At 31.9% G+C, this 72,089-nt stretch overlaps 1 protein-coding gene across 1 annotated transcript; it reads right to left on the reverse strand.

Annotated features, from left to right (window-relative positions):
* Nucleotides 1-2,615: 2,615 nt before the first annotated feature.
* LOC129220862 (trafficking kinesin-binding protein 1-like) lies at nucleotides 2,616-53,807 on the reverse strand. The gene is made up of 17 exons (XM_054855293.1): nucleotides 53,686-53,807; nucleotides 40,007-40,220; nucleotides 38,798-38,902; nucleotides 37,331-37,432; nucleotides 34,583-34,659; nucleotides 33,421-33,537; nucleotides 31,961-32,055; nucleotides 31,288-31,375; nucleotides 31,117-31,195; nucleotides 27,632-27,762; nucleotides 26,157-26,446; nucleotides 18,478-18,726; nucleotides 16,814-17,034; nucleotides 15,630-15,779; nucleotides 13,216-13,318; nucleotides 8,605-8,773; nucleotides 2,616-3,510 (listed from the first exon to the last, which is right to left on the reverse strand). Exons 2-17 carry the CDS (start codon nucleotides 40,053-40,055, stop codon nucleotides 2,845-2,847), a joined length of 2,691 nt encoding a protein of 896 aa, XP_054711268.1. The 5' UTR covers nucleotides 40,056-40,220; nucleotides 53,686-53,807; the 3' UTR covers nucleotides 2,616-2,844.
* Nucleotides 53,808-72,089: the final 18,282 nt, after the last annotated feature.

The raw sequence follows: 72,089 nt of genomic DNA on the forward strand, positions 1-72,089 counted from the left end.
GCAGACATGTGTTTCAGTTTTAACAAAGAACCCATTCATCAATGCAAAAGTTTGTGAGCAGCAAGGATTCCAAAAAGAAGAAAAGAAATTTTACTTTGAAGCTTACAACTTTATGCAGATGTAGGGGATTTCTTGTTAACCCTAAACCTGCCTGCAATAATTTTCGCAATTTGTGTTTTATGTTAATATTAATTTTCTCACTTATTATTTCTGCATGTAGGTAAACATTTTACTTCCTATTACCTCTTTTAAATAGAGGAATACTGGGTACAAAGAGTTTTAAGTATATAAAATTCATTTTACAATTCGTTGCATGTAAAACTTAAAATAGAAATAGCTTCAAAAAAAAAAAAAAAAATAAATAAATAAATAAATAAAATAAAATAAAGTATTGATTTGGATATATAAATTAAATTTTCATGCTTCTACAATTGAATAACACTAATGCTTATTTCATTAGAATGTTTATATTTTTATGAAAAAAACATCAAGTTGTATCAAAATTACTGCAAAAAAAAAAAAAAAAAAAAAAAAACATTAGCATGCCAAGTTTCTTAATGTTACCATTAAGATGAAGTGTAAATCAGCATAAATGCCTAAATGTGTATGAAACTTTGGTGAAAGTAAAGAAAAAGTTTATGAAAATTTCAACAGTTTTTAAAAACAAAAACTAAGACATGTCTCTTTAAACATAAAATAATACTAAAAGTTGCATTTTAATTTCCACTTTGAAGGATTTCTTTGACATAAAACAGAAATTACCTTGTAAATAAAATTAACACCCTTTTGATATTAATAAAAAGGCAAAAAAAAAAAAAAAGAAGCAGTTAACTAAATTAACTGTATAAAATTATGTAAACATTTTTTGTCTAATTTTATAATGATTACACAAAAATATTAAGAAGTTATTCATAAATAAATGAATAATTTTTCATGTGTGTAAAAAATATTTACAAAGACAGACAAACTTAATAATTTTTAAAAGTAATATAGAGCAAACATAACACACACACAAACAAAAAAACGATAACACAGAACATAGATTTTTGAAAGCATTTAGGAGGATTTTCATCAAAGTAATAACACTGATAACAAGATAATAAAAACACAAAAGCACGTTGGATTAAAACTTTAACTCAATTGATTACATTCCTCATTAAAATTTGTTTCAACTAAGGAAATATTATTACATTATTAATTTTTCTGTATGAACATAATGATTATTTTCTTGTTCTCAGGCATACTTGATTTGTGAGCTCAATTGAATTTGCATTTTTTACGAAAAAAATCCCGTCTAGAAACCATAAGAAAGTTGTGATTTCAATCATTTGATATAATATAGATTCAAGTTGACTAAACATGCTTTTGAAAGTTGACATTCATACTGATATTGACTAGAAAATCAACAAAAGAAAATATTTTTTTTTTTACTTTTAATGATAAAATGAATATTTTTAAAATTTGTTAACGTACGTTAAAAAACTAAAAGCTTTTTTAATATTGTAATTATTACACGCTTCAACAATTTGCCTTTATTTTTACAAATTTTAATTTAAAAGTTCAAAAATAATACTAGATTTTAAAAGTATTAAACAACTGTATTCTTCCAGTTATACAGATTGCTATTTATAGTAACAATACCTTACAACAAAACTTTTCCTTCAATGATACCCAAAATTTATGTTCCGATATAAAATCATGTTTTTCAAATTTAGCTTCTGTAATATTGTTTGGTAATAATGAATATTACAATTATTATTACAATTATTTGGTCCTATAAAATAAGAGAATGCAAAAAAAAAAAAAAAAAAAAAAAAAACAGAATTTCAAAACTATTTGTAGTATTTTTTTTTTTTTTAAAGGGGGGTGGGGATCTTCTAAAATTAGGGCTAAGCCAAGAAATTTTTAACATGCACAATTTTAAAAAATAGAGGTTATCATTTAATTTGCCCTTTTTCTTTCTAAAATTAGGTAAACAAATGAATATAAGACAATAAAATAGGTTTTGGCTGAACTGAAGTTAAAACCATAGCATTTATATATTGCCGAGAATATTTCTATAAGTGAGTTAAAACATACAATTCTAAAAAGAAAATTATATCTCACAGTACTTGAAGTCAAAAACATGATTTAGATTCTAAAATATTTTGTTTGATTCACTCCCAGCATAAAAATAAAAACTGAAGTTTTTTCCCTCCAAACTTCCAGGATAAAATTAAAGAAAAATTCTACAATGCCCTAAAATTCCTTTTTTTTTTCTACTTATTAAATAAAAGTTTTAAAAAAACTTCCTAACTGACTCAACGTTTTGGAGATGCTAATTTTTTATGGTAATTATGCAAATTTGTCGAATAAGTACATTTTTATAAACCTAAATTTACCATTTCAACTGATCCCGATTTTGACAGTAATATCATTTTCTTTTTAATAGTTAATTTGATTGAAAAATCTGAAAACTGAAATGATAGGAGACAATTTTCATTCAGCAAGCTGAATGTAAATATTTTAGTGACTGTGATATGAGTGATATATTTCACAAAAGTACTTAAAAGATAAAAACTTTATGATGGAAATATCATTCCTTTGAACATTTGATGTTATGCGTTTAAGTCCGATTTAGTACCAAAATAACATAAATACTCAAAATAAAGCTAATATTTTTAAAATTTATTTAAACAAATGCTCCCCTAAGTAAAGTTTTGTTTCAACAAAAACATATTTAGCACTCAATCTACGCAGCTAAATTCTTAGCTAAGAAACATATAAATGTGAAACTTCATTGTCCAGAATTTTGCACCACTCATAACATTATTCAAACCCACATTCTAAATGCTTTTCATGTTTTCAGATGTAACCTCCTTTCCTCAGTGTCCTCACTGTACCAATGGTACCGACATCAGGAGAGTTAGGCCTCATACTCCGAAGATTGTTCAACTGCAAAACAGGATTCGGCATACGAGACAGAGGTGGGGCCACCGTGGGGGTCAAACCAATCGCAGCCGGACTTTTCATGAACGTAACAGACGTCGGAACGTAGCCCCATGGCTTGTCAAGAGTGGTCTCGGGGCTCATGAACCTTCTTGGAGCGTTGTCAGCACGAGAAGAGCTCGCGATGGAAGTTGAAGAAGAGAACACTGTTTGACAAGCAGGTTTACTTGCAGTAGAAACTTCCGGCTCAGCGGTAGCTGTGACTGGAACACTATCTATCAGAGTCTCACTGCTCAAGGTCTTTTTGATTTTTATGCTATCATCAATTGGGAGGAGCGTCTTGAGTCCGACTCCTTCAATACGTTCCATCAAGTCTAAATTGAGCCCAACCGAAGCTTCCCTACCACTTCGTTTTGGAGGTGGCTGGGAACGAGAACGACGAGGCTTTTTCAACAGATGAAAGCCCTTGGCTATGGAAGCACTGCCTACTAAGTCTGGTATCCTGACAGCACTGAATGGCAAAGGCGTTGATGGTGGAGATCCTTCAGGCGAAGGAGCAGGTGTCGGAGGGGGAGATATGGACTGTAAGAAAAATTCATTAATACTGAAACTTATATAAACCAAATAGAAGATTCAGTGCAGAAAAAAAAATCTACCATTTTTGTGAATTTTTGAATATTTTTTGGGAGTGAGAATTTTATGCAATTGATATTTGTGAAAACAGTTATAAGTAAAGTTTTGTGAAAGAATAAAAGTTCAAAGAAGAAATATTGTGTCAAATAGTTTGTCAGAAATTGATAAAGGGGAGTGTCGGGAGGAAAGGGACAGTGCTGCATTTATGCTAAAATAAAATGTGCAAATCATAGCTAATTTTTAGTTTAGTAAAAGTAGCAGCTGTAAACCCTTGCTGTTACAGAATATTTGCTAAATAAATGTAAAAACTCTTTTCTTATTTACTTATGAATTGAAATATCCAACTTAAAACAATTGACTTACAATGCATTAACATCACCATCAGGCGAAATAAAATAACACATACAAATAAAATTTTTGCACATTTGACTAAAACTGTTCAAGTAAAATAAAAGTACAAGTACTCATTGTACAGCAAGCATGATAAACAGAATGGAAGGAGTAACATAATAATGAAGAATGAAATAGTTGAAATGGAAATTGCTGATGCTTATTTTGAATGAATATCTATATATATAAAAATCTCGTGTCACGATGTTTGTTCAGGGTAAACTCCGGAACTACTGAACCGATTTTTATCAAATTTCATACGTATCTGTAATTAGGTCCAACTTAAAAGATAGGATGGGTTTTATAATTTTTTATTGCAAATAAAATGTTTATTATACATTATTGATTGTTTGGTTCTGTAAATTCTTACTAGATGGCGTTAGAAGTTGATTCATCCTCAAAAATTTCATTCTTAATTAAATTTTACAAATGATACTATGTTACGGATATTGATGGTTATCAAAAATATCGCCGTAGAAAGGAGGAGTATGGAGGCCGCACCTTTCAATCTAAATTCAAATTCTACAAATCAAGTTGAAATTGATAAGCAGCGGGTAGTTCCATACTCACCACTGCTTTTAAAACCGTATGAGGTTCATATAAATGTCGAGTTTTGCAGTTCCGAGAAATCCATTAAATACTTCGTCAAATACGTTATTAAAGGTCCTTATTTGGTAGCATTTGAAGTAAGAGATATGGACAACATTGCCGAATAAACGCGATGAGTGGACATAAAAACAGCAATGAAGGTATATGGCTTCTTCACATACGAAAGAGACCCTTCTGTACAGCATTTTGCAGTACATCTTGAAAACGGTCAACGAGTGTATTTTACCGAAGATATTTTCAACGGAAAGCACTTGAACCACCAAAAACGATCCTGATTTTTTTTTTTTTTTTACATTGCAAAAACCTAATGTGTTTGGTCCAATTCTCAGAAATAAAATTATTTACTAATGTTCTACGCTATTTTACATGTACTGTAAACAAATACGAAATGTCACTGATTATTTCCGTAGAATATGTTGGGATTTCACAGGTCCTCAACAATTTTATTTGGAAATCAAGTATCTGCTTCAAAAAGTTTCCTAAACTGCTACAAACGTCATGAATGAGACTTCTCACAATTGCCAAAAATATTTTTAATTTCCAGTTTAAAGATTAACTGAGCTTATTTATTAAGTGTATCGGCTTCAATTCGACTGCGTTCGGTCTACATTGATTAAACTCTCAATGATAGTGAATGAGCCTCTGGAATCCGTAGCTTTGAAGGAATTGCAGACGAATTACACCATGATGCTTGCTTGCAAGTCTGTTTTACCTTTCGCCATGCTTGCAGCATTAGTGTTGGAGCTTTCTATTAAAAGTAGAGAGGTGTCAAGCTTTCTATTCAACTTACCTAATCTTTTTCTGTAGGTCCAGCAACACGACTGGCTTCTAGGTAAGTCGAAAAATGTGCCAAGCTATTATTTTTAATCTTTCTTCGGTTCTCTCTAAAGGTTTCAGAGAAATGATTGTCTCGAATCGGAGAGGTTTCGGAATTCTTCAAAAAGACTTCAGGATAATTTTAGAAAGGTTTCTGACTTTTAGTGGGATACGCTCCTATTTTTTCTAAGATATGTTACTGGCAGAAATTGGGCGTATTTGCTGCCCATTATTTTTCAGGACGTTTCTTATTTGTTTTTACAGTGTTGAATAAAATTAAAAAAATCACGGAATTCACGCAAGCAAAGAACACAACATGCATCCATCTCGGGCACATTTAAAAATTAAAGCCAAGACATTGGGACAAAACTCCATCCAAAACAAAACTGTGTATCCAAAACAAAGTGAATGTTGTTTTTGCATTTGTTTTCATTCAACATTCCCTAAAAGACGGGAATATTTGCGGACCGTTAATTGTCGAGTGATTAATACATATCACGATGCATTTCGCAAATTGTAATTAATGGTAGCACACATGATTGGGAGTTGCATTTTCTAAAGCAGGTTTTCCATAACGAGAAACAGTATTCGTCATTTGTTTAAGGTAATTTTCACGACATAATATCCAACACAATCATCACTTCTGTGGGTTCTGTCAAATTACATAAATTTTATGCTAGAAGATGTACACCATAGAGTTCAACAAATACACCAATGTCGAAATCTAGATTTTACACCAAAAATGTATGATGAAGCTTTAGTGTTGATTGAAGATTTATACATTTCAATTTCAAATTTGTTGTTTCCTCATTATGGTGTGATATCACCTGATCGATTGGTCACCGACTTAGTTGAGACTGATTTGCAACGAGAAAAAACAGTGCAATGGCGCTGTCTTAGCTACAATTATTGTGAATAATGAGCCATTACTGACAGCTGAAAAAAATCATAATCAGATTGTGCTGACCGGTGATGCTGAACAAAGCTATACAGTTGTCGATGAAAACAAAGCCGTAAACATTCTAACTGAATTTTTAATTTCTCTGGATATACCAGGAATACCACTAGACGATTTTCGGTTGAAAATTCGTTCACCAATTATTCTTTTTCACAATTTAAACCCACCTAGATTATGCAACGGTACACGTTTCTTCATCAAAATTTCAACATTTTTTACAGAAAAGTTTAAAGGAGAAATTTTTGTGTTACCAAGTCAGCGATTAATAGCGTCATAATTTTCAAATACATTTGGAAGGCTTCAATTTCCTATTCGTTTAGCTTTTAAAAAGACCATAAATGGATCTCAATACCGAACAATGTCTACTTTCGGTTTGGACTTGAAACATACATGTTTCTCTCATGGGCGACTACAGGGTGTCCTGAAAAAGACCGACTGTTTTCAAAAATTCATAACAATAAAAGGATTAATGATAAAAAAAATAATTTTTGCAGAAAATTCATGTGGTGGGTTGTAAGTTTCGTCCCACAATGTTCCAAAATTTAGTTCAAGAATTTTCCAATAGATGGCGCAGCAGATGTAAGACCGTAAATTAAAGAAAGGCAGAAAATTACATCATAGTTTTTCGAAAAATGTTTTTAATAAATAAAATTTCGCAACAATATTTTCAAAATGCCTGCTGCTGGCTGCAACCACATGTCGCAATTGGAGGAAAAAGCGGTGAATTCCAATAATTATTTTCTGACTTAGAGGCTTTCTATCTGCAGCGCGATCTATTGAAGAACTTTTGAACTAAACTTTGGAGCTCTAGGGGACGAAACTTATGGGCCACCACATGAATTTTCTGCACAAATTATTTTTTTTATCATTAACCATTTTCCAGTTATAAATTTTTGAAAACAGTCAGTCTTTTTCAGGACACCCTGTATCTATTGCCTACTCACGAGTGGGAAAGTTATCATACCTATTCGTGTTAGCAAAAGACAGGTTAAGCAAGAATATTGCGCACAACTTAGTGCTTAGATAATTTTTAGTTTTCAAATAATAGAAAGAATAGATCGAAGTCAATGTTATCTACCTCATCTATGAAATTTAATTTTTATATGTTTTTAATTTAGCTAATGTATTTTGTAGAAAAGTTATTGATTACAAAAAAATATAGAAAAACTGAGATAAATAAAATTTAGTGTACATTCTAAAAGTCGATGTTGGTTTATGTTTACTTTCTACGTTCTGATATATTACAATCAGTTTCGATATTTACTATCACTTTCAAGTTATTTTGCTTTTATTTTTGGCCGAAGTCATATTTGCCATGCTTTAACCATTGAAAATTTAGTTAGTACTTACTAAATTCAATAATTACTTAAATCAGCCTAACACGCCCATTATCAATCTCATTTGTTTAAAAATTGGCTAGACTATTTTAAGCTTTACTAAAAATATTAATTAGATTCTGTCAAAATATTGAGTAAAAGACTATATACCAACTACTTCGCCACAGCAATGCGTGGCTGGGTCAGCTAGTAAAAAGAAATAAATAATGAAAGCATGTATTTTTACTTATTTCTGTACAAAAAAATAAAGAGGTGCTTTCTATAGCAACAAAAATTTAAAGTTCATTCCCCGTTTTCAATGCAACTACTTAAAGATGTTTGTTACAATTAAATCTATATCCAAAGCAAACACACGTCTTCATAACCCCAAATGTTTACAATATCTATCAAATGATGATGCATTTATACATAATAAGTTGTTGATGGATGCAAATGAATATAATTTTATGAATTCGCTCAAATATAATAATAATAATAATACACAGACACACATACAAAAGCTCAAGTATGACAAAAAAAAAAAGAGTAACACGAAAATTTAATTAGAATTTGAGGAGTAATTTGAGCTGTTGCTACAACTTAGGTATAGAAATTTTTCAGATTCAGACAAAATTAGAAAAAAAATCCCATGGAATATCTATCTATTTTAGTGATACTTAAAGAAAACTCATACATATTTTACAGTAAAAAAAATCATGTGAATAAAATTGAAGGGTGCAATCAAATAAATAAATAAATAAATTATTAAATAGAACATATGGTATATTTTCATAAATTAGCTCACACACACACACACACACAAAAGCTCAAGTATGACAGTAAAAGCGCATCATAAAAATTTAATTAGAGTGTGAGGATTGAGTTCAGCTATTGCTAATTCTTCAAAAAAAGAGAGCAATTACAATAGCAGTAAAGCAAAAGCATTGAGCTAACCTTTACCGAAGGACTGAGAGCTGATGGTACCATAGCGTGAATTCCACGTTCAGTCAAGAGTTTTGCCAAGCTTCGGCCAGTGAGAGGTACAGTTGTTTTCTGCTGGGGACTATTTAGATTGGATGGGGGTTGAGAAGTTATCCTTGTAGACAGTTGCAGAGAAGGGTAGCTATAAGGTGAAAAGGGGAAAACAAAGGTAACATAAAGCACGGGACAAGACATTTTTTAACATATTTAATTGAAAAATCATGACATGTGACACTTTAAGACCTTGAAAACCTAAGAATTTATTTGTTTTGAATGAAATATTTTTCAACACAAGAGGTGTCTAATTATATATTCTAGATATATTTCATCTCTAAGCTATTGTTACATTAGACACAATAGAATACTTCATTCTACCATTTGACACAAAGAAATATGAAGTAAAATATTTTGATAACAATTGAAGGTGAAATATAATTCAGTCACCAAAACGGCATGGCTAAAGATAAATTTAAAAAAAAATAAGAAACAAATATTTCAATTTTTATAGTTAGAAATATGTAACTTATTAAACAAACTTTGAAGTAAACTAAACTTTGGTAACAACACCAATTCTAGCATATCTTATAACAATACAATCTGTGTTAATCTTGTTTTACACACTAATGAAAATCTTTGTAACCTTCATCTTTTAGATAAGTTAGACCAAAAAAAAAAAAAAAAAATCAAATTTTAATGTTATTTTACTTTATTTTTTATAAATTAAGCTAATTTTAACCAGATTAAACTAATTTTAGAGTAGTTAAGGATGAAAATCCATAGATAAGTTTCAGAATAGTTTATAACAATAGAAAATTGTTGATCAGGCAGGACAGACAATAATATTGTTCCATAGCTCTCTCTAATATGTTGTTATAGTGATTAGTTGATGCTTAGGAATAAATGAAACAAAAATTAAATTGCTTTTACTTTTTGATGCTTCAGCACTGACTTTTAATACATTGTTACATTATTTTAAATTTGTTTAGTTAATGAAAGGCACAGCTCAAACAAGACAAACAAATCAAGTTAAAAGTAACATTTAGGAAAGAACAAAGGGTAATACAAGCTAATCTGTAAGAACTTCCAGACAAGTATTTTATGAAAGCAGCACTTCAGACTAAAACAAAGATCAAGGAGATGATAATGAAAGAGAGCCTAAAGGTAACCATCAGCATTATGTGCTAAAGAAAATTTAAAGCAAAAATTTCCTTTAAAATTCTTTTTCTTTTTTTTCCCTCTTGAAATCCTTACTCATATTCAAGTTTACTTCCCTGACGAGGAGCTGACAAAAATTTTGAAACATTAAGACTACTTTATTTTTTAAAAATACAACTTTTTGTGCATTTAAACAAGGATTGAAATGCACAAATAGTAATAAACGTATGTGTTTCAGGTTTACAAAAATCCCTTTTTCAATGAAAGAAATGAGCTTCTAGATCAGAAGACATCAGACAAAAGCTGGTAGTTTTGAATGGTCGACTAAATCATCATTACATATTTCACTCATACTCATAAGAGATCTTAAAAAAAACCTGTAGCACTTGATGCATCAATCCATTAAAAGTACACAATTCATTTGAGTATAAAATCCATTGTATTTCATTCTCTGTAAATTTCAATGCAATGCTTGAAGAAAACTTTTCTTCAGTTCAGTTTTTCATTCCTAGAAGTAAACACTCAACAGCTGATATTATAGACACCTGAAGAAACTTGAAAAGAAAAAAAAAGCTGAAGCTTCAACTTCTATTTCTTTTTTTCTCTTAACTTTATAAATTGATTTTGAAAATTGCAAGTTTTTTTTTTTTTTTTCTTGGATTTAGTATTCCGGTCAAACTAGATATTTATTTCTTTAAAGTTTTGCTATATTCATAACATGACAGCAAAGCATTATTTATTTCAATTATTTCTCCTAACTCTAATATGACAAAGATAAATAACAGAATTAAAAAAAAAAAACTAAGCACTTTTCATAAAGGAGGACAAATGGATTCAAAAGGACAAAATAACTTTCCTGGGTCAGCAAGAGCAATTGAAGTATTCCTGTAGTTTCCAATGATTCCAAGAAACTGACACTACAAATGAAGAAAAGTGGGGCTCAAGTCATGAAGAGAATTCCGTATCATTATCTAGCTTTCAATCATAAATTTAAGCATTGAAACATGTTTATTTTTCTTAATGGGAAGGTTTGGTTTGAAATGACTTGAGCTGCACTTTTCTTTGTAGTGTCAGTTTTTTGGAATCATTGAAAACTACAGGAATACTTGAATTGTTCTTGCTGATCCAAGAAAGTTATTTTGTCCTTTTGAGTGCATTATGAAAAATGCTTAGTATTTTTTAAAAATTTGTGTTATTTTTTTCTTTTTAGTGCAAATGTACTTCAGAAAAAAAATAATGTTACCACCACGAAACTTCACCTTATTTTTTCATTTAAATGCTCCATACTAAAAGAAAGAAAAACCTATATGCATGCCTGAAACTTTAAGCAACTGACACTAAAAACTAATCCACGTTCCTCTCTGGGATTTATTCGTGTGCTAATTCATTTAGATATTAAAGGTTTCCCAAACTAATTTATGCTCCACAACATACAAGTTAGCCCGGTGATCGATCATTGGCGTAGGTGAGGATAAAAATACTAATGCTTGCTTCAGAGAAGCCTTGATTCAAAATTTTCATTATGATTACTATTAACATTACTGTTGCAAGGCATTAAAATTTGTAACAATGGGTTTGATATTCAAATGATTAATAGGGAAATTACATGCATTTATTGTTTTTCATCCTAACTGAAATAATAATTTTATTTCAGAATATTAATTTTTCAGCGTTAAGTTGTACCTTAAGATTAAGCAAATCATTTAGTGAAATCCCGAAGTCTCTAAATGATCTTTTTGCTGAGATATAAGCAAAAGTAGGCCTCAGATTACTCTATGACAATCAGGTCAAGTATAATAAAAGTGCTTAAAAATGAAGTATTTAAGAAAGCCTTGCAAAACAAATAATTGAAAATTTAGTCAACATAAGAACATAAAAGCAACATTTTCAATAACAGAAAGTTAACTTATATTAATTTTACACCGTACCCGCTGAATTATTCAGCAGAATTACTAAGCATACAACTTATACAAATTATTCAAATCCCTTAAAGATGGATTAACTTATGTACAATACATACATGACCCAACTTAATTACTTCTTTAAACGAGCACACTAGCTTAAAATCATTTTCATGTTTGAAACACAAATAAAACATTTAATATTATTTCATGGTATAATTTGAATCCATTTCAACAAAGCTATACATTTTAGCATATTAATAAAGCAATTTTAAAATGAGAATGAAAATGATTTGAATTTAACATGATTCTACAAATGCAGTAACTAGAAATAAAGGAGTGCACATGATAAAAATGATGATTTGGAGAAAACTAGGGTAAATGATAGGAGAAATGTCAATCCATTCTGAGGCAAAAGATGCCAGTTGACCTTGCCAGGCACAGCCATCTGACTCTGATTTAGAAAAAAAAGCTAAATCGAAACTTCTTTTTCAGCTGACTCCCTTGCTCTTTTACATTCAGGGGCGACGAGAGGCCATGTTAGCCTATTTGTAAACTGGGGATGGGGTAGGAGTTGGAGCAGTATAAATTTTAACTACAGTAAAACCCCTTTCATGTGGACACTAACGGGACAATTTTTTTTTTGGCCTTAATAGAGGGGTGTCTGCAGGACAGGGGTTTAATAATAATATTTACCTTGGAATCAGGGAATTAAGATTTTTCTGCATAAGAGGAGTGTCCACAGTTGGGGGTGTCTGTTAGGAGGGGTACACTGTATTTTATGGGGGGGGGGGGGGGAGGCGACGACCAACTGATTAGGAGTGCGCGTTGGCTGTTGTATACTTTGTCCCTGTTTTCCTTACACTCTTTCATTCATTCTCTACATTCTTTCTCTTCTTGTGATACAAAGCATAGGCCACTTAACCATACGAACAACTTTCCTTTGTTCTTTTGTTTTAAGAGTAAACATAATTTGTAAAAATTTGCACAAAACCAATATTTTCTCTCACATGTTAGATATAGAAGAAAGTAAGAATAAATTGTGCAATTAAAATTTTGAGAAACCATTTCTTACATTTAAACTTTAAAAAAATTATCATAAGTTTCATTTATTCACAAAGAGAAAAAATATTTGGTTTTATATATGGGTATTTTATGGATTGTGACTGCGCTATAAAGAGAGGGGAACATATTAGCATGAATGATCATGCATTAGTTTACAAAGAATGAAATCCAAATAAATGGAAGAAATCACATTCAAATAAAAAAAACTTGTTAGTATGGTTATTTGATAGGGAATTGGGGCAACCATAAAACAATGGATAAAGCTTACTGTGAAATTTTAGTTGGCATCTACAGACATTTTGGTACAGTTTATCTGTGTTCTTAACAGAATGCTGTGAAAAAGTAATTGTGTTATAAACTAAAAGAACATGTTTTTAAAAAATGCTACTAAATATTTTGATAAGTAATGCATTAGTGGATAATGTTTATAAAGAGAAGAGAAACATCTAAGACAAATACATACCTAGGAGTTACGCTAGTAAGATCATTAGGATTTTGGAAAGCAGAAGTGGTAAATGTATATACAGATGATGTATTCATGAAACTCTTTCCTGGATTAGCATAATCTGCAGTGGAAAAAAATAATGAATATAGTTCAAAAGACATTTTGAAACATTTGGAGGAAAAATATCAAAATACAGTGAATTCTCAATTATCCACCACTCAATCAACAATCAGGAGCATGTATTTTCACAGCAAAAAACAAATACCAGTGGCTGGTTTTTTTTCCAAAAACTTATAAATTTCAACTCGGTTGCTTTTGTTTCATTTATTTACGTGCTTATTTATTTACTTTTTATGTTTTCTTCATCGTACATACACTTGTTCTTTATTAAAGCTAAGTTCCGTTGTGCAAAAACACAAAATGTTTTTACTGTACTGTATTGATTTTCACCGTTTTGTCGAAAGTATTATGCATCAATACAGTCAAGTTTTTGAGAAAAGACAGTTTTTACCTTATTTGTCCCTCATTTTAGCCGTTTTTCAGTTATCCTCGATTTTTATTATCCAACGGCATTTGTGCCACCCAATTCTGCGTATAATCAGGACTTTACTGTATGCTTTTAAAAATGAAGACCAATTTTTTCAACACCAAAAGAATTACAGAATTTACAGATCATAAGCCAAAAAAAGTGAAATCCATTTTGCGACAGAGCTGGAACCCCAACACACACACAAAAATAATAATAATAATAATAATAATGATTTTTAAAAATTAATTTTTGATACAATACTATTAGTATAACTACTGTTCCCAAGGGACATTTCCTCCCAAGGTCTATTGCAACATCAATACAGATTTTGTTTTACAGTATAAGAATATAGCAAGAATTTGTATATTAATTACATACATTTTAGGTAATTTCTTTTAGGTAAAGCACAACTCCCTTAACCTTTTCCCTTGGTTTTCATAAATTAGGAACTATTTCTAAGTTTATTTTCATGACTCAGGGCGAAAAAGAAACAATTGACAATTTCGTGGTTTTTAAAAACATTACACTTAGAAAAAACTGGGAAAAATAAGAATTTGTTCGGTTTGATTGCAAATGTGAGCTTGAATTTTAAAAAGGCAGAACTGGGCTGCCATCTAGGTTGGAGCAATAATGATTTTTAAAAAGTATCACTGTTGGAAAGTTGAATAATGTTTTAAAATAAAATGATTTCTATTGGAATACTTTGCTTCATCCTCTTACTATGAGCAGTCTCAATGGTTTACATGTACCAAGTACTATGCTTCATCTTGATATCTTAATTGGTTAGTTTTTAAGCTTTTAATATTTTTGAATTAGGATTTTTTTATTTGCCTGTTGACAACTGAATGTTTAACAACTCTTTAAAGAATGCAGATAACTTTCTGAAACTTCATACTTTCATTAAACACACAGAACTATGAAAGATTAGATATTTTTAAGCCATTATCTTAACTAGTTCATGAGTAACTGAGTCCAGTAATTTCTAACAGGCAAATATGTAAACTTTAATGTAACATTTTAACAGCAAGGCTGTAAATTTTGAGCCTGAATGCTTCACAAAGGTCAGCTAGTTAATACATAATAGCAGAAATATTGCCAACACTTTATTAAACACTAAAATTTCTTGCTATAGTCATTAAATAAGTATTTCAATCAGTTCATTGAAATACTTATTTTCATAGAATTTACTGATTAATGATACAAAAAAGAATGACTGCAAAAAAATGTACAGCGTAGTTTACTCATGACAACCCTGTATGACATTGAGTCAGTTTCCTTGGTACTTCCCGTTGTCAAAAATTAACTGTATATACATTGATCTTAAGAGAATAACTATTTTCTGGCTAAAATCAACTACAAGCTTAGTAACATATTCAAAATATTGTCTGGCAGTTGGAACTAAAAAATTAGCACAAAACTTTAATATTTCACTTTATCCCACTATTTCACTTTGCTCCACAATGCAAGACTTCGCAAAACTTTCATACAAAACAATTACTTTCTTTAAATTTGAAGAAAATTACACATGATTAATTGCATGAATTGAAATTTTTGTTTGAATTTCAAGTTTAAAGTTTTCTTTTGTATAAAATTCTTATACATTTTATTTTTTCACTTAGTGTACAGTTTGACACTAAAAATATTTTATTCAAACTTTTTAGAAAAATGAAATCTTTTGAATTTTCGTATTCATGCAGTTGGTACAGTAACTCATAGATAATCTAAATAGGGTCACTATATTGTGACTCAACAACATGTAAATGGCTATAGAAATCTTTGCAGAATTTTTAAGGACAGAAGAAAAAAAATTTGCTTCATCAGTACAAAGCATTTCAAATCATTTTTCAAAATTCAACAATGATGTAATTATTTAAAAAGATAAAAAGAAATTATTTTTTATTACCTTCATCTTCCTCAAAGTCTCCAAGACTAACTTTCTCATCAAATTCCTTTATTCTGGCTTCTCCTTTTATTTTTACACCAGGTCTATGTTCAAATATGCCACCTAAGTGAGGGGTTGCTAGCCTCTGCCAATGGTGCAAAGTTTGTGATCCTAAAATTTTTCAAGTTGCATTTAATAAAATACTTTTATATGTAAACATATTAAAAAGAGAACTTATTCCATTATATGCAGTAAAACCTCTCATAAAGGACACCCCTCTTATGCGGACAATTTTTAATTCCCCAATACCAAGGCAAATAACACTATTCGAACCCCTGTCCTGCGGGCACCCCTCTATTGTGGACCAAAAGACCAAAAAGTATGTCCTGTTAGTGTCCACATTAGAGGGATTTTACTGTATATATACATATATAATCTGCTTTTAATCATCTTAAACATGGAATGAGTTTTCAAAACTAAAAAAAAAAAAACATTTTTATCTAAATTTTTCACAAAAACCTCATTTATAAAATCATTTGTTTGTAGGTTTAAAAAAAAATAAAAATTAATCTACTAAAGCAAGAGGAAAAGAATAAACATATGAAACAATATCACAATTATTGAAAGGAATCAAAGCTTGAACTTCCGCCATAAAATTTAGTCCACATCACTACCAGCAACTGCATTGTGAAAAAAAAAAATTCCAACAAAATAAATCAAACGATTATGCATTTCTAAGATGCTTGATCCTTGCATATTTCTAAGATGCTACCTCGTATTCAATTTTATAACTTTTCTCCCTGAATTTAACAAGATCTGCAAGGTCTGAAATCCCAACAACCGATGAGAGAGAACATGAAAAAGTGAATGGTTCAGAATTAAAATAAGGAGTTTATTTACAGATTTAAATTTGTAAAATTTATGCAAAAAGAATATTTAACAAAAATTTGAGCATAGGAATGAAAATTGATCTTGAAATTCAATAGATTGAGCTCAAAATGTCCAAACAGTCATAAAAAGACAACAGTCATACATAGATGGTTTGTATATTTCTCAAAATTAATTAGTATACCACAAACTCAAACTATTACTTTAAGTACAAATTTTATCATACAGATTCAACTATGAAGTTTTATAATTTTAAAAATTGTATTAGCAAATTCATTACACAAAAATTTAGAGCTGAAGTTTAGAGCAGTTCATACCTTCTAATGGTTTAATTATTTGCAACTTCTCTGGAAATTGATATCTTTTTATTGTGCGGCCATACAAGCTTTTCTTGAAATTTGCAGTCCACGATGAATCCCCTGAACTTTTGTCTAGTTCATTATTGATGTCATTGCATGTGCCAAAACCACTACTTAAGCTGTGTAGTCCAACATCTAGATGATTTGGCCTTACTTTTTCAGTTTTACCACTCACAAATCTAAAATGCAAAGAAAGCACATAAATTTGTTTTGCACACACATGAAAGATTCAAAACGTCAGAATGATGGATAACTATCGGTTTTAAATTTATCTTAAAATGTGTCGTTTTTTTTAATATGAACTTTCTGTACGTGAGTGAATGAACTAACTTTTCTTCATCTGTACTAAGAGCTAGTTTTACAGTTCAAAAAAGTTTAAGAATTTCTTTTGGAAAATTCCCCAATAAATATAGGTTTGGCCTGGGGTTAAAAATATGTTTTAAGAACTAGTAAAAGAATTAACGTCATTCATGTAAAAAAAGTTTTTTGACTCAACTGAGTTATGAAAAATTATGTGCAATATATAAAAAGGTTTTATGAAGGCAATATACAAAATAGCAAACAGTTGCTTCAATCCTTAGCATGCCCCTTCAGAGTTGAACGTTTATATCAAGATAACTAAGAGGACTCCATTTAAACAGTACAAACCTGTACTCAATAACAAAGAAAAAAGATATTTTTTTGAACGGAGTAAATTTTTCATTTATTGTATTGTTGCACAACTAATAAAAACTTTTATTTTGTAAAGCAAAATTATTTATTTTGACATTTCATACTACAATTTTAAGGAGAATTCATAATATTTTCCGTATTTTTTAAATTCGTTATCATATTTTTACAATATATTATCAAAAACATTTAAAAATAACATCCAGTTTTCGAGTCAATAAATGAATATTAAAAAGTATTTATACATGAATCAGTTTTATAGAAATCACTCATGTAAAATTGAGATTCCTATGTCAACACATTAACACCAAACATGCAAGCATTTTCATTTATCATCATTGAACTATAATACTCCTGAAAAACTGACTCTGCTACAGAGCAGTTGAGAATCACTAAATGAAATCAGCACAGCTATAGATTAAGAGTTACACAGATTTTGAACTTTCGTGGCAATATGTATTTCATATAGATACATATACTGGGTACTGATACTTTAAACTAACTATAAAAAGAAGCTTTTCTGAAAAAATTTTAGCTGATTTATCTTATGTGACTGATCATACACAAAAAGAAAAGAACAAAAAATTGTAATATATCTCTAAACTCACAGATTAACAAAATGTTTTACAAAAGATCATAAAAATAGTGAAATACATTGTAGTGCTGCAGCAAAACACAGTAGAAAGATTTAAAAAAAAAAAAAACTGTTCTTGCATCATTGTTTATTATAATGTTCATTAAAAAAATGCTGATTTTTTTTCAACTAATTAAACTTAATTTACATTTAAAGAACATTTGACACCTACAATACTAATTACCTTCTTAAAATTCTAAAATGTCTAAGTTTTCTTGTTAACGCCTGAAACTCCACACAAATTTTAGACATTTGCAGACTTCAGTTCGGTCTTTATTAATCAAAGAAAGTATAATAAAGATAAATACAAATCACTTACGTATCGACATTTTCGTCATCTGTGCTGTAGCTCTCTGCATATGCAGATTCTGAATCAGATGCAAGGTCGTTAAAACCTGATGATAAGGATGATAATTGACTGAGAGATGAAAAACAAGTTGAAGTCAACCCAGGGCGAGAATGGGAGCCACTCATCGTATAATGCGAATGAGAGGAACTAAAGCGGCTTCTTGGCGGAAAACCGTGATTGGCATAACGAACAGTATTGAACACTTTTCGGCTGTGGCTTCTGCTAAAAAAGTATTCAAAACCATTTTATTATGATCAATTACAGTGAATAAAAACATATAAAGAGTAGTATAAGACATATAAATAAGAAAACATAGTTCAGTATTCTAAACAGATATTTTTTCAAACATGAGCTTTTAGTGTACTTTAATGAACATTGCTAAAAGTATGAATAGCTGTATGTCAAAAATATTATTTGACACAATAAATAAATAACTTAATGATCATCAGTCTTTTTTTTTTTTTTTTGTAAAGGAACCAATTTTAAATGAGTTATAAAATTTCCAATTAAGAAAATTTATTAGCTAGATGAATTACAGCTGAAAACTGAAACAATTTAAAAGTTAACAGTATAATAAAATAATGATATGATTCTTCTTCTGTTACTGTAATTCTCAGCGCATTATCAGTCAAAGTGCAAAATTGTGAAGTGCAGAAAATACACTGCCACAGAAAATCAGTGGTTTTCCCCTCACTACAAGTTACTTAACATCAATTTTTCACAAAAGAAATATACCTTTTGTCTCTGATGATCGATCAAAAAATTTGCGTTTTTGAGAAAAAGTGCAATTTTTACTTTTTTTCATTTTAAAAGATAGACTAGATGTCTTACTATTGATACACGATTATTGTATGTTCTTTAAGAAATTTTAACACTACTCAAAAAGTAATTTCATTATCAATCTTCCTTAAACTTTTTTGAGTTTCAATCCCTTTAAAAGCAAAAATAAAAACATATTAACATAATACAATGGCTGGATGGTTGGTTGGGAAGGGTTATGATGGGATTCGCTGTGCAACCACCTTCTCATGGTGAGCTTTGAGTCAGTCATTAATTTACTGGTGGGCTCAGACGTGAAAATTTGGAAGTGTTCATTTAGTTTACATATGTGTACTTGCATTTATAGTCGAATCTGACTTGTAACATACTAAGCAGTAAGTTAACCCCCTTTAGCCTGGGCTAAAGCAGAACAACATGCAATAATATTCCAACAGCCTGGTTATCACAAACAGACAGAGAGTGCTGTTTAGTCCTCGTTATGGACTCATCCATCTGGAATAGCAAATAATCGAGCTGGAGGCAGATGTCATTCCATAACAAGGGCAAAAGTGCTGCCTGTGGATGTGATAAACGGGCTGTCTTTATATTGCATGTAGTTCTACCTAAGCCCCCGGCTAAAGGGCAGTAACTTACTGCTTAATACCTTAGCTTTGCCTTAGAGTTGCGAGTTGAACCGCACAATGGCTGGGGACTGTCGCTGATGACCCAAATTTACTTTAACTACCAGTTTCATTGGCACTCTTAGCTTCAATGAGATGACATCTACCTCCAGCTTGGTCATTCACTATTTGAGGCAAATAAGTCCATATCAAGGATGGAACTGCATGAGTGATAACTTGGCTGTAGGTATATTGCATATAATCTAATACTGCACACTTTTCTAGTGAGAACTATTGCATAATCTTCTAGCTGCTTTGATTTATAGAATTTTGTTTGTCGAGAATAATTAATAAAAAGTAACTATTTCCCAAAATTTCTTCGAGTTATTGGAGACAAAAGATATTGCTGGATCATGCTACACTTTTCTTAGGGATATGGGTATACAACTTTTCCACACCCAGCTGTTCCAACCCTTTGAATTTCCTGTTTTTCATTTCACTTTATGCTACGCCATAAAATGTTACAAACTCATTTGATAGCAAATGTGTTTTGCTAAAACTGGAAGATTTAAATATATTTTAAAGCTTGAAATGGAACATTTTAACTCAACTGATATAACTTTTGAACAGTAAGGTGTAGTAAATATGTGCTATATCAAGGTTCCTATACTATATTCAATCATATCAAGTTATACAGTGGTGGTCAAAAATTATAAGGACAAAAGAAAAATCCCCAGATCTTGCCTGCATTTGGTTGGAAAGTTATGCAAATTTTATGACTGGAAACTAATGGTAAAAGACACTTTTTAGGAATTTTATTGAAAATACATAGAAATTTCGTATTCATACAATGAAGTTTGAATTTATAAATCTCTGTTATTTGGACAAAATTATAAGGACAATTAGATTTGTGTCTTCTAAAAAGCAAAATGTGCTTGCTTTTTGCTCTGCACAATGCACTACATAACAATATAAATGCTCATTAAACATTTGGGGACATCACATTCTATTTTTACAGCTACTAGAAAAGGGCCCGTCAAGGTATGACTGGTGAAAGTTGCTTCTGCATTTAAACGAAGCCATTGCCTGTTTGGCGATATTTTGATAGTTGAAATTGTAACTAACTCCAGTGGATTAACCCTAAACTCCAGTAGGTAGCGTTCATTGTTGACCGTTTTTTCGTTTCTTCATTCCCTTGAAATGAGTCTTAGCAATAAAACAGTTAAGTTATGGGATCGAGTTCAGCCTTGTCACAATAAAGATTTTCCTGCATCTTAAACATTATCAAAACATATTATCAAATTATCATGCCATGGCGCGAGTTTCATTGTTGAAGCATACGAGTTACTTGATCATCGGCTATTATTTATATAAGGATGCCGTTAGGCACTAAAGTAAAAGAATTTAATAAAACGAAAGTGGATGCTTGAAAATTTTCATGACTTACTATACCTCAAATAGCAACGAATCTGAATTGATAGAGATTGGTCATTTTAAGCTTTCTCAAAAATCCCAGCAAATAAGGACCACAAAGACAAACAGGTAGAAAATCTTCTGTTTCTGTAGATGTGAAACACATGATAATGAGACAAGCTTGCTCCAAAAGACAAGCATCAAGACATATTAGATGGGAATTCAAGTTACAATGCAGTTCTCGAACTATTCAACATGTTTTACAAAAAAATTAAAAGTTTCACGATGTGAAACTATTGTCACGACCAACTCTTACAAAATTCATAAGAGATCAAGGGATGGGAATTGTCAAAAATACGTTGTTATGGGTAAAAAGTGGGACAATGTTATTTTTCTGATGCAAAAAAGTTTAATTAGGATGGACTGGATGGTTTTTGCTACTTCTGGCACAATCTCTATGAAGGAAAAAAAAATCTCAACGTGTACATTAGGAAGTGACTCAGTCATGGTCTGTGGAAGTTTCGCTATGGACGGAAATTATACCAATGTTTTTTGTGCATGGCAGAATGAATTCTGAGAGTGATGTTGATGTACTGAGCAGCATTTTTTCAAAACAAAAACACTGTTAATTACCTTATTAAACAATTTGTTCCAGCAGGATAATGCCTAACTACATTTTTCTTAAACCTCAAAATCATTGTTTAATGCTTATTTTGTGAAATTGCTGTACTGACCCGACAAAGGGCTTGATCAAGTTTAATGGCAACTTTGTGAGGCATTCTGGCACCCGAAGTATGAAAAAACGGTATTCAATGTCCAAACAAGCAAGAACTTATTTTCTCCATTGAGAAAACCAGGATAAAATTTTTCAAGAACGTTCTTCCACTTTCATGACATCAATACTTATAAAAGTCATTGAAAAAAAAAAAGAGGAAATTATCGATTGCTAGGGTTTTTTCAGGGCAAAATGCTCGTTTCCTTATGATTTTGTCCAGTTTTAACAGTGATTTTTTTTTATTAATCTCAAAAAAAAAAAATTGTATTTTATATTTTGAAATATTCTGCTTTTCACAACAATTTCTAGCATAAAAAGGCATTTTGTGTATAAATTTTGCTGAATTATTTCAGAAATAACTTTTTTTCTGTGCAATTTTCTGCTGTCCTTATAATTCTGACCACCACTGTATTGGTGAACATTTTTATAGCAATTTACTTTTGACAAATAAAAAAAAGAGGGGGGGGGAGTATGATCTCATTGCTTTGAGACAAACAATAGATAACAGGGAATTACTACTTTTTGTAAAGCCTTTAAGACTATACTTCGTGTATTTGATGCTAAAAAAAAAAAAAAAAAAGAAAGAAGAGGGGTGGGAGAAGCAGAGGGCATAAACTAAAAAATCAAAGATTATCCTTTCATGCTCCTCTAAATTCCAATGTGTATATTCCCTTCTAAGGCAAAAGGGTCTATCCAGGATTTTCATTGGATCCTATTTTAGGGAATTAAAACAATTATAAAATTGTGAAAAATCAAATACATTCAATTCGCAATAACTCCAATCTAAAGGGATCGACCAAAAACTTCGACTTATCGGAAGTTCGACTTACCGCTAGTTTAGGTTTTCGACATTTTAATATTAAAACCATCAAATATTTTAATTAATATGTACATATAACAGACAAAATTACAGAACTTAAAAGCTGTTTTTGCACAATATGTAGTTTCTCTGTGAAGAGTTTTGAAGATGAAGTTGTGTCTGGTTTTTAACTTCTCCAGCTATCCTGCACTGGCGTGGAAATTTTTTATGTTCAGTAATATAGCAAAATTCATTGCTTTCTCTCACAGCAAAGACACACTTATAGGAATGGTATGGTCTTGATTTCGATATTGCTGGAACCACTTGAATAGAGCCAATTCTACTTCAGGAAGGGTGCGCATCTTCATTCGTTTCAAATTCGGATTCATGGATTCGTACCGCTTTTGAAAAATCTTTCTTTTTGATTGTTGGATTCCTTTCAATGTCACAAATAAGATTAAGTTTACTTTCTAAATTTAAGGTTTTTAGCTTTTGCTTAGAAGTCTTTAATAGTAAAGACAAATCTTTCTCTCTCTCTCTCTCTCTTTCAGGAACTCAACAGCAAATGATTGAACTAAAGAATGAAGGGGATTGCACCATAACTTAGGTCAGCCTTTGAATAAAGGTACAATCAGTTGAGTTGACAATTTGACAGATTAAAAACAGATCGTAGTCCAGCAAACATGTCTAAGTGTAAATGGTACAGTACAACAAAAGAAAACAAGCTATACTCATTTCCACACGTGTAACTCCTTTATCGTACTTTAGCAGTACCCGCACAGCGATGCTCGTGCTAAAAATTTAATGAAAGTCCGTTGAATAAAAAAAATGACTTCCCCTCCCCCTCTGATGTGAATTGTATAAAATGTGTGCACACCTTTTCAAAAAAAAAAAAAACTATTTAAGTTTCTTTGGAATTTAAAACTTTTCGTCAAAGTATTAAATTAGATTTACAGTTGCTTTAAAACTCTATTTAGCGAGTGAAGCGGTTTTTTCTGCAGTTTAAAATATTTCGCCAAATAAACAAAAAAGACATCAAATAATATCTTTCAAATGTAAAAATAATTCCGCAGCTCTATTGTTTATCGCCAAACTTGCCCAGCAACCACGCTATCATAATCCGTCTAACGAAAAAAAAAACATCCCGTGGAACATTCAAAAATCATCGTCAGGAAAAAAAGAAGAAAATGTTGTACATTTCACTCGGATAAAAACAAATCAAAAGTTTTTTTTCTTTCAAAACAAATCGCCAAATTAAGGAATTACATTAATGGTTGTCATAAAACAATAATCCTATAGTGCTTAGCACCTAATGTGCCAAGCGACCTCGCTACCGGAACCTAGCCCTTTTGCGAGTGAAGCGGATGTTTTTTCTTTGGCAATAACAAATGTTTCGCCAAACAAACAAAAAGGTATAAAATCACATTAACAGTAGCTCCCAAATCTTTATTTATTAAGAGCTGCTTTGCTACCTTGAGAACAAAAATTGAGTCAAGTGACATATATTCAACTATTAAATTAAAAGAATAACTTAAAGAATAACTTAAATAAAAGAAAAAAAGCACCATGCAAAATTACCTTTCCAAACAATAATGACAGATATTCGCAACTCCAGAGCTCGAATACGCTACTTTGCGGTGATTAACAACGCAACTGACAAAGGTAAAACATTCCGTTCCGCGTGTTTTCTTTGGGGTAAATTAGAGGCTTGAGACAGTTTGTATTGTAATGTAATTTAAAAGGAATAGAAAAAAAAGCTTCCCACAAACACGACAAAAAATTACTGTCGGTCACTAAGTTTAAAAGTAAGTTATAAGTTATGGCATTGGTTTGTTTTACCTTTTTCGTCCGCCATTGGACATTGGCTGAAGCGCTCCTTCTAGTTTATTGGAGTTGCGAGTTAAATTACTTTTAAGAAATTAAAATGCGAAAGATGGATTTTAAAAGCGTAACCATGGAAACATGAAATAAAATAAGTTTAAGAAAACAGATACAAAACAATGGATTCAAAAAGTGTAACCATGGAAACGCGAAAATAAAATGGTTGACAACCTGAATCAAAATGACATATTTCGAAATGGATTTAAAAACGCTTGTAACTTTTTTTCCTTTGAAGATAGAAGCTAATTTTTTCGACCAAAGGTCGAGAGAGATCTGGAGTAAAAAATGTGGCTTTTTCCAATGCTGCCAAAAAGAAAACTGTGGGACAACTCCTTCGCTTTTTATTGATAGATTTAATGAAGAAAGTAGTGCCTAAATTTCAGCTAAGCCTAAAAAAGTTCGAGCTAAAAACGCTAATTACTTCCGCCGTAATTAAGTTAGAGCATTGAAATAAATTGTTTAGAAAGCGGAAAATTCTACCCTTTTCAACGATATATAATATTAATATGTGCACTATTGTACGTGTAAAATTTTTCACCCCTTTAATAGCCAATAATAGGCAATTTACGTGAAATTTGGTCCTAAATTTGAATAAAAAAAGAACTAATTATCAGATTTTTTTCAAATGATAGCCTATGTTACTCAGTGAGAAAGCATCTTTCATATAGTGAAAGAATTTTTCAAATAGGTGCAGTGATTCCGGAGATTACCTCGAACATATAAACACACAAAAATCCGCCCTCTCTCTTTATAATATTAGTAAAGATTGACTCAACAGGTGTTCTCCTTGCTTTAGAGGTCTAATGTGCAGGAATTCCAAGTGAAGGTGAATGGCTTTTTCTCTCATAGTCACTTGTTTTTTCTACCTTTTTTTTTTCATTCTTTCGAAATAAATTTCAAGTACCTTTGAAAAAACTTCGAGTTAAAGGAAGTTAACTTCGAGATATAGAGAATAATTAGCATGGAATTAAAGACAAAGGATCAGAACTTGATAAAAACTAAAACTAAAATATTTTTGATTTATTGGACTTTGAGTTATCGTGAGTTGACTGTATTTTAGTAAAATTTCAAAATAAACCAAAAGTATTGTATCAATATATATTAGATTTCCAAGTTGAGTACTGCTTTATTAATAAATGAGTTTGTGTGAAAGATCTGATTTGGTCAATTAAAATTCTGTGCAGAGCACGATTTGGTAAATTGGAACTTAGTGAAGGGTGTTTTCATAAATCAAAATTTTGTGAACAATCCCTCTTAACCAGTTGGAAGTTTCTGAAGGGTCCTTAAAGGGAAACAAATATCCTCTGGCTAGACCCTTGATGGTATTTGAAGCATCAATGCTATTTATAATTATAATCTCTTTTAGCAAATAGTTCCAAAAACACTTTAAACCTCAACTTACGGTTTTTCATCAGACGAGTAGCCATCGCTATCTCTTCCTAATGATTGCTCCAGTTCATTGGCAAGGGAATCAGGATTGACATAAGGATTGTACATGCCAAATCCCTGCCATGCATTTGCACTGGGCAGTCGATTTCTTTGTGCTTGCTTTGCTTCAGCTTGAAGCTCTTGAAAAGCAGTCATAAGTTCTCCATACTTTTCTTTCATGTCTATCAGCTCCTCAGACAATTCATGCTGGCATTCTTCAGCAATTTCAAGCTTGGCAGAAAGACATTCATTATCAGCTGTGACCTATAAAAAGAGCATAGTACATTTCCCAAAAAACTTTTAAAGGGTTAAAAGTAATATGTAAAAACATATTTCATGGTACGTTTCCAAATAGTGAGAGAAAGTTAAAAGCTACAAACTAGCTAGCCTATTGAAACAGACTTGAAAAATATCGAGATTTTTAACACAAAAATTAAAACAATTAAATCCCTTTGAATATTTATTTTCACTTCCTTCACTCTTTTTGTAGCTTACTTACCTTTGTCTAATATTTTCAAAAATAAATAAAAGAAAAAACAAGACTACTGATGCTTCATGTCTCTAAAATCATATTGCAGAGAACACTTTAAAATATATAATCTTAAAATTGAGATGGTTCCGAAATTTACCTTCCAGTAGAAACAAAAACTAGTAAACCCTTTATGTATTCAAAAACTAGCACTTTTTAAAAATTTATTAAGACGCAAATAATGCACTTGTTATGAAATAAGTTCAAAACAATATAACTAAAGAGAAAATAAAGTTATTTTAGTTTATATTTTTTCAAGGTTCAACAAATATAACTTGTTTTGTTGGGAATCCAAATTAAATCTTTTGTACTGATTAACTTTAAAAAATTAAGAAAACCTTAAGAAAAGGATTTTGAAACTGAACTATAGAAGTAGCAGAAAAGGAGAAAGACTACAGCCACTCAGCTGTAGTTTAGCACTCATCAAAAGCATTCTCACAGCAGTGAAAGAGATAGAATTCAAGCTTTTAGATTGACAAAGAACAGGTAAAGTAAAAGAAACATTATCAGAAATGGTTGTGAGAATTGATTGTCAAGATATCAAATTGTGGTCAAAAGAGAGGAGATCTTCAATTAGCATATTCCTATCTGATAATGTGTTTATTTATTTATTTTTTTTTCAATTAAACAAACTTTCTAAAAAATAGTACTGTTTAAATTATTTGTTAATAAGTAAGTAAACCTTTATTTTAAAGTATGTTGTAGTAAAAAAAGATATTTTTTTTGTTATGATTAAAGCTGTGCCAGTCAATATCTCAAAATAACATTAGTTGAAGCATTTTGGAGCAATTCCAGTTAAGACCTTGTTTTGGTTATGACTAAAGTTTGGAGACAGTTCCCAGGGTGACATAATAAGATTGTATTATACAAAAAGAGCATTAGGTTCTACAAAACACAATTTAACACAACTGTTTACTCACATCACGTAATTTCCTTTGCAGATCAACTATTTGAGACAATAGTTGAGTGATTTCTTCTTGCTGACGGATATTATCTTCAGTCTTCTTAGCAACCTCTTCTTGCAGAAATGCCAGCTGTTTATTGACTTGGGCTATAAAAGAATAAGAATGAATCAAATTAAAATCAATCAAAACCTATTCTTTTCTTTCACATGGTTGTTCATACTTCTTAACATGCTATTCATAGGATTTAAAAAAAAAAAGCAAGAGATGAGTATTCACCACAAAGCATTACTAGTTGTTAAAAACATTTGAGTTGAATTGAAGGTTTTTTTTTTTTTTCTTTTAATCTTTTTTTCTCCCCCCCCCCTTTTCCCCCTTTGTTCAAAGCATGTAACAGAAAATTTTACCAAAATGGCACAGCAACTAAGCTGTTTTGCACCATTCTTTTACATGAAATGAATGTACTGATTTATTAGATAAATTAATTTCCCCTCTTCAAAGTATGAATCATATGCAATCCACTTAAGCAAACCAAGCAGAGCTTGGGTACTCCCAAAATAATTTTAATTTCTCATTTGCATGCTCATAATTGACTGGAAGTATAATTATAAATTTTCTTACTTTGACTTTCACTAAAAAAAATTTTACAAACATTTATTAGTTGCTCAAAAGGCGATTTCTCGGGAAAATGCATCCCCAGGAAAAGGGAAGAGAAAACCACGCTGCAGCCCATGCATGAGAAAAAATGAAGGGGTGCTGCCATGGCCAGGGCTGCGGAGTTGGGAGAAAAATTGCTGACTCCGACTCCAGGATTTTTAAACATCCGACTCTGACTCCGGCTTTTTTATTTATTTTTTTCAAATATATCACTTCCACCCTCTCATGGGAAAGGGAAAAACCCACTAAACAGAGATTGAAAGATTAATTCCTTTTTATGAAATTTTCGTGTTGTATTTTATTGTAATCCTAAGATGCATAGAACGTTAGAAATTTAATTTGAAAATCAAATTGCCCAATAGTTGCGATTTCTAAAATGAGATTACTTAAAAATCCCATTTTTATAAAAATTGAAAAATATGCTTTCGATTTTTGAAAGCACAGAGAAGAGTGAAAGAAAAAGTTTTGAGAGAAAAAAAAATTTTTTTGCTAAGTCAAAAAAACTTTTCTTAAAAGGGGGCAGTCTTCCCTCCCCTCCCCGGGTGAAGCCTATCTGATGGGTGACACCTCAACTTAATTTCAGTGTTTATAAAAATTGAAATTTAATTTTGAATAATTTCCTTAATAATAAAACTTAAATTTCATTTTAAAAGTTTTAACAAAAATATTTCACTATATTGCGGAGAGAGGCAGGTACATGTACATCTGGAGTAAATTTTACACAAAATGTGGCGGTATACAGCTTTGCACGAATAGCTTTTACTATACCTACATTTCTTGGTCAAATTTTTAATTTTAATTTTATTGGCAGCTTCAGAATTAACTTTAATAGGAAGATTCTAGGATTAATTATCATTATTGATTGTTGTAAACAATAAATCATGTACTTATTTTATTTCGTACTTTTCACTGATAACCAAGCTTTCTTAGATTAAGTCTTTAGATTAAAAATAAAAAAAAAACATTTATATTTTATCGTATCTTTTGCATTTGCACTTTCATACCAACACTTATTTGAATTTATCAAGCACACTCAGAAGTTTCTTGACTAGCTCAAGTGCAATTTTACTATTTTATAACTGAGATCGAGGAAAAAAAATATATCATTGTTTTCATTTAAAAGTGATTAGGCAACAAAACTGTTTGCTGACAGTTGCTATCAGTTATAAATAAAGTTAGAAAAAAAGCAAACTAGGAGACGGCGTAGGTAGCTGTTACAGAAAGTTTGATAAACAATCAAGCCAGCTGGTTGTCACAATGACAGTTATTTTCTTATTAGTAGGCCTTTATACATGTAATCAAATTTGTTGATAGCTAGTTTTTTAAAAAATGCAAGGAGAGTCAGTGAAAGTTAAAGAAAAAAAAAGAAACCCGGAGTCGGAATGTTTCCGAACAACTCTGACTCCTTTACCCCAAAATCAGTCCAACTCCGACTCCACAGCCTTGGCCATGACAACACAGTGTCACCATGGATCCTATCCAACAATAAGAGATCATTGTTGGCACTTCTTGAAACCAAGCAAGCAGTTGCAAGCATGGGGAGATAGGATTACACAAAATAAGCAGGGTTGCCAGACTGGCTGTTTTAAAGTCAAATTCAAGAAATTTGGATTTTTTTTTTTTTTTTTGAAAATTTGGCCTTTTAAAAAATTCATTTGTTTTTTTAAACCGTACTTTAGTTTTGTGATGACAAATGCTTTTGTCTTCATGATGGTAATAGGCGATGGCTTTTGGTTGTTGGAGTATTTACTGTTCCAGATGGCCGATAGCTGTTCTCTATCGCAGAATGCTGATCTTTGATCTTAATACGCAGATACTTTAGACAGAGTTGCCAACTCCCCAAAAGTGGTGGCGCACCTTTCAAATGAGAATAAGAGCCTTTAAAGCACCACATCGCTATAAACTTCATAGTCAAAGTTAACGCCGCAGAGGATTCCCCCCCCCCCCTTGCATTGTCACATACTTTAGCTATTATTATTAAAAATACATCCCGAGAATATACTCCTTTAAAAACAGCTCACCCAACACGTTTTTCGATTCTGTAATGGAATATTTTGCTACTAATGGACGAATTATAGAATTCCTATATAAATGAACTGTTATTGCAGTATTTGTTTCTAAAAACTCTAAACTTGTTGATATGTTAGTACTATTTTATAGCACTGCATATTTTTGACCCCAGTTTCAGTCATTGTTTGTTTTTTCAACATGTTGCCAATATGCATTTCTAATGTATTTTTGTAATAAATCAGTATTATGTATCGCACATTTATTTTTGCTGCATAAGAAATGTTTTACTCAAAATGACATTTACTAGAATTAACACGCTTTACTAAGAAAACATAGATATACTTCAAACAAATATTACAGAGTTTTAGTAATAATATGAAGACAATTGGACATTACAGCTGCTTGGGCACTCACTTGGGCCACCGCACATGCCTGCGTTTGAGTCAAGCTATTACACATTTCACATCAATTGCATTTCTCAACCTAACTATTCTATAGCAATGAGTGATCTTAAGCTATATTTAATTCAATCCGACATCAAATTAGATACGTCAAATTGCCTTTGGATCAGATAATTGCATTACTTTGGAGTTTGATTGGGTTTATGTGTATGTTGCAGTATACATGCTCTAAAAATAAGTATACAAAATAGACAGGAAGAGAAAAAATAGTGGGAAGAAAACAATTACTAATTCATTAAAATATACTTTGCAAATATTCAAAAGATAATCATAATAATAGTATAAATATAGAATTTCAACAAAAAGATGAAACATTTAACTATGGAATGTGTACAGAAACACTATGTAAGAAAGGAAGCATTGAAATAAACTAACTGAGCTGTCTTGCACAATCTGATATCAGCTGCATTTCTTTCTTTTCTTCAACCTCGATATCAGCAGTCCTAGAGAAAGCCTATTGAAATAAAAGAAATGAAATTAATATTAATTCACTTTTTGCCACAATGAAAACAAAAGCTAAAAATAAACTAAGTAATTGGCACTTACCTCTGATCGAAGCTGTGAATTTTCTTCCTGTAAACAACTAATTTTTTTATTGAGGACGTCCCAACTGACAGAAAATCCTCTTTCTTTGCTACAAAATCAAAAATAAAAATGATGAATGATTCTTGAAAGATTAATTAGTAGATATACAAACAAATAATTTCAATTTATGAAACACGCGCAATCCATGGCAATTTTTCTTTAAACAAGGACTCTAAAAACATTTTTCTTATTTTTCTTGAACTATAAAGCTGACCTGAGCTTTCATTTTTGTAAACAACTCTTTTAGAATTGGGTGATTGCGAATTTTTTAGAAAATCTCTTTTAAGCTTTATTTCTTTTGAATAAAGCTTTTATTTTTTAAAAAATACTGGAGATTTTGTATCAAGAAATTATAATTTTTAGTCAAATTTTTCAACATGATTTTCATTACTTGCTAGAAATTTTGCATCTAAAATTCCGTCATCAAATTCATGTGTTGTTTAAGAATTTACCAATAGTAATAGTTTGGTACAGCGTAACCTTGAGGGGGTGTGTGGTTTTTTTTTCTTTTGTCTGGTCTTCCCATCAATACGACAAATGAAATTTACTCAACTGCATTAAATAAAAGTTTATATTAGGCTAAGTAAGACCTAGTAGTTTAGACCTAGTAGGTAAAACAATATTCAATGCTTACACTGGGGAACCAGAATCTGATTCAGTGTCCAAATCTTGTGTGTAAATTTGCAGTAATCCATTCTTTATAGACAGGTCGTGCCTCAGTTGAGTAACCTAAATGGTAAAAATATTACATTTTAAAGAACTAAAATCAGTTTCGGAAACTGCAGTAGCTTCTGCAAGTACACAAACCAATCTCCAACACAATTTTGCTTTCAACTATGCATTTTTTTTTTTTTTTTTGTTCTAAAAAAGGCTATAATTTTTTTTAAAAATAGTTTAGCTTTAATTCTATGATAATCAAAATTAATATTCGGCAAAATTCTATGAGGAAACAAATTACTTCAACAGTTCAAACCATATCGATCATCAAATATGACATGTTTCTGTGTTAATATGTACTGAAGAAACATTTCTAACATACTACCCTAATTTTGAAAGTAAATGAAAAATTTAAAGATGTTAACAAAACTTTATACATCAGTCATTGAAAAATAGATGCTAACAAAATAATAATGCTAAAAATTTCTAATCAAATTAGCTAAAAAAAAAACAAACACAACTTTTAGGAAACATATTTTTTTGAATATAAATTAATTCAGAATTTAAAGTGTGTTTCGAAGTGTATACCAAAGAAAAAAGATAAAATCAAACTTTCAGCAATAAGAATATAATTTGACTGAAAATTTTTATGATACAAATAGTTTAACTGCTGTCTTTTGATATTTTACAAGCAGAATGATTGGAAAAAAAAAAATCAGAACATCTAAAAAAAATAATAATAATTAACATTAAAATGATTCCTTAGAATAAAAAACATTAATGAACAGTAGTAAATACATTTATAATAGTTTACACAAATGAGTAATAAAATCAACAAAACAACATAATATGTAAACTTTTTTTCACAAGAGCAGAGGAGGAAGCAAAAGTAATCTGAAGAAGCAGTTTATGATATGTTTTCTCTTTAGAACAAAGGGGATTGAAACATATGTTATAACCATTACTTGCCGCCAAAGAGCTAGATTAGGCACCTTTGGCAATGGCCTCACCGCCTCCGGTGGGCTGGTTTACAACTCCATTCTTCAAGAGTACTTGAGCACAGTGCCTTCGGCACTATGTTTTCTTTGGCTTCGCTTAGCGAAAGAAATTTAATTGACGTTCTCGGCATGTAAATTATGTCCCTTCAAAGGAAAAGATGAAAAGCTAGCATTTTAATTGTTTTTAATTAGTATCTCTGCTAATTAACTCTGCCACTTAGCTAAACATGTAGCCAAGAAAATTAAGACTATTGATACATGGTTCGATGCTCAGCTTTCTGTTGTTCACCAGGAGTAGGGATAACATAGATAGATACATACAAATACAATAAACTTTTGATTAATTTTAGATTTTGCTACGAACGATTTCACAATAAATATGCACTACTGTAGTTAAGGTAATATAAGAGAAAACTTTTAGAAAATCTTATAAAAATACCGCTTCATTTGAAGATGCCAGTTCTAATTCAAGTTGATCATTTCTTATTCGCAAATCTTTATTTTGATCCAATAAGGATTGCCCGATTCGTGCAGCCAGCTCTAGATCTCTTTCTTTCTAAACAATCAAGAAAAATATATGGCATTATAACATCAATGCTGAAATGTCTTTCATTTATATTTAAATTCATAATTTATTGATTTTTTTCCAGCAGTATTAGCACATTTGCACATTGTCAGTTTGACATAAGTGCAAAACAAAATCTAAGCATAGTTCAAATAAGCTTTTAACCAGTATTTTCAAACTGATATTTAGTCATAACCATAACCATTAAAACAATTTCACAGCTGCCAATCTGCCAGCAAAAAAAAAAAAAAATTACAAATGCAACTAGTTTTCCTGGTAAAGCAGCAAAACATTCTATCAATTACTGATTAAAAAAGTAATAAATATTTTTGCAGTTTTTAAACAATATACTTCAAATTTTTAAAACAATTATTATTTTTATTATTTACAAAATAAACCATTTTTTGCACAATATATTCCAGCTGTTGAGTAAAATAAGAAATAACAACGTCAAAAAGCAAATTGCAGATCACTGCAGACACGTGTCTCAGCATTACAAGGAAAGCCTTTTTCAATGCAAAAGTAATGAGCTTATGGGTGAAAAGATATCCGACAAAAGATGTTTTCAGACAAACTATTTGGATTATTCATCCGACTATTGAGCTATTAAACACAATACAAGTTCCTAATTAACCCTAAAAAGTCGATTTCAAAATATGGATTTGACAATCATCCTGAGCCTAATAAAGGAGTAAAAGAAAAATTAAAATATTTAAACTGAACACAATGCACGAAATTTGACAACATATTAAATATGTCAGTTCAAAATGAAACTCATAATTTTACGAATATATACTGCATTTGAACCAAAGCTCAATCTGTAGAAAATAGCAAAGCCTCAAAGAGATATAAGGTTATGGTGAAAGTCCAAAATCTGATAAATGTTGATATTAGCGTTGAATATCAACATACCTAAGACACCAGCAAAAGACCGAATATTTAAGGTGACGCACCGGTGAAAGTCGAAATTCTACAATTTTGAGCTTTCATGGTACATATATATTTTATCTATATATACATACAAATATATACTTACTTCTTCCAATAATCGAGTTACTGCATCAATATCATTGTACGTTTTGGTCATCTGGCTGAGACGATCAGCACATAACACTGTAATAATGAATGCACTTTTAAATCTCCAATGTAATACAAAGTAAAGACAATCATCAGCATTTAATGAAAAAAACCTGCCATTATTAATGTCTAACAAGTTTGTCATTAACAAACTAAGCCCTTGTGCAAGAAATATAAATGATGAAAATCAATATTATTAAACCACACAAATTGCAAATTTATTTTATACTTATTTTGAAGTTAAAAGCATGCTTTCTTCGAATACAGAAAAGTGCTCAAATTTTTGACTCCAACCAGCAATAACCAAAGAAATGATTTTTCTAACGCTAAGCAGGAGTCACCAGATTCACTTCTTCACAGACTGCTGCTATCATCGGAAGTTCAAAACTGTAATTGTATTAAATAAAACCAGGTTCCTTACAATTAAGAAACAGATTTTACAATTCTTGAACACTCACAATGTAGGTTATAGTACGCTATCTTGTCCCACACTTTCAGTATTCTATCGTTAAAGACTCAATATTGCTGTACACCTCAGACCAAGGATGGATTCAGAAAGTTTTCAAGGAGGGGGGGGGGGTGGATTTTTAAATTGATCCCTTTACTGAGCATTTGGTTCATACATGCTTGCGGGAGGGGGGGGGGTTGCAGGATTTTCATCTAAAACAACTAAAATATAGATTTAGCCAAGGATATCCCAAAAGATTCCTTTCCTTTATTTTTTGTTGAAAGAGATCACTCCAATTTCATAATCAATCATAAATAATAATTTCATGCAATCACCCCCATCACCCCTCCCTTGTATCCGTCCTTGCCTAAGACTAAAAGGGTCAATGAGGCCCTTTCCAATTTTTTGAGTAAATTCTTCAAAAAAAAAAAAAACTTTCAGAGTGAGTCAACATGCCTAATGCCTCATCTTGTTTATGCATATAAAAGCAGAGTGCATAATAATGCATATCTGCTATTTTGAAAAGAAACAAACAGTATATTTTAGTTCATAAAAAGGTGAAAAAAAAAAGAAAAAAAATTAGGTTTTGAGACTAAGCTTATTTGATTAAAATCTATTCGGAGCAGCATTTAACTGCATGCTATTTGAAAACTCACACTGAAAATGATCACATAATCTCGTTTAAACATTTCCAAATTAAGGTTTACGGAAATAAACACAAATTTTATTAACTCGCCTTTTAACATAGCTTAATAATCCAAAATGGAAAAATCGAATTCGACATATTTTCCATCAGCAATATGAAAACGGAAAATAAAAGAACTTTCTTTTTTTGAAAGGATAAAATAATTTCAGAAAGGTTTTTTATCTCGTCTTGGTGAGCAATATTAATAATAACTGACATGATCATTAAAACTTTTGGGAATTAAAAAAAAATGGCATAAAAAGTCTGATTAAGGGTAATTTTTGCAAATTTTATCATTTTTTGTCACAGTTGATCTTTAAAGGGTATGTAACAGTTTACTAAACAGTTGCAGCTAAATTGGTTTCAAAAGAAGAAGAAAGTCATACCAAAGAGGAAAATTGGGAGACAGCCTATGAAGCAGACGGCTGCCGTGAAAAACAGTAGATTCGGCAGGTATGATAATTTTTAGTGATGTTAAATCTACGTGTTGAAATGTGGAGGGGCCATTCCATGGAAAACGGTAATTTTTTCCCGCACGGGACGCCTCATATATTTCATTAAAAATAATTTAAAAGGGTAATGATAAAAAATTTATTGCTTAACAAATTACAAATAAATGTGATTCCTTAAGCAAAAGATTTTGGCATTACTATTTTAAATAATTACTTTTTAATAAACCTATGAATCATCACGTGTAGGACAAAGTGACTACATTTTCATGGATTGACCTAGAGTTAGTTTCTCTTTCACAGAGTGATGACTACCGCTAGGGTTGGGGACAGTTGGTAGTGTTCAGCATTTGTAGTTTCAAGAAGCAGAAAAAAGAAGGTACAGGTGAAACTAGAGTGAATAGCTTTTGTTCATGCCACAACAAATGGAAAAAGGGAGAATTTTTGTTTTATAGAAAAATATCACAGGGGTAGTCAGTCCTGCCTTTCTATGTATAAGGTTCAATATTCATACTGCTATAAGGCTAACGTTAAATGGTTAAATAAACACTCAAATGCGGCCACATTATAAAAAGTCAAACATTCAATTAGTTACTGTTCGATTTATTGAATAACAAACTACGAGAGAGGCCATACAGAACAGGGCTAGAAAGACAGAAGGAGCTTCTGTCTTTTTAGAGTTAATCAACAGTAAAATTTGGTCCCAAATTATTTTATATGTTCTTACGTAATAAGTAAATATAATATTTTCTCCCAAAAAACAACTATCTGTTTTATATAAAAGGAAAACTATTACTCATTAAAAAAAAATTTTTAGTAAATATGTAAAAATTGTATATGCTATTAAGTTTTACCAACTATTCAACAGTAAAAAAATAAATAAAATAAAAGCATTTTAAAAATAGTTTTTACAAGTAAAAACAGAATATATATAGAAATTGCAATGATTTCTTTTTTAAGTAAAAAAAAGAAAAAAATTATAGTGGTATTTGGTTCAATCAAATGTTTTTTGCATTTTTGAACATGCCTCTTAATAAATAATAAGTGAAGTATTAACTCAAAGAAAAAAACATTGAATTAAATATAGGCATCAAGACCAAGTATAGGTGTTAAATGAGTACTTACCAAAATATTTTAAAGTCTCTTCAACAACTTCAGGGCTCAATGGAATATCAGTATCAGGACTTAAAGCAGGAGTTTGAATGTACCAATCTTCGTTTTCGTAACCTAAAACATAACTCATTTCAGAGGAAGTTACATTCAGTATTTTTGAAACTAATTATAAGTACCGAATTACAACTTTAATGCACAATATATATCATCTTTATATTTTTGTACTTTATATCTAATTTCTATAATATTAAAAACAGGCGTAAAGTGAAAAGTTTCATCAGCAGCCTTAATTATAAAGTGAAACTTCGGTAACTCGACATGAGGAGAATTTAACTACCCCGGTAACTAGACATTTCTTCTTCTTATGGTTGGCCCAATGCAAAACCTCTCTTAACTTGACACACGTTGGCAGGAGTCTCGATAGGTCAACATTCAATTGCTATTCTAGTCCAATTCTCGCTACCCAGATTGCTTCATATTGACCTTTTCTCAGAATTTTACGTTGTATTGTTTTAGTCAGTCAATCTTTTTCTGGTAACCTGTATCCTGGGAAGTCCTCTAGAGAAGGAAGGGACTATGACATGTTTTCAAACAAGTGTGAACAGGACTTTTTATCTTTAATAGACTGACTAATAAGAATATCTATTTTCAAAAACTATGGATTTATTTATATCACGAGGTATTCAAATAATATTAGTGATCTTATTACATACTTTTCCAAGAAAAAGAAAAGAAAATTTATTTATTGGAATTAATTATTATAATGTGAATGTAAAGCATTATTAAGCAAGTGATACAGAAAAACTTTAGGAATTTAAGTTATGGAACCTCAGTAAGTTGACATGCCCTTAAGTCAACATGTTTTCATGTTTCTTTGGGGTGTCGATGCATCGTGGGTCCATTGTAATTCATTAAAACTAAAATTATTTGACATGATCATGAATATAAAAATTTCTCATACAAAAATTTACTTTACTAACTGAGCTGTGCACTACCCCAAAGGAAGAATAATTATTTAAACACAGATTACAACAATTACTAATTTAAATTCTTTAGTTATTCTTTTCAGGCTATTTAGCATGCTTACTATTGCTTTATAATTCCTTGTAATGTAAGTAATCTGTATATATTTCCATAGTACCACTTCATAAAAAAGATACAATTATCTTTACTGTAGCATCATTTGCATCATATATACATATAATTTTAAACACATACTTAGATAAGCAAATAAATAAAACTGTTTAAATAAATGTTTATAAGCTTTAGAATTATCTTCATGTACATTAATTGATTAATATTAATGTAAAGCAGCTATGTTAAGTTTCAGACACTAATTTAAAATGTATGACGGAACATATAGCACATAAATAATTAATATTATTATAGTTGACATGCATGCAAGATAAAATCAAGCCAACATAAAGGATATTTCAGGAAAACTGATTGTTCAAAAAAATAGTACAATAGCAAAAGTACCGCAAAATTCAGTCAAAGTATCTGCTCTAAGCTTGTAATGAGGAATGTGTTCTTCTATTAAACTAACTAATTCAACTTCAGCTGTATCTGCTCTACAACAAATATCTAAAAGAAAAAAAAAAGCGTTTGTAAAACTTAAATAAACATGAAAATCAGAAAGTTAAAAAAATATGCATACAATCAGTGGCAGATTTACAGGTTTGGGAGCTTGCTTTAATGAATTTTTGGATATGCCTCTTTGTTAGAGCTCTGGATTAACGGTCATCACTTGCCAGCGGGTGACCATTTCGTTGAAAATGGCTGCCACAAAATGAAGTATTTGTCACCAAAAGTGGGAACCATGTGTTTCTTTACTTGTTAAAAATCATATTGAATACTTTACTACTATAACAAGCTTCCAGTCCTGGGACATACAGCGCATCAATCCACACCACCTTGGCAACGCAATTTGGAGCAACCCTCGGTTATTTATTCTTTTGCACGGAATATATTTATTGAAAAAAAGGCTACCAAAAACCAAAAGTGGCTTTCATTTCTTGTGATTCTGGTAGCCAGTGGCTACTATTCAGAATTCCAGGTCGAGAGCTTTACTCTTTGACTATCATTCTTAAAATAAGAGTTTAAGAAACAAGTCCCTTTTGGGGCCACTGTGTGGTGGGGCAACATTTGCCATATGGTAATTCCGCCACTGCATACAATCATAATTAGTAGTACATTTTAGGCTCCTCTAAAAAAAAATATGGGAATGAAAGAAATAAGAGGCACAGTTTGCACATATAACTTTAGCAATTTGGCAATGTTTACACCTTTTTATCTTGTAGAAAAATCAACTTTCAATTCATTATAATTAGTACCAAAGGCTCTTGTATTTCCTTGCATTTATAATACATCTTTAAGAAAATACTACCTTTGCAAAAAAAAAAATATAGTAAATTTTGCATACTTTAAGTTAAAGGTCATTAACAGATAAGAAGTTTGTCCGGGCCTACTAACAGGACTACTTTCACATTATTAAGATCAATTTTCAACAACAGTTAAATCTCTCTTAAACTACTTTGGCTGGAAATTGTTCAAATAGAACAACTTTTCAATGTGTCTAATTAAAAATGAATATTAAACTCATTCTTCCAGTTAGGCATTATGTTTTAGTAAATTGTAATTAAAACAACTTAAAAGTACCTGTCCAATTTAGTTTAAATCATAACCAACCTGTAAGCGTAGAAGAATTGCTAAACTGTGCGGCGGATTGCTCAGTCATCTCATCTTGGACGCCGTTTTTGTGAACATCCAATATGTCCTCAAGGGCCTCCGAACTATGAAAGGTTGAAGCTTCTTCATTAGGTTCCAGCTTGGGGCCTCAATGAAACAACTTACAAACATCCACACATTCAGCCCCATACCAGCTCATAAGAGAATAACAAAACTGTAAAAAATTTCAACCTCATGTTATTATGCATCATATTTTTAGTAAAATTATAAAATAGTTAAGTAAAAATAGAAATAGCCACTAGCGAGACCAGAATTTTCCCTATGGGCTTTTTGGTTCATACAGTGTTTTCATGAATATATATTTTATTCTCAGTTAGACAATTCTGGGGAGGGAGAAGGATCTGGAGATCTCTCACCATAAATATTAAAATGAAAATTTAGGAATAATAAAAGCACCACGAGAAAAAAAAACTTATCACAAAACCCAATTTCATTGAAAATGTGATAAAAATCAATCAAAAAAAAAAAAAAAAAACACTACGGTGAAATGCGTTAACACAAAAACATTTAACATGAAAAATCAGTTAAGACGAACTTACATAAAGGTCTGAACAGTATGTCAGACAATTTAGTTCAAATCTTCCAGCACCAAATTCTTTCCACAAAATTTTTTGTCCTGTGTTTGTGTTAAATGTTTACCACTATATTTAAAAAATGCTTTATAAAATTTCAGAAATCAAGATGAAGAGAAATGAATATAGCGGAGAAATAAGTGAATACATGAAAATGAAACTAAAGGCACACAGTGTTTTTCCGAAGTATTATTTTTTAATTAAGAGATAAAAAGAACATGTTTAAGGGAAACTAAGTTATTTCAATTAACAAAAAATAAATAATGCTGACAAAAAATCTTCAGTTCTCTTAAAAAGATCTCTAAAATTCCATTAGCTGCAGATTATTGGTCAGCTAATTAAGTTCCACCTTCCTCCTCTTTCTATCATTTCTCTTTTTCCGTTTTTTAACTTTTTCTAATTTGTCTGAAAATAAGAAAAGTACCTTCCGAAGCTCATCCAAAATCATAGGCATCGGAACCGGGGGAGCTGGAGCTCCCCCTGGAATATTTCTAACCGGCTCAGCTCCCCCGGAAAATTCTAGCACTGCAGCTTATTGCCGTACATTGATTTCCTCAAACCTGATTTCAAAAATGTGATCTGCCTTTTCTAGGAATTTCGGAATTTCCACCCATTAGCAAAAAAAGCAGGGAGCAGACGGAGTGGTCAGTGCACTTGACTTCACCTTCAACCTTTTTTTACTGTTAAAACATCTTTTGATTCCAGAAATCTGGAAAAGTGGGCTCTACCCCACGGCCTGCGAAAATCAGTACCAGTACCAATATGGATTTGCTCCCCACCTTGAGCTCGTGTTTCGGCTTTCTAGAGCGGCATTGCAGTTCAGTTCATGTTCTTATTAGTTTTGCATGCGGTTTTTTTTGTCCAATGCGGTGGCGAATCCAGAATTTTGTTCTTGAGGCGGCTGAGGTAGTTAAAATTCTTGCTGAGGTCTCCTTGTCATTACCAAAGTTTATCGATGTAAACGAAAGTGTTCTGTATCATTATCTGCTATCTAGGGGTGTTAATGACAAATGAATCTTTCTGAGTTACATTTGAAATTATCTAAAATTTGGTATTCAGTGTTAAAATTCTAAATTTTAAATGTATATTCAAAGTTTTTTCATTCGTTTAGACATATTTGTTCTGCAATTTGAAGGCAAAATTTTCAATTCTTGTTAAGGATGCAAAACAATTACGCTGACAAGGTGATGTAAATGAAATAGAAGAAAGAAAAGCTGAAAGATATTAAACAAATAGTGAAAAACAGCGAGAAAGAAGACAAAATTTTAAGAATTGATATTAAACACGAAAATTAAAGAGAGAGAAAGAAAGAAAAACAAGTAGCTATTATATCTACACTTTTTTCTCCTTTCCTTCTTTCAGTGAGTAAATGTATAAATATTTGGAACAGATAGGGAAAAAGTTCAGAAATTTAAAGGGAAATTTTGGAAAACTAACACTCTTTTTACTATCGCAAATTTGTATATCAACCTTAAGAAGAGCGAAAACAAATTAATTGATAAAGATAGAATGGATGTAGGAAATTATATATATTTCTTTAACAATAAGATGCATAGACAGAGTGTGAAAGAATTGATTTCTGGTATGGGGGTGGCTGCAGCCTCATAGCCGCTCCCCCCCCCCCCCCCCCCCCCGGATTCGCCATTAGTCCAATGCTTACAATAAGAGATAATAATGAGCCAGTTTGGCATTTAAATATGAATAACATGGAAGGTGCTCCAGACATGACTGAAAAAAGGTTACTAAGGTTCATGGGTGCCACTCTAAAAATTGGCCAGGAGTGAAAAGCGCGTGGCTCCATTTCGCCACCACAATGTTAGCGCTAAGTTTGTTTGATATTTTAGATATATATAATGCTAATTTTTGATGCTGTAACTATATAGTAAAACCAAATTGTAAGATTAAGTAAAAATTAAAACCTAAATAAAAAAATAACATATCATTTTCCAAGATTTTTAGGAGGTAAAAAAGTAGAAAAAGAACCTAATAATAAAATACAATTAAAAAAACTTACTATTTGCTACTGCAGAAAAAAAGCTTCAGATTGTATAGTTCATGTTACATAAATAATTCATACTTCATACAAAAAAAAGTAATTAAAAACAATTCAGGTATGAGATTCTTGACTATAAGATGCATTGTGATAAAAACTTTAACAAAACTTTCCAGATTAAGATAAGAATGGTTGAAATCAACAGATTAAGTATCTTAGTTATTTTTTGGAAAAAAAAAACAGCTTATCTTTTTAACTTTAGCAGATGGGCCGTTTTTTTGTCCTCAGAAGAATAAGACATTTTTTGAGAGTGAGAGATTCAAAAGTAAAGATTTGTTTCATCTATAAAAATCATTTTGAACATGGGAAAAAAAACGATGGCCGAAACTTTTGAAAAGACGGAATTCCGTCCCTTGGACGAAGTGTGGCAGCCATGCTAAGGTTGTTTGTACTTGTTCAAATAATGTTGAACTTGTTCAAATAATTTCAACTTTCCAAAAACTTACAGTGGCTCCCAAAAGTATTCGTACACTTACGATTTTCAATGAAATACACCATTATCGATTCGTTAAAATTAATATTTTGGTACGGGTATTTAATTATAAGATCTATGATTTATTTTTTAACAAAACTACATGAAAATTGTTAATAACATAATAAAACTTGATTTTTAAGAAATCAATAATCAAAAAGTGCCAGAAACTTAATCTCACAAAAGTCTTCGAACACTTTGAAAAAATGTGAAAAAACTAGTAAATAATCTAACTTTTTACTAAGTTTAGATTTCGTAGAATATCATGCAGTATCAGCAACAGCTTTTAAACTTCTGGGAATAGATTTCATTGTTTTTTTTTTCTTTCTTTCTTTTTTTCTTTTGAACAATTTCTGAGTAAGTGTTCAGCCGCACTTCGAGTCTTACTGTTTCTAATTCATTTTCCATTTCAATAGTGTATTTTTGTAATATATCCACCAGATATCTCCAAACATGTTCTATTAAGTTTAAATCTGGCGATTGAGGAGATATTTCTAAGCTTAATGACAATATTTGAGGCACCAAACGCAAACATGTGCTTCTTATCGTTATCTTGATTTTAAAAAAACGAAGTTGTTTCTGATTGCCAAATTTTGGGCTAATAATTTAAAATTGTTTTTAAAAATATTCCACTGAACAGCATGATTCATCAAAAAATTTCAAACTTCCAAGTCTTGCACCCTCACATTAAAACACCTTCACCATCTTGATTAACTAATCCCAACTAAGTTCTTTCGATTTAATTTCTCATGCTTTTTCTATTTACAATTATGCAACAATTTAACCCAAAAATGTTGAATTTATTTTTATCTTTAAGTAAGACGTTGTTCCAAAATGTTTTGAGCTTATTTATCATTGATTTTACAGAGGAAAACGTAAGCTTTCTGTTTTTCGCACGAACAAGAAAATTTCTGCAGGAAGAGGTCCCATTTAATCCAGGTAATCAGAGAACTTGGCGAATAATTTTAGGGGAAAATTAAACAAAAATGTTTCATTCAATTCTGCAGAAAATTTTTCATCACTCAAAGGTGTATTTTTCATCATTTTTTTCACTGTAAATCTCCGATCATGCTTTGTTCACTTTACATTCGACCAGGGTTGGCCGGATTGGACCCAATTGGGTTGGACCCAATGGGTTTTTTTGAAAAAACCCATTTAAAAAAACCCATTATTTAGCCCACTTTTGGGTTTTTTTAAATTTTCTGAGAACTTTTTTTTAAAAAATAATTAATTTAAATACTTTTACAATTTAAACTTCTTTTTTATTTCTTCTTCACAATAGGCAATGGACATAAAAAATGAATTTTGAACTTTAATAGTACTTCTTAACTCTTAAGGGCATTAAAAAATGCTTCAAAGATTTTAAATAAATATATTTAACTTTTTCCTTCAACTGGTCAATAAGGAACTCAAATTATCTTGACTAAGTCCTGTCACGTCAGATTTTCTCGGTATTTGCAGATTGTACAAAGGATACTACTTTAGCTAAAAGGCTCTCATGTGAATTATTTTCTGCAAACCAACACGTCACAAAACTCGAATAACAATTTTTTAGAAGTTAACAGGTTTTACAAATGGTCGGACAGAAAACGGAATATTATGTACAGTATTTTCATTATCTTACGAAAAAGTTTAATATTTCTTACTCTGTACACAGAAGTAGAAAAACAGGCAACATAAAATTCAAAGAAATGTCTTAATTAAGCTGGAATTCAGTAAAAACGGATTTAAACTACTTGAGGTTCTACAGTAGTTTTGCATAACAAAATGAAATACAAAAAAGTAAAATACAAAAAAAAAATGTCGCAATAAAAAACGAACAAATAAACAATAGATTTTATCACTGAAGAAGTAACTTTGCCTTAACTGTTGGTAATCATGGAAACTAAAAAAATCTGAAACTTCACCATTCTTGAATTTTGTCGTCTTTTATACCCTTCTTCAGAAAACGCTGAATTTTCCAGCTTTTTTTATCAAGACAATTTTTGTGCTTTGTCCATATACTTATGCTACAATATGCTACGAGTACCCCACCTTTCCCCTAAAAAAAGACAAAAAAACCCACATTTCTTTTAAAAAAACCCAGCTTTAGTTGGTTTTTTTTTGGGTTTTATTTAAAAAAACCCAAAAAACCCTGGGTCCATGGGCTTTTTTAAAAAAACCCGGGTTTTTGCCAACCCTGCATTCGACATTTTCTTATACCTTGTTTTCGATCCGATTCTTGTCTTTAAAGCATTTTATCAAGCACTTCACTATAGAATAGTATAAATTAACTAATTTAGAGACATTTCAAACCAATTTACAGCTACTGAGAGAGAAAAAAACATCAAATTTCGAATTGTGTTTTTGGTTTATGCGCATAGCTGCCATTTAAAAATAATAAGCAGAATATTAGGGCATAAATAAACAAAAAATTAAAGCCAAATGACTTTACAGTGTGTCATCACAATGCAAAAATAATAAAAAAAACAACTTATGATAATTTTAATCATGAGTTTATTCGAAAATATTTCAGTGTGCGATGACTTTTGTGGAATATTTTTTTCTCTGACCCTTCATCTTTTGACAAATTTCAAAAATAAAATCTGGCAATATTTTGAAAAAAAAAACTACTGGGTTTTATTCAGAATGGCATAGGATGGTGTGAAAAAAAAATGGACTTCATATTCGAATTCAGTTTTGCGTTATTTTGCTTTCACTACAAAATTTCAAGGTGTACGAACACTTTTGGGAGCCACTGTATCTCATTTTTAAGTTATCTGACCCCTCAGATTATACTTTACGAAGTTACAGTTATTCTTGTTTTTTGAGCAATCACGATTGCTTATTGCTTTCATTTGACTGTTTTGATGTGCTATCATTTTATTTTCCCGCCAGCAACCTCTGCAGCACCACCGTCGACCGGCCTCACGATGCTGCTCCTCTAGCGAAAACCATCTCCAGGTAGCGTCAATATCCTACACTTACACGCATACCTACACGCATATACAAACAAACACATACACACACGCATACATACGGACATATACACACACACCTACACACAACTACCCACACACTCATGCCTGCACACAGACACAAACACATATTCCTACACACACATAAACCCCCCCCCCTACAACAAACACTCATACACACAACTACCCACACACTCATACCTGCACACAGACACAAACACGCACGCCTACATACATACACACTCGTGTTTGCGAAAAACATAATTTGAATTCCAGATGTCAAAATTCAAATAATTATTATTATTATTTTTTTTTTTTTGCTTTTTCGAAATTACGATTTTTTCATCACTTACAGATATATTTTTATGCCAAAATTGTTACCTTTCGTCTATTATTGCAGAAAAAAAGCCAACAATATTTTATAGTTTCTATCAAAGACTCAAAGACTTTAAACTAAAATTTTATCTGAACAATATAATATATATAGTGAACAATTCATTTTAACACATATCCAACGCTCTGTTTTTCTGCCCTTCTGTTTCATCTATTCCCCCTTTTCTAATTCTCAGAAAATAAGAAATTCTTCTAAATGCTACACTGTTGAAGCCTCCCCTTTCCTCCAAAATTATTACAGAGCGCCTCAAATTTTGTTTTCAAGGCTCAATTCCCTGAAATTTTCCGGAAGAGAGTCCTTTGAATGCCTTGCCCTCCAACAACATGGGAGATTATGTAATATTCCGTTTTTGGGACTTCAATTTCAAAAAAATTGCTGGACCCCTAACGCCAACAAATATGATCCACAGTCGCCTTTTTCAGCAACTACAATTTCGAAAAAAATTAAGAAGAAGAAACCTCTGAACCTTTTCTGATTACATCATTGAAAAACACTCTCTATTAGGACTTCAACTTTGAAAAATTTTCCAGAGTAGAGCCCTAGCACAGCCTTTTCCCCTGCCATCATTGAAGGTTGTCTACAATTACGTTTTTAGGACTTCCAATTTGAAATATTGGGACGGAGATGTAAATCGTTCAAAAAATCGATCGAGGACAATCTTTCGAGTCATATTTTCACTAAAGGCTACAAATATGGTATATAATCACGTTTTAAGACATTAATTTCGAAAATATTTCAGGGAGGGTATTCGAACCTTTTCTCCCCCTTAACATTATAAAAGATCACCTATAAGTTCGCTTTTAGAACAAGAATTTTGAAAATTTTCCGGGAGAGACCCCGAAACACCTCTATTTCTACGTGATCATCTTCGAATACTAAACGACTTCTTTTCAAAACCAGAAGTTTAATCACCTCTTCCTCTCCATAAACAATTGTATATATACAATATTCAATAAGAGATGGATGCTTTGAAGCCAATTTTTTATGGGGGAAAAACGTTTAAAAGCCTCCCTCCCCCCAAAAAATTATTTTCTGGTTGCGCCTCTGCTTCTGCCCCTTAGATTCCAGACACTTCTTATACTGTGTCCCAGCCCCCCCCCCCCCCTACTTCTACAAAGTTCCTACGCCTCTGTCCAAAATCATTACAGGGAGTCTCAAATTTTGTTTCAGGGGTTTAGTTTTATAAAAGTTTTCAGGAAAAGAGTCACTGTTAAACATCTTCCCTTTTAACAACATCAAAAAATTGCCAGACCCCCTACCTTACCAAATATGGCCTACAATTGCATTTTTAAGACTTCAATTTTGAAGTATTTCCAGGAAGAAGCCTTCAGAAATCTCGTTCTAACATGAGGAAAGAACAACAAAAACTGTTTTTAAGACTATAATTTTGAAAAATTTAAGGGGAGAACCTCGGAACTTCGCCCCTAACATAATTGAATAACATCTAAAAATTCATCTGGGACAGTGAAAAGCCGTCGTTGAACAGAGAATCAACTGTATTAGCTTGAAATTGATATACCAAATTTAGCTTATTTGGTTGAAAAACGAAGAAATTAGAGAGATTTTCTAAATTCATGCCAAAATGGCGACTCCAAAAAATGATCAAAAATCGAATATTTGAAAAAATTCTCCAAAGCGTAATTTTCATTCAAAAAATCTTTAAAAAAATAATTTGGGCTTTTCTCATAGATATCTATTTGTAAAAAAAATAATGGACAAAATTGGAGACTCGACGGCACATGGCATTAGGCCATTTGACATGAAATGACCCAGTTATAATACTGAATGATATTTATCATTAAAATTTTAATTTCTTCTCCTAAAGAAAATATTTTCAATTATTTGTAGATCATTTAATTTCTTTCATTAAAAAAAAATTGATAGCATTTTTCTAGACCACGAAACTTGGGTATGTGGGGACACTTTCAGATGTCCACAAAAACAAATACTTTTAGAAGAATAAGATGAAAAAAATATTCTAGCAATAACAGAAAAGTAGATGTAAAGATCCAAGTTGTGCTGTTCTTGGTAAAACGTAGATGATACTGACATAAATATGGACAAAGAAAAAAAAGTGGTCAGCATTTAATGGCAAAATTTGCAACTAAAAAAAGCAATAGTACGCTATGTAGGCTCAGAAATTTCAAAAACAGATGAATTACATTAAATAAGATTTGTTTAAGGAGACATAAAAAGGGAAAAAAACTGACTTTTTATCCAGCAGATATTGATGATGTAAACTGAAATGCATATAACTGACACCAAGGTTTGTCGATATATATCATGATATATATCCAATATTTAATTTGAAAATAACATGATATTTTAATATTTTTGATATTTATTTTTTCAACTATGGTATTTCCAATATAAAAAGTATATTAATCATAGTAAAATTGCTTATTTATTATTAAAAACAACCAAAAAGTTATGTACTATATTTTAATGATGTATAATACATCATTGATGATGATGTTGTGTCTATGATAATGTGCATTTATATGGCTCCGAAGCTGTCGTAGACAGCCTTTGCAACTTTGACAGCCTTATCTGTATATAGAGTAGGTCCACTGGGTCTTCTAAGCCAATGTTAAAAAGTTTGGCCTGGATTGCTGGACAGCTGAAGATGTGTTGACGAGACATTTGGAATGTCATCTCGGCAATGAGGACAAAAGTTGGTGTAACTACGCTGTCTGGCTTCAGAAATCCTCAACCCCTTTAAGTGATTTGTTCTAAGTCTGGTTATAATAGTCGATATGGCTCTGTCACAGTTCAAATCCGGAATGGAGTTTCTTTTCGCTTGTTGACTGATTAGTCTTTGGCCAGCAACAGCGTTGCCGTCAACGAGGGTTAGGGAGTTGGATGGTTGAGGAGCATTACAGGATGCCTTTGCGAGCTCATCGGCCTTCTCGTCACCAAAAATATTTACAGTTCAAGGCGATTTTCCCAACAGGAGTACCGTTGCATTCCTGCGCTCTGTCTGGTTCAATGAAAAAGGCTTCTGCTGCTCCTCCTCTATCCAGATTAGTGTTGGAAGAGCCATCTGTGTCGGCGATCGTCAGATCTTGAATTGAGGTCGTGAGTTTCATCATTAATACAACAAAGTTAATATAATATTCCTTAGTTACTTGTATTTTATATTCATAAAATTATTAGTAACGTTCCAATTCTAATTCATATTAAAAGTGCCTAACTAATTTTTAAACACTGCTCAGAAAAAAAGAAAATGTCTTATGACTGCACCAACTAATGCATATTTTTTATTTCTGAATCATATAACTAAAAGTAGCTAACAGAAGAAAAATGAAAAATACAGCTAATGCTAAATTATCTTCATTACAAGATAGAAATGTAAAATGAAATATTAGATATAAATCACGAAAGAAACATTAATTTTAAGTATACATTGTAATTGTAATAGGAAAATAAAGAATGATTTGAGGATGCCTTTACTATTTTGAAGACTTTAGTTTGTGCTAATTGAAAACATTCTATATATATCAAAATATCGGATATTTTCGAAAATATCATGATATTTCCAAACCCTGACTGACACTACCAGTCATTTTGATTTTTTTGAGGGCAAAGGGGTGTACCAGGTATACAAGTATGAAGTGCAGATTTTTTTCTAAAAGAACGTGTTGAATTTCGAATAATGATAAAAAGTCACGTATTCAAAATGTGCTTCATGGCTTGCCATACATTTTCTCCATCTTTCGTGTAGTTTGGTGCTAAGGTGCTCCTGAGCATTGCAAAACGGCAGTTTTATATGTTTGAAAACTCATGTCTCTAGTAATTTTTCTTTAGTATTTTGCTCTTTACCTCTGAGCTTGAATTAACCTTTAGGCTACGGCAACTATACAATTATCTTTTCCCTCTCCCTACGGCTCAAAGCTTTCTTAGTTCCTTCCCCCCCGAATAAGACAGCATAAAGGGGGCGATGTCCACTTCGACCGCTGAGCTCTTCGCAATACAGGGTTACTATTGTGGGACACTATACTTGGCTAGTCATCACTTATTCAATGGTTTGAAAATAATTTTTTTCCCTCCTTGTTCCTTATGAGGTTCTCTAGGTTTAGATTTTCTGTAAGTATATTTGGTTCAGTTTTAAAATTGAAATCACTGAAATAACGCTTCTCATCTAACCTAAGGCTAACGACAACAAAATAATAAATATCAAACTCTATTTGTGAGGTAGACCACTGGATTCAATAAATGCCAGATGTCCTTATCTATGCGCTAAAATGCGGAGGTAAATAGCGTTCAACTGAGACCAAAGTCATTGTAAATACAATGTAGAATACCTTAGATTCAAGGGAGGCAACTTTGCTTTTCAGCTTGGCTATTCAGAAAAATGATGACACTAATACGTGTGTCCAAGAAAGAATCCACAATAATAGCGAACAATTCCTTGCTTTGCTTTTCTGAGCAGGTGCAAGCGGAATATGCTTGAACACCGTATTCATTTACATAAAGAACGTTAGCGCTTATCTATCTTTTAGAGCATGCAAGGCACCCTTTTTTGTATATGAAGCTGGCGTTTCAAAGTCAATCACTGTCGAGTGAGATAATATGGAGAGACAGCCTACAAATCCTCTGATATCCCCATTCACTCTTTCTTCTAATTGTGGTTGAAATACCTCTAGTAATTGTTGAAGGATTAAGTTCCGCTCCCTTCACAATGCACAAGAAAAATATCTGGGCAAATTTGTTTTAGATTCCAAGTCTTTCCTCTTTTCAACATTTCCTATTTATGTACTATCTTTATAATACATTTTCACTACCCAGTACGTTGTTATTTGTGAGTAAGAGAAGATAAGTAAAAAAAAAAAATACGAATGAGTAAACAGAAAACCAATTTCTTTCTTCCATTTTTTACTAGCATAAACAGTTCCAAATGTAAGAATTAATTAACAGAAAAAAAAATAAACAGACATTATACTCTCATTGAAAACTGAGTAAGATATATCAGGTGCTCTTATAAATCTTTTCACTTAACCTCTTTTTTTTTTTTTTGCGCAAGGAAGAAAGAGGAGCAACCGACTTTGACTTAAAAATTAACATTTTAAGCCCCTTAAATACAAACAGGGGGAAAACTGAATGCACAAATTTATACTTTATTAACTGCTTTATAAGGCCATAACGTTTAAGAATTCCTAAGTTGAACCATAAAATTAAAAAATTCAGCGAAAAAAAAAACCTCGTAAACGTGCCCCGGTGTACCATACTTATTTTGTTTCATTCAGCATATCCTTAGTCCTTTCGACTTTCTACTGAAATAATATTCACTATAGACTATCAAGGAAATACATTTATATTTTCTAAAATATCAAAATTAAGTTTTTATGCTTTTCACTCAATAAGTGATCAATTAGATAGATTTTTAGGCGTAGCGAAGGGGGGGGGGGGGAAACACCCCTCAGAGCCCTTGATTTTAACATTCTTGCCATCACTAGTGCAATAACTTTTACATATGAAAAGGCTCGTTTTGAACAGAAAACCCCCTCCAGAAGATAATTCTGGCTGTGCTAGTGACTCTTTTTATAAAAAAAAAAAAAAGAGCATTTATCTAACTTTCAATTTTTAAACCAAAAGATTCACGACACAGATTCTTAATTGAACCTCTTTCAAATTTATTGATTTTAGAATGTTTTCCATGTTTTGTTGAAACGGTATTACAAATAATTTTCAGTTAAAATGTAAATAAAGAAATAAATGAAACGTGGCAAATCGCAAATTGATAAGTTGTTTCTTATTCAGCATGATATTCATTTTCGAAAAGTTAGCAAAATAAGATATGCTTTTCAAGTGTTTAATTATTTTTATAAAACCATAACAAAAGAAATATTTTGGAGAATGAAGTTTCTTGCGCTCTGCTCCCTAAATATCTACACTGCTTAAACTAAATAGGTGTTTTGTACTCAGTAAAATATGCTGTTATTAATTATAGGAAGCCTTACTATTGGGTTATTAAACAGAAAAAGGCTATCAAAAATTTTTCTTTCCTTCAAGTATTTTACTTCTGCTTAACTTTCTCCCCTCTTTTTCGAAACTTCGCCACACATTCCTTCACTGGCAACAAAACTATGCCAAACGCCTCTGATTGACAGACCCCCAAAAGGGGTGTAGTGCGTTTCATTCATTTTCTCCCTGCGTAGGCGTGTGTGAAAGGATTATCAACTGCGGGAAGTAACTGGAGGGGGAAGGGAAGGACTGGTACAGACGTTGTACCACAGCCGTAGGAAGAGAGCACTTTTTGTCGGTACAGCATATGTACCGCCGTTGGCTAAAGGTTAAATTGAGCCTAGGACTTTATTTGCCAAATTAGAAACCTTTACATCGGCTCTTCTAATTAATTGATAAAATTGGAACAAGCTCAATCTGATGTAGAAAATTTTTTAAATGTTCTTCAGAATAACATAGGGTGTTAGGGGGTGAAGGAAATTTTTCAACCCCTGAACATAGGCAATTTATGGGAAATTTTCGCTTAAAAAATTAATTACAAAAAAAAATAAAAAATCTGAAATTTAAAAATAAAAAGAAAACCCCCGGTTGCAAACCCTCAGGGCTCAAAGTAGTTTTGTAACCAATTTCCTTTAGTACCCATCCTTTCACAATTTTTTGACGTTACTTTATATATATGTATAGAGAAAAATATGATATCAGCATAATGTTAGATAGTTACTAGAGTTTTTCAACTTAAAAAGGGAAAAATTCAAAACGTTTAACACATATAGATATTATTCAATTTTTAGAAATTGAATACAAAGCATTCGTCAGTATTTAACCAAAAAGTTTAGTCACCTATAAAATTGTTTGAGATGACGTGTTTACGTAACACAACAAAACGATCGATAATATAAAAAATAAGTCTTGGAAATTCAATGAATATGTGAAAAGCGGAAACACATTGGTAGGTTAGTTACCGAAAAGGTTAATTATTGCTCAAAGATAATGAGATCAAGGATGCACAATTGCAAATAAACATCTCAATGAAATTGTCATTGACATTTTTTAAATGAACGGAACACTTTAGAATGAAAATCAGTAGGAAAAAAATCAAAAGAAAATGAAATCAAGATTGCATTAATTTCACAGGCAACATTTTATATAATAAATTTAAACTATTAGCTTAAATCATTTTTAAAATGAAAATTTACAAAAAACATACTTTCATGTGCAAAATCCATGAGTATCATTTGAGTGAAATGCACAAAACGATTGATTTAATATAAATACAGTTAACAAACAACGAGAAAAATCACTAATTAGCTTTAAATAATACAATCAGAGGGCAAAACTAACGAACAAATTCCTACTAGGGATGTTACTCATTTTCGTCCGCAAAGGATAAACTTGATCTTTGCTGCCATTCTCCCAAAGATAAAAAGTTGTTTTGATGGCAAAGTTTTTAGTGGCTTAGTCTATCCGTTGTTCAGTGTTAACGCCTCCACGAAAAAGAAAACGTTATCACGAGAAAGCGTAATAAAAAATCGGTGAAACCTTCCTCTACATCTAAACGAAAATAACTAGAAACGAAAACGCCCGATTGCACCACGACCGAAGAAAACTTATTCGCAACTCCAATAAACTATAGGGAGCGCTGCAGCCACTGTCTAATGGCGGATGAAAAAGGTAAAACAAACAATTGCCGCAACTTATAACTTGCCTTGACGCTTAGTGAATGACAGTAATTTTTCATCGTGTTTGTGGGAAACTTTTTTTTTCTAAAGCTCTCTAAAGCCTATAATTTACCCCAAAGAAAACACGAGGAATGTTTTACCTTTTTCTTTAGTATTGTTAATCACCGCAAGGTAGCGTATTCGTGTTCTGGAGTTGCGAATATCAGCAACAATTCTTAACAGGGTACATCTGAAATAAAACCATTTTTTGTTTCAAGCCTTATCGTAATTTTTGAGTTACAGCAATCAATCCCACAGAAAGTAGAGCCCCTAATACAGGGACTACAACTGAAAGTAACGTTCAAATGACCCCCCCCCCCCGCCCCTTAACACTAAAAAAACCATTAGTACCTGTTTTCATCCGGATTTTTTTTGTACGTATTTTAATATTGTTCAAATCCCTGAAGGATATTGTTGTTACTTGTCAACAAAATACTTTCTATTATATCCCCTTCTCCCCACACTGCAGCGTTTAAGTCCTACGTCCAACGAGCAGTGGTGCAGTGACGGGAAAGCAGTCTCGGCTCATGCCTTAAATTTAGCGGGTGTGCTCGCTGTGTAAAGTTTTCACAATTTGTACAGATAAAACGGCATCACACACAGAAAAAATGATGACAAATTATCGTCCTTTTGCAGTTTCTTTATTTCGAGCTTCTCTTCAAGCGTCAAATTTGAAATTGGTGGATTTAGAAAATAATCCACTTGATTGTTTTTTTTTTTTTTTAATTTCAAGGAAAACAATCTAAATTTAAGGACACCCAACCCATGCAACTAGTAATAAACAAACACACAGCATTAATCAAACTACTTCACTCTCGCATTAATTTCGTTTTAGCCATGCTTCCTTATACCAAATTACGAAATTGGTAACAATATTTTTTCTACAAACATAAACAATTTCTTTAACTTCCAATATATTCTTCTTTTTCAAAATTAAATTAATTAAATTTTTATTGTGTGAAACCACATCACAATACCTAAGGGTCATATCACATTCATGATTCGCAACTCCAATAAACTATAGGGGCGCTGCAGTCACTGTCTAATGGCGAATGAAAAAGGTAAAACAAACAAATGCCGTTATAGCTTGCTTTGAAGCTTAGCGAATAACAGTTAAGTTTCATCGTGTTTGCGGGAAGCTTTCTTTTCTATTCCTCTGAAATTACATTACACCACAAACTGTTTGAAGTCGGTAATTCCCCCCCCCCCTCCCCCCCCCCCCCCAAAAAAACACGTGGAACGGAATGTTTTACCTTTTTCGGTAGTATTGTTAATCACCGAAAGGTTGCGTTCTCGAGCTCTAAAGTTGCGAATTCAATTCTTTTTTATTTGCATTTAAATAAATAAAATATGTAATTCTTTGAAATCTTTGTATGTTCTTACTGATAAATCAATATTTTTTTAATGTCATTAAAAAAAATCAAAATACTGAAGAATATTCCAATTTTATAAAAAAAATAGTCTTTTAAAACAAAAAAGTCTTTTTTGTTTTTGCACATATTTCAGAATTTTTTTTTTTCCTAAATGATCAAGAAATCATTTCTAAAAAGCTGTACATTCGGTTGCTTATCCTATTAATTAAAAATATTGTGTTGCTAATTATGTAAAAAACCATAAAACTTCCATAATAAATTTTGTTTGGAAGGATATAACTAACTCTTAACAGTTTAGTAATCTATAAAGTGCTTATCCTATGCACAATTTCGTTAAATATATTGTACTGACAGCAAAACGTATTACTTTGAAGCTGCATCTTCAATATGAAAAAATCCTTAGATATTCCAATAACATGGAAACTCACACACACAACAAAAGAAAAAAAAATAGTTTGAATTTTGAGATCTGCTTGAATTCAAATTATGTTTTTCGCAATCGCGAATTGCGATAGGGCCCTACACGTTGAATTTCTTGTTTCGACAAATGGCTTTTATCGCAACCATAGTTTGAATTCAAGGTGTCAAAATTCAAATGAATGCCAGGGGCTGGATGTTGAATGTTATGTGCTGGATGCTGAGTGCTAAGTACTGTTTTCACGTCAAAAGGATTGTGTAAAGTCGAGAAAGGTCGTTTATAAATTATTCGATTCCGAGGCACATGGACACCTGCATTATAAGCATAGAAAAATAAAATCAAAGGACGGATGTCTTTCAACTGGCAAGTGAAAACAATAAGCAATTCGTGATTGCAGAAAAACAAATTCATCGAGAAAACGCCCGCACGCCTGCCGTGAGTGATCCAAAGTCAATAATTTCTTTAATAACTAAGCTAGAGCGTTGAAACGCTTTCCAAAATGTTTGAAACAGTCTGAAGTTTTAAATAAACAAAAATCGATAGTTTGATCATTTTTGAGATAATGTGGGCGCTATGCAGGCCTGGATTTACAGCTTAGGGCCCCCGCTTTGTCAGGGGCCCACAACTCCCGGAAATTAGCCCAATTCGTTAAAAAAAAAGTACTTGAAAAAAAAAATCATTTTCCAGGGCTTGAAAATTTGGAAAAGTGTGGCTACAAACCATAAATGGAAAGGAGTAGGGAGAAGAAATGCCAATATACGTCAAATTCAGCTCCTTGCTACATCCTGCACCAAAAATGTAAAAACCATGGTTCTCACGTTGCTGAAACATATTACAAATTTTTGTGATTCACATGTCTCATATCTTGCTATTTAAGGTAACAGCACCAATAACAGACATGTTTAAGACATCCCTCTCAGGTTTGCTCAATTTTCCGAGCCTTTTAATGTATTTAGACTTTTAAAACTATTTTTCTCTTATGCAACTACACCTCATCTAACTTCTTCGCTGCTTCTGGATCCTCTGAATAAGTTATTTCTATTTTTAATTGCTCAATTCCGAAAAAAGGTCCGACCCCCAGTAACAGACACTGAAAATTCTGAAGATACCCAGCCACAGATAGGATATGGAAAGGATGAGTAAATAAACATAATTCCCCTATTCTCTTCAAAATGTGCAAACGTTCTTTTTTTTAGAACTAAAACCTTATTAAATTCAAATGAACATGAAACACCGGCATACCTTTCATAACCTTCCACCATTGCCTTGTAAATACCAACTGGCTCATAAAATTCACTCTGATAACAGCAGATGGTTGCACGGTATTCATGGGTCGTAGCAACATCAGTTTCACCCGCTTAAAATTCTAATTATTTAAATCCAAACTTTCGACTGTGCTACTGGACCCTTGTCTGTTACTGGGTGCCGTTACGCTATTTAATTCTGAATGCAGTATTTTGGAAATTCTTTTGTTATAGAAAATCGCCCGTCAGGATATGACGGGTGAAAATTGCTTCTACATTTGAATGAAACAATTGCCTGTTTGTTGATATTTTTATAGTTGAAATTTTAACCCGAACTCCAGTGGATTATCCCTAAACTGCAGTAGATAACGTTTATTGTTGACCACTTTTTCGTTTCTTCATTCTCCTAAAATGAGTCTTACCAGTAAAACAGTTAAGGTAATGGATCCAGTTCAGCCTCGTCCAAATAAAGCATCTCCCTACATGTAAAACATTACCAAAAAATATTATCAAATTATCAAGACGTGGAGCGAGTTCTATTGGTGAAGACGCTATGAGCGTTACTCGATCTTTCGCTATTTTATGTATATATAAATACAGGGCGGCCTGGCCAGGTCGGCTAGTCGGGGATCCTCGACTGGGCCAACTGCTTAGGGGGCTCAACTTAAAAAGTTGACCCTTTTTCGTCAAACAAATTTCCCCCAAAAAATTGCTTAAATTCTTACCTTTCCAATTCAAGTCGAAATTGTGTATAAACTAAAACGGGAAAGGTGCCGAACCTTTTTCGTTTTTATCTCGGGCCACACCTCATATTAAGAAGGATATCGCGGCCCAGAACAAATATATGTATTATTTTTTCCTAAACAGAATGGACAACAAGGAAAATGAAAGACAATCACAAACCAAAACTTGCTTCCATTATTGCTTCTTGCTTATTTTATTGATACGAACTTTGGTTCTGTTTTTTAGAAACCAGTACATGACTAATTGGCTTTAAATTTTGCAACTATCATTCATAAGGCCGAATGAAGATGATCAGTAGGTTTGAAACGTTTCAGAATATATTTTGCGTTTCATAACATGTAACCCTACAACGAACCACATAGATAAGCTTCGCGGGCCCCATGTGGTCCGCAGGTCGTAGGTTGGGCACCATCTTGCTATACATGATATTTCAGTCGTAGACAAGCAATCATTGTGCATCCGTTACATGGTGAAATGAGTCTTTTAAAAAGGTTGTTAGCCAAGAAGACAACAATAGAAGCACTTGGGATAAAGGAGCAAAAGTTACTAAAGATAGCTTAAAATTTCACTTTTATAAATTTCCGTGGGAGAATCCCGTAACCCTTTTATCTGCACTATAGCCTAAAATTGATTTCAGTTTCAGAAACAAATGCCCAGAGGAAAATAGTGTTTCCCCTAGATCAAAAAGGGGCAGCGCACTTTAAAGGGGCACTTTTTGATAGAAGTTTAGTCATTCAAAAAACATGCTTTTTTAACTTTTGATACACTAGCTGCATACGAAGTCTAAGTGTTTTCGATAGTATACTTATTTTTAAAATATTGAAAACATTTTTGAACACACATAAACATTGATGTTTAGTTTTAAAAATAATGCTAAAAACATCCAGATATATTCCAATCAGATTCATGTGAAAAAGTGATTGAAACGAGGGCGTGACTTTTCAAGGACAGAGGCTTGTGTGAATCTTTCTTTCGAAAAGAATTTTGCTTCTGTGAAGTTGTTTTGAAACTTTTAAGAGGCAAGGAGAGTCAAAGGTTAGCTTAAAGGAGGAAGGACACGGCGCCTTGCTAAAAATTTTGAGGCGCCTTGCTAGAAAATTACTAGGGAAACCTGTCCTCTTTTCTTTTAATTTTCCTAACAGTTTACAAAATTATGTTTTTAAAATTTCAAAAGTTGAAAAATTCCCAAGGAGTCACCAGATTTCCTATAGCAACTAAATGTAGTTGAAAATTGGGTCGAGTAGACTTCAGTTTCGAAATGATTCCAAATGAGACCACTGAGCCTCTTTCTCTCTCTAACGTAACTAAAGATAGTTTTGAGTTTTTTAATAGTTAAGAGTCGAAAAGTTTTCGTAGAGAGCCCCCGATGTTTCCCTGTTCCATTTATTTTAGGAAGCCAAAAATTACATTTCTAAAATTTCACATTTCGGGGAATTTCCGGGAATAACCCCCGACATTTTATTGTAAACAAAGACAAAAGTGGACTTCAATTTTGAAAAAAAAAAAAAAAATCGTGGGGAACCCCTTTTTTCCCCTCTACTCTAACGTTGCCGAAAACTGTAAAAGTGCGGTTTTTGACATCAATTTTGAAAATACCGCTTTGAAGGGAACTAGAACTCCTCTTCCAGTCTCTTTTCTCCTTGAGCCTGTATAGATCAACTAATTTCGAAAGATGTCCGGGTTTACTTGATTCCCCCCTTTCCTCGTGTCTTTTTTATGCTGTCAATATACAGCCTAAAGATGTGCTTTTTTCTTTTCAGACTTGTAACCATTATTGTCCTTCTTTCAAGGTACATAAAAAAATCTGTCAGTGTTAGCTTAATTTTACGATTCGCATTTTTTTTTTTCGAACTCTGAAACTTGATTTAATAAATTAAAATGGGAATTAACGGTAGTTTAATGTCTTTGCAATCGAGATCCGGCACTGTTTAATATATATATATATATATATATATATATATATATATATAAGTCAGGAATAGTGAATATCCAAGCTGGAGGCAGATGTCACCTCACTGAACCTGAGAGCGCTAACAAAACTGGTAGATAAAGTGATTTTCTCACCAGCTGTCCGCAACATGGTGCGGTTCGACTAGTGAATTGAAGGCGAAGCTTAGGTATTTAGTAGTAAGTTACAACCCCTTAAATCAGCGCAAAGGAAGAACTACATGCAATATACCAGACAGCCCGGTTCACATGCAGAGACTGCAGTTTCGTTCTTATTAGAACTCTTCAGTCTGGAATAGTGAATAACCGAGATGGAGGCAGATGTTTTTTGCGAACGCTCCCTCATGATTTGTCGCCTACCCAAGAATTATTGAAATTCGGCTCTTCAGATCGCTGACTTTTTTTCAAATTTTTAAGGTATTGAACTGGATGTTAACTATGAGTTGAGGGATCTACGTCGGTTTTAAATTATGAAGGTTATGAAGTAATTGCTATCTCTCGCGCATGCTCAGTGAACAGTCAATTGCTTTAAACGTTCATATTTCATGAAATTTTCATAATTTTAATTTCAAATTTTACTATTATACTTCTCTTGTATGCTGTCAAATTTTCTGAACGTTTGTTAAGGTTTGATATAAAACTCTGCGTGTTATGAACCGAAAACTCCTTGTTGAGGGACTTTGCCCTAGGGTTCTATTGTTATTTGAGGAAGAGGGTTCCCCAATAACATAATCGAAGTTAGTCTACAATGGGGATGTTTCCTTCAGTCAAATGTACTATTTTTAGTTACTGAAATTGATAGAATAAGGGTTGGAATATAAACGTTAACATCGCAAAAAAGCTATTCCACGGAAAAGCGGACTTTTGTCCCTCACGTGACAATAAATATACTTAATTAATACAGAGGTGCCCTCCCCCCTAAGGTCAAGGGCGCACCCCCTAAATATCATGGAGACCCCCAAAACGCAAGTGCCCCCCTACAAATGAGTAAAGTACCCCTCAGAACAACCTCCTTAAAAATTTCAATGGCGCAGTGCGCCATGACCCCCCCTAGGTGGGCACCCTTGATTAAAAATACTTATATTAAAAGGTGAGGAACAAAATTAAATGTATGTGTGATTCGTTAAGCAAACTCAAAATTATATTTTTTTTAATGAAATATTACAGTCGAAGTGAGAGCAGAACTGATTCTCCCTTCGCGGTACCACTGGTAATATTCTGTTCAAAACAATTATGTAATGCTTTAAATATTTGAAAAATATTCATAGCAAGTTTTGGCTGTAAATCTGCAGCAACTTTTGTCAACATTTTTCTAGAACAAAACGCAAAATTAATTTTTCTTCAAAATTAAAAATTGTGGCACTTCCAGCTTTGTTTTTAGGAAAATATTCAAATAGGTTTCGATTAAGAAGTTGAGCCTATTTTTTATTTATTTATTTATTTATTTATTTTGCAAAAAATAGTGTTTATTAATATACTAAAAACATGGCACAGAGTGATGTCGCGATCGTCTGCAAATGGGCTTGAGATTGACGGGTTTCCTACCGCTGCTCTACTCTATTCAAACATACCCTAGTATAGTTAGTACACAACAGGGGAAAATGAGAAAAAGGATTCAATATATACGTACATTCGTAAATATAGGATGTGAGCAAATTCCTTTCTTAGCATTCTCAAGAGTTTTTAACGACACGGTTGTAAAACTATTCTAGAAAAATCGTTACACAAAATAGCTCTTGCGTGGTGTGACACCATTTTCGTCATGCTTCTTTTCCTAGGATAATTTCACAATTTCACCGACATTATGCAACCTCTTTGAAGCACGATAAATATTAAGAAGCGAAGCTTATATAATCTTTGTCTGAAAATAGTCATTTTTTATTTTCCTTACTTTTTTGAGAAAAGCAATTACGTTCCTGCAGAACAACGGAATTATGAATTTGACAAAATATAGCATTGCTGTTTAAGAAACACAAGATATTCAAAAATGCAAGTATAATCAAAATGTTTAATAAAAATTTGTACCAACGTCAACATTGCAAACAGCAATAAGGATTGCAACCACGTGCTTTAGGATTACAACAAGGAATTTCTTTTTCTATACATAAAAAAAAGAAAGAAAAAGAAAAGAATTTATGCACAGAAATAATCTGACAAAAAGTCTCAAAGTCATAAGAATGTTTATTACACTTTCAAAAATTAATGTAACGTCCTGAAATGTTGTTTATTTTCTCTTTTATTGTTTTCCTTTTGCATAAAGAACTTTTAATTTATTAATATTTTTGAAAGAGTATAGTAAGTATAAAAATGACAACAAAATAAAAAAAAAGAAATTATACTTTCGCAGAACACCTTTCCTCCTATATTTTATGAGAAAAGGTTCTTAGCAAATATATTGGGCAACTCACAGTTTGAGTTTAATACAGTTTCACTGTAGGATTATTTCACGTCAAGTCGTTTAATGCCATGTGCCGTCATATTTCAGATTTTGTATATTATTCTTTTACAAATAGATATCTATGAGAAAAGCCCAAATATTTTTTTTTTTTTTAGATTTTTTGAATGAAAATTACGCTTTGGAGAATTTTTTCAAAAATTTGTTTTTCGATCATTTTTCGGACTCACCGTTTTGGCATGAATTCAGAAAATCTCTCTATTTTCTTCATTTTTTAACCAATTAAGCTGAATTTCAAGCTAATATTTTTCTCTTTCAGTGTGAACGACAGAAAGTATTCTATGAACAGTTGGGTGTTGCAACTCTTTATCTAAATTCAGTTTTTATGTTTTTTTCAATTGGGAGTTATCTCCTAGGTACTAGGAGATAAGTTATATCTCCGGAGTACCTACTACGATCAGCATCAATATTTTTTGCAGCATATTTAAATCATTCTCTTACTATGTAGAAAAAAGCAGAAGGGTGTTTTTTGTTGTTTTGAAATAAAAAATTAAAATTTGTTTTGCAGAAAATACAAGTTTTCTATTACTTTAAATCACTTTTAAGCTTAAAAAAGGCTAAAAACTTTTCAGAACAATTAACACTGGACTCTCAAAGGATTTGTATCAATAGTTAATAGCTAAAAATGTGTTTGCTTTGGAAAAGAATTGTGCAAAAACCTCCGTTTCAGACTTCGCAAAAATAAATGAATAAATAAATGAAAAACACTTTTGATTGAAAATGCACTAAATATTAAGAATAATAATTTGAAGAATAGTATAAAAAATATTTCTAATGGCATTATTTAGCCTTTTTTTTTTTTTTTTTTTTGACAATAAAATATGGGAAAAAAAAGGAATAATTACTATTGAAAAGTTTTCATAGCCTAAACTTGTTTGGATTACGTAACACCTGACAATGATCTTCCGCTCTTACAATACTCATGCAATACGCATCATTCTTCTTTCGCTTTGAAAGTTAATCGACACATAGTTTTCGTCGATTATAAAATGTAAAATGAAAGACATGTCTGTGCGGACGGCATTTTTTTTTTTTTAATTTACTATTTCCTTTGTATTAGAAGATGAAAAAGTCAGAATTTCCATGAATAAGTTTCAAAGAGGCTTTAAAATATACTTCAATCAGCAAAAATAATCTTCTTTATAGAAATCTAGAGTTGTGGAGTATTTATTGTAAGTGTGGAAGTTCATTGTCAGATGTAACGTAATTCAAACTAGTAATGCTAAGAAAAGTTTTCAACAGTAATTTTTTCCCCCATCCTTTAATGTCAAAAAAAAAAAAAAAAAAGCAAAATAATTCCATTACAAATATTTTTTATACTATTCTTCAAATTATCATTCTTAATATTTAGTACACTTTCAATCAAAAGTGTTTTTTATTTATCTAATTCATATTGTTTTTATTTAATTCATTTTATTTATTTTTGCGAAGTCTGAAACGGAGGTTTTTTTCACAATTCGTTTCCAAAGTAAACAACTTTTAAGCGATTAACTATTGATACAAATCCTTTGAGAGTCCAGTATTAACTGTTTTGAAAAGTTTTTGGCCTTTTCTTAAGCTTAAAAGGAATTTAAAGTAATAGAAAACTTGTATTTTCAAAACAAACTTTATTTTTTTATTTCAAAACAACAAAAAACACCCTTCTACTTTTCTCTCTACAGACTCTACATACTCTCTACAGAATGATTTAAATATGCTACAAAAAATTTTGATGCAGATCGTAGTAGGTACTCCGGAGATATAACTTATCTAATCTCCCAATTGAAAAATCATAAAAACTGACTTTAGACAAAGAGTTGCAACACCCAACTGTTCATAGAATACTTTCTGTCGTTCTCACTAAAAGAAAAAAACCATTAGCTTGAAATTGATACCAAATTCTGCTTAACTGGTTAAAAAATAAAGAAATTACAGAGATTTTCCGAATTCATGCCAAAATGGTGACTCCAAAAAATGATCAAAAATCGAATTTTTGAAAAAATTCAAAAAAAGGTAATTTTTATTCAAAAAATCTAAAAAAAATTAATTTGGGCTTTTCTCATAGATATCTATTTGTAAAAAAATAATAGAAAAAATTGGAGACATGACAGCACGGCCGACTATTTAATTTAGGCGATTTAATGTGGAATGATCCTGTAACAATATAATATGCGCATTTACAAACTATAGAGAATATTTTTCAGGTTTCGCTCCAATGAAGTTGTTTCAATCAGTCAAAAGTCTACTTTTAGTCACTAAAGTTGATAAAATGAGCAAAAAAAAAAAAAAAAAACATAGAAGGAGGAGAAACTTTTATTTTCGAAACGTTTAATTTTAGATTATTTTCTTAAAAATGTCCGATTTTTGAAACAAGGCGTGGTCTTTATGACGTCACAAGTGATGAACTTTGGCGCGTTACTCCATTTGCGCTGAATGCTGACGGTTGCTGTCTGCTGCGTTTCCAGATTATGATAATTAAGAAGTGCATTAAATATTGCACTATACGCTTGCTATCAATCATATCGTTTCCAGTACATGTGAGTAAAGAAGCAAATTAAATATTGTTTGCGCTATGCGCTGACGGCATCAGTGAATGGCATTTCATCATTTGTGATGTCATGTGAAGAAGCGTAAAAAATGAAATTTAATCAGAGTACCGATAAAAATAATTGTTAAAAAATAGTAAACTTTGTCAAATATTTTAAAACTGGTCAAATCATATGTTTTTAGGCATGTTCTTTCAGAAAAAAACACTTTTAAAATTTCGGAAATGACCTCATTGCATCGAATAAATTTAATGCATATGCACTATTTGCAAAAATATTTCTAAAAAAATAATTAAAAAAAAATTTTACATTACAGCATTCATTGTGAGGACAAAATATTTCATATTTCATTTAGGTAACGTTGGGTTTCGAAATTTCAAAGACCACCTTGTCATTGATGGCCAATTTCAGGCCGCACAAATACTGAAGAAAGCAGTTACACAATGCAAGTGAAAACATAGCTTCGACGATAAATTAAAATGTCTTTGAAAAATACATTTTTCACAGACAATTAAATAAATTTTATCCATCAGTAGATAATCACAATTTTGCCGAACTTATGCCGTTTTGCCGACCTCCTTGAAGAACGGTAAATATTAACAAGCGAAGCTTATATAATCGTTGTAAGAAGATAGTCTTTTTTTTTATTTTCCTTACTTCACAGATTTTGCTTAGATATGTAGAACAGGACGTTTCTATGAGGAACTGAAGGTTTAATTGCTCAAAGAAAAAAAGAATACTTGTTTTTGTGACCATGATTAGCGTTTGTTAGAACGAAAAGAAACAATTATTCAAAAAAGAGCAAAGAAGAAATAGCCATCAAGAGTGTCCTGATTTGCAGTTAAACATTGACAGGAACAACAATTGGTCATTAATAGACTCGTCAATTCAACTCATGATACATTAACACTGGTAAAGTTGATCACCCTTGTGCAAGTTGACTACCTGTCTAAGTTGACCGCTATTTCCAGAAACAGAATTAGATCAATATCATATAATTCAACCTCTATAAGTTGACCACTAAAGTATTGCACCGCAAATGGTCAATCTACACAGGTTTCACTGCATTTGCATTCAAAAGATTCAAACAACGACAAACGGGTAGGGAAAGAACAACTGTTATAATATTTGTCTGAGGTTGATGACTTATAATTATTTCATCATTTAATTTATGAAAAATTAAAATGCCACCAAGAAACACTACACATTTGTTAGTTTAATTTAGATTTTCATTCTCGGTCATTTATATTAGCTATCGTCTATGTTACATTTATCCCACCATTACGAGTAATGCCAAGATAGATGAAGAGAAATTCTTTTAACGATAACTTTTTTGCTACGAGCGAGTAGTGGTGAAAAGTTCTTAACCTTAAAAGGTTTAGTAATTCGGAGGAAAAATTTATTCATCCGTTTAGATGCGCAAGGTTGACAAATACATTGCTTCTCAATTCCGTATTCGTTTTATTCGAACTTCCTTCCGCTGTTATTTTCGTAATTAATGTTCCAAAGCCATTACGTTCACTGCGAATTAGATTCAGCATCATTATTAGGCAAGCATTATTGAATTTAGAAATCCCGTACGTTCTACTAATTAGGGACGGAAATTCTGAATCCATATCTTGTCGAATATTCGTGAAAACGGAATCGACCGACAAAGGTGCCCCGAACTTACATTTTTGAGAAGGGGGGGGGGGTGCCGAATGCAATCCTAAATTTTGCGAATAATGAAATATAACATGCAATATATCAGACAGCCAGGTTATCTCATCCTGAAAGCAGTTTCGTTCTTATTAGAACTCTTCAGTCTGGAATAGTGAATGTCCGAGCTGGAAACAGATACCATCTAATTGAAGCTGGGAGCGCCAAAAAACTGGTAAAGCTTCACCACGGATACATAACGGATGACTTTGAAGCAAAACATCATTTGTAGCATTCGTAAGAGATAGAATCTGCCAGAAAGTACCGAATAGTAAGAGGTACGGTATCGCTAATCCTATCTATTCCAAAATAATACCAAAAAACCTATTAGAAATGATTCAAATAATGTTTTTGCTTCAAGGTCATCCGCCTTCTTTTCGTGGTCAAGATATAGACGAAATAAATTAATCCCACCAGCAAAGATCCGCACCATGGTACGGTTCGACTCGTGAACTGAAGGCAAAGATTGGGTATTTAGCAGTAAGTTACCGCCTTAAGACTGCTCTAGGGCAGAACTGCAAGCATTATACCAGACATACCCAATAAGAATGAATTTGCAGTCTCTGGAAGTCATAAACTGGCTGTATGGTATATTGCGTGCAGTTCTGCCTTAGCCCAGGCTTAGAGGTAGTAATTTACTGCTAAATGAAATATAACTTTGCAAACATATGTATATCTAACGGAAAAGGTGATTCGGACAATCAAAAATTGCAGTATTGCAATACTGTCCCCAAATTTGCCGAATCGTCAGACAAAATTTGCCGAAAAAAGGAATTTTTCGGGAAGTGTCAATGACCTCTCGTGACCTCCCATCGGAGCGTCTCTATCATCTGATTCCTGGAAAAAACTCATTTCAAGAGAATTCTTCGTGCACAGAAAAGGCTTTGCAAGGAAACATCGGTGCACTATGAACATGCGTATTAAGGAACATTCGTAGTGAAAGTAGTTTGTGGTACCCAAAATGTCTTTCAATATATGTGTGACATCATTTATGGCTGTCCATAAATGATGTCAACATTTTTTAAAACAACAATTTATCCCCCCTCCCTTTGACACAAAGTGTCATATTTCACCTCATCCCCTCCTCAGCCATTGCCAAATGTCACGCTGGTTTTCATAAGCATATTGTTATGAAAAAAATGTGTGATGTCACACTGCTTGTGACCCCCTCCCTCCCACTTGTCACACATTGTAAGTTTCACGAACCTCCCCCCCCCCCCTCCTGAAAGAGTCACATCATTTGTGGACGACGTCTTTGAAGGAAATTCGTTGTCTCGAGAATTTGTTGAGCAAATATTTTGTTTCATGTAAAATAGATTGTAAAATTTGTTGCGAAAAACTTTTTTAAAGAAATTTTTTGTGTGGAAAAATCATCGTAAAGGAACGAATGTATTGTAATAGAACAATTTTATACGACAAACATTTTACGCAACGAATTTTCTTTACAAAGAATTTTTAAGTACACATTACGTACTAAATGTACTGTCAGTACACATTACGTACTAAATAAAAAGGATCCATTTTTTCTTTTTTTTTTTTGAAGTATTTAAGTATAAAATTAAGTTCATATTATTAATTTTTAAAACATAAATTTCAACCAAGATAATTTAGGGTAATGAAATTGACCCGAACAGGACCTGACTCTAGTCTTTTGAGTACACTTTTGGAATTTCCGAAAGAGGTTCAAGTGTTAAGGTTTTTTTTCTAACCACATTGATTTAAAAAACAGGAAGTTTTAAAAACACGGACACAGTTTTTAAAAAAATCAGAAATTAAAAATTTCTCGTGTAAACATCTAATGTATTTCTGTGATTGTAAATACATAATGTATTGGAAGAAGTATACCCACGCATAAAAATATATGTTTCTGCTTGAAATACGGGAAAATGATAAGAAAGTTAACAAGGAAAGAATTTTAGTCAGGTAAAAAATCACTCATTTCAACGTGTTTTATTCAAAAGATAAAAATAAAAGAGCTAGCTTTTAGAATAAGGATAATTATGTCACTTTAAATTTATTACAATTAATGACAAGGAAGTTTCGTTGAGGAATCTCAGTGAGATTGATGGAGGCTTGATACAAAGAGAAAAGTTTTGGCCTTATGACGAGGAGTTGTTAAAACAATATATCGTTATAAAATGTTCGTTTAGAGGGGAAGGAATCTGCTTTCCCGCACGCTAACACCGATTTTGTAGTTTGATTTAGGTTTCAAACTGTTTGAAATATACCCTTTTAACAGTTAAAACAATTGTCTCAAAACTGAAACGCATGCTGAAACAAAACCCTCAGCTAATGGGAAATTATGTTAAATTAATTTTCTTTAATATTTTAGAGTTGAATTTCAAGTATTAATGTATTTTTAAGAGGAAAGTTTTTAATTAAAGACCTTTTTTTTCTTCAATATATGTATGAGAACTATATGATTATTGGAACTGAGTCACTACAAAAAGTTGTGTTTCAGCTATCCTTTGTTACAGGTAACGTATATATTGCTGTGAAGTCCGAAATCTGATAAATGTCGACATTTGCCGGGGATTATCGGCATTCACATAACAAAGATATAGGCGGAACACCGAATATTTTTGGTAAATCACCGGTGAAAGCCGACATTCCATACTTTCGGTCTTTTACGGTAACATAGATAGCACCATATAAAGTTATCAGCGATACACTGTTAAAAATTTTCCTGAAATTTTACAGTAAAAAGTATTAGCGTCTATGTTGCCAGTACTTTTTACCGTAAAATTCTATTTTACTGTGAAATTTTACGGTAGAAAAAAAAAAAAGAGAACGCTGCGGCTAGTTGCGCTCGACATTCGATACCACTTCACTATGCTGCCGTGCTAAGCGCAAAAGTCGTATTTGCAGCCGAGTCTAAAATAAGAAATTTCCGTATTTGATTCAGATGCAACTTTTAAAGATTTTTTTAAAATACATTTCCCATTCACAAATGACCACAAAACATTGTGTTTAGATGAAATATGTGACAAAGAACCATACGGTGACCGTAACTCAATTTTGATAAAAAGTGCAGATACAACTTTTGTCCAAAGCAGGGCAATATGGTAATAGAATTTAGTAATGGATTCCTGTAGTAAGACTGCAATTAAAAAGGTGCATCGTTTTAAAAAAGTGAAAAAGTTGTGAAACAAAGCTATGGGAAAAAAGACCACTTTTGATGAATTTTTTAATATTTTAAAGAGAGGGGAATACTTCTATGAGTCTCAAAACTTGCTACAAATGTCCATGCTTTTAAACTTTTAACCTCTCTCACCCCTCAGAAGAATGTCAATGGTTAATATAATACTCTCTTCTGCTCCAGATAAAACTGGTAGGCATCACTTCCAAACAAAAGGGGGGGGGGGGGATTAAGGAAGGCGGTGGTCACAGTTGAATTTTAGGGGTCATGTTGCATAAGAATCAGCAAGAAAGGTGTAAAAAAGCATTGTGAAGCTTTTTTTTTTTTTTGAGCGAATTTTAGTCTTTATAGTTACAAATCTTGTGCGATTTGATTTAATTCATATTTTTTTTCACGGCTTAACTCAAGCAGCCTTTACATTAAAAAAAAGTGTTTTTAAAGTAAAATTACCTTTTTTCAGGAAAAAACACCTTTATACATATATGAACTTAAACAGCAAAACTTCATCTACATACAAAAGTTCCAGATTACTAATTCCCATCATTTGAGATTCATAAGAAATAAAAATACGTAACGTTATACGCTGTAAATAATCTTTATGATAAGTGTACTAGTGGATATCGCGCATAAAATCATTATCTTTTTTTTTCTTAATCACTTTTTCTTTTTTTTTAATTTTATTTTATGTATACTCTTCGTATTACCTATTCTAGAAAATCACCAGTCATAATATGACGGGTGCAATTTTCTTGGCCTTTTCCATTCTCTTTTATTTGTACGCAAGAAACTCAACGAGTAGGGTCCTATCACAATTCGTGATTGCAAAAAACATAACTCGGATTTAAGAAATGAATGCTGAATTTTTTTTTTCTGTTGAGCATTGCTTTGCTTTTGCCTTTTCTTTCTTTCTTTTTTTTTTTACCGATGGAAAAGGGAAAATAGGCTAGGAAATAATATGCAACAAGAGTAACAGTGGTGGAGTTAGTTGTGGATAAACGAGGTGTAGGTACTGCATTTCAGTCATTTTCGGAATTAAAAAAAAATGTTTGACATTGTTATACTTCTTTTTACTTTCCTCTAGAAAGTATTGGATCCGTAAAAATTTTCGAATTCCGAATTTTGACGGATTTTCACGTTTTGAAGTGCGCTGAACCAATTTTGACCATTTTTGGAAAATGTGTCTCTGTTTGTGAATCTGTATGTATGTGATCTGTTTTTTGTGGCTACTCTAAAGCAAAAACTACTGTATGAAATCAAGCAAAACAAGATACAAATAGAAACCCCCAGGTGAATTTGTGCCCATTACTTTTTGACGCCAATACCTCCAAGGGAGTGGTTCAATCGAACATTTTCTCCATTATGCTGCCTGCTATATATCAGGAAGTAATGACGGAATCAAACAAAACTTGGTCTGTATATTGATCTTAGCGGGTACAGGTGCTGATTTAATTTTTGGTGACAATACCTCTAAAGAGGGTTGAGCAATTGATGTTTTTTCTCGTTATTTTTGACTGCTATAGCTCGAGAAGTAATGAAAGGAATGAAATAAAAATTACTCTATTACAGTAATTGCTCTATTGAGAGTGCAAAAGCCGATAAGATTTTGGTGCGAATAGCTCAAGAGGGAATGGTGCAATCGAACTTTTTTTTTTTTTTTGTACATTGCGAGTGCTATACATGAAGAAATAATGCTAAGTTTTAGATGAAAATTGGAATAAATGTGAAACTACATAGAAACAGGCGCTGATTTAATTTTGACGTTAATTTCTTCAAGGGCGGCTGATTTGCTGGAATAAAAATGGCTTAATTAGTGTAACAATTTGAATAATAGTTCAGATTAAAATCTCGACTGCTCGAAAAAGCCCTTCACGCGATTTGATTGTTTGATAAATGATCGGAAAAATCTCAATGATTTAAAAGTTTCATCTCTTCCCCTTTTCTATTTGTTAAGAAATAAAATGTTTATAATTAAAACTAGAAAGTCTCCCGTCTTGGTATGACGGGTGAAAAATGCTTCACCATTTGAACGAATGTCTGTTTGGGGATATTTTGATGGTTGAAATTTTAACCTTAACACCAGTGGATTAACCCTAAACACCAGTAGATAGCGTTCATAGTTGACGGCGTTTTCGTTTGTTCATTCAAGGCTTCACTCGATGCGCGTCGTATCAGGCTCAGTCATTTCTCAAAAGATCAAAGGCGCGCAGTAGTATAACCGGGAAAACTTTGTTTACATTAGTTAACAAATTATTTCTGCTGTAAAAAGTGATGCTTTTTCAATCGGGGATGTTTCGATAATTGGGAATCTGGCGCGGTCGTCTTATTTTTGGCGAAAATTTTTTTATTTTGG

Source organism: Uloborus diversus, chromosome 4 (assembly GCF_026930045.1).
Source record: "Uloborus diversus isolate 005 chromosome 4, Udiv.v.3.1, whole genome shotgun sequence".
Classification (NCBI taxonomy): domain Eukaryota; kingdom Metazoa; phylum Arthropoda; class Arachnida; order Araneae; family Uloboridae; genus Uloborus; species Uloborus diversus.

What these genes read in the sequence shown, in the direction of transcription:
- LOC129220862 (XM_054855293.1), bottom strand. Translation starts at nt 40,055, where the DNA reads ATGACTGAGCAATCCGCCGCACAGTTTAGCAATTCTTCTACGCTTACA. An exon ending in AGAGACTTTAAAATATTTTG is followed by an intron (nt 34,660 to 37,330) that starts GTAAGTACTCAT and finishes TCATTATTACAG; the next exon opens with TGTTATGTGCTGATCGTCTC. An exon ending in CTCTCAGTCCTTCGGTAAAG is followed by an intron (nt 3,511 to 8,604) that starts GTTAGCTCAATG and finishes TTTTTCTTACAG; the next exon opens with TCCATATCTCCCCCTCCGAC.